At 38.6% G+C, this 62,050-nt stretch overlaps 1 protein-coding gene across 1 annotated transcript; it reads left to right on the plus strand.

The window, feature by feature from the left end:
• Positions 1-23,865: 23,865 nt before the first annotated feature.
• LOC139688157 (vitelline membrane-like protein) lies at positions 23,866-58,523 on the plus strand. Its single transcript, XM_071585584.1, has 4 exons — positions 23,866-23,971; positions 26,051-27,310; positions 56,025-56,162; positions 57,203-58,523. The coding sequence occupies exons 1-4, from the start codon at positions 23,960-23,962 to the stop codon at positions 58,301-58,303; spliced, it is 2,511 nt and encodes an 836-aa protein (XP_071441685.1). The 5' UTR covers positions 23,866-23,959; the 3' UTR covers positions 58,304-58,523.
• Positions 58,524-62,050: the final 3,527 nt, after the last annotated feature.

Here is a 62,050-nt window from a genome sequence, read left to right on the forward strand (position 1 = left end):
CTGCTCAGTGCAGCGTTACAGCCGCCCCTTATAGTTCTTTGACCGCTGTGTCTCCCATAATAGGAGTTGTGTGAAGTAATTGCAAATAGGACAGTATCTTACGTAGCACGAAAAGGTTTTTCTTTGACGAAAATAAAATTTCCACTTTTGGTAATTTCGGTGTATGATACCGATTATTGTTTGGCGCAATATAACTATTCGATTATTGATCACTCTATGAATACAAATTGATAAAATTGGTTAGTTTCTTGATTTTTAAGTTAAATTATCTGGCAAACGATTTCACATGTAACCAACAAAAGATAGAGCATGGTGTAAAGTTTAATGTTCTCTCAATAATTGTACCAACCTATTATTCAGTAAATAATGGTATTTTGATGACAAAACGTTTCTACTTGTAATGAGTTGTATCACAAAAATGCCTAGTCAAATTACTTGCCTAATTCAGCAGGCAATCAATATTTTAGTCCAAATCGCTTCTCTATGCGTCAACAAGAGTCGTTTAAGAAAAACGAGGGTCTGTCTACACATGGTTTTCGCTGGTTTCTCGTGACGTCTACGAGTTTCAAGTGACAGTGACTTTGTTGATTAGTTAGTATAGTCTTTAAAAGAAAACGTTATGCCTATATGAAGAAGTTTCGGATTGCATTAAAGAATGTAATTCAATTCTGTCCGTGCAAAAAGTACCACAACCTAGTGTAATTGAATTTTTTCGTGAATTTTAGTAATCAGCACATTCTATTGGACATAGCTTTTGTAGCTCTATATTTTTGAATCCCAAACTAAGGAAGTTGCCCTAGTTATGTTTCCTTATGTAGAGCGCAACTACGAGGTTGCGTCATTTTTTGAAGCCTAAGCTATCTTGACATTTCCAAGGTCTCAGAGTAACAATAATGACTTGATTCTAGGAGTTGACGGGGAAGGCGAGAGTAGCCGAAGCGTTGTGTTATTTCGTGCGGTATTCCACGCGTCGCTGAACTCGCAGCCTTGTCAAAACCTCTGAGGCCATTCAGGAATCCAATACAGCCCCGAAGTCTCACCATGCCACATGGTTATCATTATTAAACGTTTATGGGATTTAATGCCACCAGACTCAATGGCAGGTGCCCGGCATAACGTAACCGTTTCAGAGAGTTTCATTATTATTGCGCGATGCCGTAAACGGCCTTCCTCACCCAAGACCCCCTCACCAATAATTATCGAGGAATTTATTACTAATGAAGGACCTTCTGAAGTAACACGCATAATTCACGGAATCACCATTAAAGTTGGAAAAATTAGCGGGCGCAGATATTTATGATTGATGCAGCTGTATTAAACTGTCGCCGTTATCTCGAATATTTAAGAAGGAAACAATCACGCGATGGGAATTCTTTGGCATTAGAAGTTTCTCGGGAAACTCAAGAAATTCCAAGTATTCAACGCGGATATCACTTTCCCTTCGTATGAAATTACTCGAAATACTATTCTCAATCCCATACGGTGAATTAGAGCAATAAAAATCGCTCACACTACACTTATTATCGAAATATATACTTAGGGTGCATGTGTAGTTGAAATACCTGTTCGCCTCCTTCTTATTCCTAATCCTTTGAATATATCTTTAATTAATAAACTGTCCTAACCTCTAGTAAATGAGGCAATCTCTTAATGAAATTCCTCATATGGAAATCAATGGATGGTAAAACTAGTCGCGCACATTTTGGGAAACGTTTTCTCATGCAAATAAATGATTTATCTATGCTATCTCTATCTATTCATATTATATCAATCCATTTAATCTCTGAATCTTGTATATGTGAATTAAGTATCTTCGTATCGGCTATCAAACAGAAAATGTTTAGCATAATTAATAATTTTTAGAAACAGGCGTTGCATCTAACCGTTTACAGTTATTTTTCCAAAACCGTTAATGACCATTTTGGTGAAGATCATATTTGTATGTCATGAGATTCCAAAACGCACAAGTGCATTTTGAGTCCATCCCACAACTCGGAATAAGAATAAAAGAATAAAATACTGAGAAGCAGTGACTGCCAAGGCGACAGATATTGAAGGTCATTTGTGCCATTAGAAATAGAAGAATAGTTTGAAGAGGTGGTATGGATGTGGAATGGGGATAGGAGGTTGAAAAGAAACTCGGCGCCGGCATCAACCTACTCTAATAACGAAGTGCGCAAAGGGGTCACACATCATAACGTCCCATTCGACGGACGGGTTACTCCAATTAGTTAGAAAGTGCTCTTCGCATATTCCTCAAGTAGGGAACGGGATGCCGTTGAAAAGTTTTCCAACACCAGGATTCAACGTCGAAACCTCAGTTTGGGAAACCAGGACACTACACACCGCACCAAATTAATCCTCTATTTCCAATAATCAAAGAAGAAGAGAGATATTCCAAGTGATTCACATCCTTTGAAACAACAAATATCCCCAATGAACATGCATTACTATACCCAAAGCAGCAAATAGGACTAATTACATATAAGCGACATTAGAACCATCCAGCGACATGGATACTATTTTAAATTCAACTTCACTTGGCTACCAGCTAGAAAGTTGACATTTACATAACTCTTAACTCAAACTGCTGATATTCTCTATCATCAATTCGCCTAGACAGCTGTAAACCATATAGGGAAATCACTGGGGTGCAATAACTTAAAGGCCGCCAAGGGAAGAAGTCCACAACTCATTGGAGAGGGGAAGGAGATAACACGACAAGGGCAATTATTTCAGTCAACGCTTGGGTCGTTTTCAATTTTTTTTGCAGATGGAACATTTTTTAGACTCATTAGTAATTTTAACGATCCTCACCACTGCCAGCCCTTTCCAAAACAAGAACTACAAAATACTCCACAGGCAGCCGGTCAACATTGAAAGCCGTCTCAGTATCATCGAGTCTCCGTAAAAACCTACGACCAACGAAAGTTTTATCACACGTTCTTTTACATATTTTTCTGTGGCTTCCAGAAGAAACAATCTCGATTGCGACTGGATAAAAAAATTCTTAAGTTTTTTTTTCGCTTCATCTATAACTCTAACGTGTCACTACTCGTGGAACCGAGTGCTATAAATAACGCATATTCAATGCGAATGGAGCAACGAGAATAATATTTCTGCTCAAAGGAGCAATATTTATAGAATTTTCCCGCTCGGTCGGATGTATTGATAAAGTGTTTAAGGCGTCTTTTTACTGTGGGTGGTTTTCTAAAATGAAAGAAGTCGAACAGGAAAAGATACCCAAAATGTATGTACTTCTGGACGTCCTTTAAACGAGTGTGTGATGTTACGCGCTACTGAGCTCATCTAAAACAAATGCATCTAGACATTCTCTATACCGATTGCCATGACAAGGTTGTTAGGTCCGCAGAATGTGAAAGCCATGATTCATACCGATAAAATATGTTAATTTTTGTCTGGAGGGTGGAGGTAAATATATTTTACGTACCACTGAGGGCAGAAATAGTTTTTTATGCCAAAATAAATCATAATCCTATCCCCTCGTTTCAATTCATACTACACAGATGAAAACAAAGTTAGATAAAAAGTGCCCTCGAAAACTATATAAAACAAAAATTCGACGATAAAAAATGCCGGAAAACTTTTGTTTGGGACTATTAATTTGCAAAGGTGTGTGTTGTGGGGTCATGGCAGCATTTACTTCCGATCAAATTATTTATACCCTCCATGTTGAATAAGACCTGATGCCTCATGGAGAACTGGGCAATGAGCACGTATTTCAGAGGAATTCATCAAGCGGGGAAATGGTCTCAGTAGCCGACTCAGCGCATAAACCTGACCACCACAACTTCACCACTATGAGTAACGAGGGCGGAGCAAACAAAGAATGTGATCACAAATTTGCATCAACTTATCTCAACGGTGTCGCGCAGGCATGAACCCCACGCACTGAGTGGGAGAACGCCGAAAGAAAGGGTAAACAGAACTTTTGCAAAGCGGGGCGCTTTCTGAGAAGATTAAGTCGTAACGACGCATTATTCTTACGTAAATGCCAGGCATTTGACAAGCTCCATGGACTCAAGGACAAATATTCTGTCGCCACGAAGGTGAAAGAGGGACAGTTTCTTGTCAAGTCGGTAAACCACATGTTAACGAAGACAAAGGCCGAACCAATGTGAGCATTTTGAGCGTATTGTAAGTAATGACTGAATGAGTTGATCAAACTAATAGTGTTTCATAGACTAAGAAGCTGAAAAATAAGTTTTTAAATTTGGCATTTTTTTCCGACACTACATTAGGCGGTAAATTAAATGAATACGCAAGTAGCAGAATGTTCGGGATTTAAGAGTAAAATTTTGAAAGATTGGCAATATTTTCGAGGAAGAAGGAATTGATATATACGTATGTCCCGACTATAGAAAGAATATAAAAGTTCAGTTAAAACATAGATGTGGAGTGTATGCTTGAATTATTACGAGTAAATAACGTGAGCTATGAGAATTTCTATCTCACAAGGCAGGACGCGTCCCGTACGTGGGGACTTGGTAGGCTATAAAGAGTAAGTTGAATGAAGTTGAGAAGTTAAGTGAGAGGAAGGCATAGAAGGCATAAAAAAAGGTGTTACATTAGCTAGGAAAGGAAAGGGGAATGGACGTTGGAAAGGAGGCAGCATAAAATATGGGTTTTGGGAGGTAAAGAAAAGCTGGACATGCTGACGCGACCGTTCGAGGAATCGAATCCCAGGCAAACCTTTAGATCCCTGGACATTTTTTCTTATCATTAGTTTGCAAGTTGTATTGATTTAAATGGAAAAATAACCCTGGAAAAACTCTTGCATTAACAGAAAAACATGTGAAATTCCGATATCTTATTTTACCCTTTTTCCCAAGCGATCAAAATAAATAAAATACCATTGCTGCATTTGCAATGAATCAATCCCCACCGCATAAGTACTCAAGGAAACACAAGCTGAGAAACTTCAAAACGATCAAATTCCTTTCTTAAACATGGCAATTACGAAATTCAAGTGCACCGAGATCAAAGGAGTAAATGTAAAACAAAGATCATATAAATTGTATTTCTATTGCCAATTCAATTGACACGGTGAGAGATTTGGCAGAGTGGAAGAGCAGTCTGTGCTGTTTCCACAGCATCTCGAGTTCAAATTCAGGTAAGGCCTCTCTGAAAATTCCCAATACCACTCTAGCTGTGCGATTTTATTTTCGTATCCAGTTGCAGATGGCGCAGAAAAAGGACCTTGGTGATTGAATTCCACGTGTCATTGGGGGCTGATGTACCCACCCTACCATTCCCCTGGTAAAGTCAACCTTAAGGTTGTTTGTCGTTTCTTTAAGAAAAAATTTAATGCATGTATTTATTTTTACTGCTATTAATATTTCAGAAGAATAATTCAGTCTATTGAATACTGAAAAAAAGAAATATTGGTATCGAATATATTTTGAGACTCAGGCGCGAAAAAATAATGACATGAGCCAAAGCTCAGACATGAATAGGGTAAAGGGTAATAGCATTGGGTGGGATTGTATTGTGATGGCATCAATCTTATGAATGGTGACCAGTGATAATGCTGATGAACTACTTGCATTGTATTGACTAGTAAGCAAGATGATACTTAAAATATAATCTAATGTTTAAAATCGCTATTCGAAAAATGATAAAAAAATGTTGGCCTGGATTACAATTATGTTTCAATAAAAACCTACGTATGGAGCGCATTGAGGAGTCTTCCCCGCGTAGGGAATATCGAATAGTGGTGTTACGAAAATTAATAGAAGGAGTAGTTAATAATTTAATCCTTGAAGGAAAAGATACATATTTAGAAGGAGACGATCACTAGGAAACATTCGGATGCAAAATAGCTAAATGAAAGCCAAAATAAAAGAACTATATCAGAGGAGCATAACAAAGCAAGTCGAATAATTAAATATCTGCAGCAATTTGGTGAAGAACTCAAATCCAAGGAACTATGGTGGAATGAAGAGAAAGGCAGGTGAGAGAAAAGTTGTGAAAAGCAACCTTACTTTCTGGCAACAGGTGTTTATTTTTCTACCAAAATTTCGACTAGTAGAAATACTCAAGATGACTTTTGTTTTTGTCCAGACATTAATTGAAAAGTAAAAAATGTTCTGAACTGCACTTATTTTGTTGCATTCCAACGATGAGAATAATGATATCCATTTTACAAAGTATAATGGTGTGCGCTGGCATGGCTATTACATATTTTGTATGCTCATTTAAATTTACTGATTCTTCATTGAAACCCAGTTCCTAAGAAAACAGCCATGGCTCTTCACAGAAACAATTAACTATGACCAAAGAGTACAGAAAACCAAAAACTTCAACTTTGTTAAAACGCATGCTCATAGCATTACTGAAAAAACTAATCAACAAGTTTATATTTTATTAGCATATTTTATGAGATTTAACCATGCTGAAACTGTGCACTTTGAAGGTACATATAAATTTATATAATGTTTATTGACTTTATCTGGCCTAAAATATGCACTTATAAACTCAATACAATTTTGAAATTTTATTCGTGTGAAAACCATTAAATGTGATAGTTCATAGGTTTTCATGGATCGACATACAAACCACAAGTAACCTTCTCTAAGCCCAGCCTAACGAAGCACCGTATATTTTATTGCCAGTAGCGGCTGGTGGGTTACACCGTAGGGAACGCTGGTCTAATTTTTTCTCGTCTACTTGAATCTAAATTTTATTGCTTATGTCTGTATTTGTTAATTATGAAGATTACACGCTCGGTAGAGAAGATACTAATATGTGAAATATGAAATTGATAGAAGTACCGGAGGGATTGGAGCCATTAGATTAGGGTTTGCACGTCGTGGGCTCGTACCACTTGGACTACAGGAAAGTCTTTTACTTTCTGCCAGTTAGTTAAAACATATAATACACGAGCAACAAGACTCGATATTCAAATTCCAATAAGGTCAGTCATTACAGCAAGTGTTACTGTTCATAATCCTGTTATTTCTGCAGGAAAAACTGTAGTCGATGAAAGTGAAAATGTTGCAATTACTTTTGCTCTTAAACCGAGAACGGTACTTCCCAGCAAAGTAAATCCTAAGCCTACTGTTAAGATTTTCAAACTTATAAGAACTGCAATAGTGCTCATAATTACTTCAGTTAAAGTTGATCGTTCTTCCGAAAATAAAGCTATATGCTCTGTTATTGTTTTTAAAAACACCCAGCTAGAGCATTTTAAGTGGGTGACATTATTGACCCTAAATTCATACCAGTTTCAACTATTGCATATGGCAGCAAAACTGATTCCCCGAAGTTTTTCTTCATTTTATTTTTGTTATACCTTTAATACACTGACTAAAGATTTACATGCGCTAATAAAGCAGACTCGCCCTACAGATGCTCAGAAATGGGAACGATTATGACTCATGACCTTCACCTCTTTCATTACCATCACACTTATTCATGTTAATGCATTCGTTTTGGAATGATAATAGCCGCTGATGAAAGTATATTATTGCATTTCTATTGCTCTCAGAAATAAAGTAAGGAGACCTCAAGAGTCACAAAATCTCGAAAATGGCTAATCTTTTCCTCTCATATACCGATAATTCTCCCCTCCATCAAAGTGACATCACATTCCTCGCGTGAAAAAAACTGTGCACCCAATTTATGGCCAACACCAAGATTGTAGTAGATACATTTTCTTCAGTGAGTCAGAATAACGATGGACCGCAGATGAATATCAATTCTGAGAATGAGTAGTAGTAGTATTTAGGGGAGGCGACCGACAGCTGAGGTCATTTGCGCCATAAGGGATGGACAGGAAAGGATGAAGGATGGAGTGAAACCCGGCGTCGGCATTAGCCTACTTTTTACGAAAGGCACCAAGGGGTCCGCAGCTTAACGTCCCATCCGACGGACGGCGTACTCACTCAAAGTGCCCTCCACAAAGCACCTCAAGTAGGGATCGAGATACCTTTGAAAAGTAGTCAACACCGCCGGGATTTGAACCCGGACCCTCTAGGTGGGAAGCCAGCACGTTAGCCCCCGCACTAACTCGATCCCCTTCTGAGAATGAGTACCGGAATCGGTGTAGGTATATAAAATAATGTCAATGACATCTGATGTAGATAATTAAAAGTGATTCGAATAAAGTTATCTACAAGTTTAGCGATTCCTCAAAGAGCCGAAAACACTTTTAATACCCTCGTTTTTTGGAGCACTGATCATAATCAAAGCCACATCAATTGATTCATATCGTAGGATCACGTGGTGCTCCAAATCGCAAAGTAACGATCACCGATAAAAAGTAGTTCTTGTTGAATGCTCTGCGGTTGTCCAAAGAAGCCTTCCTCAAATTTGCTGTGGTATCGATCGGCTTCAGGTTCTTGGGGATATCATATCACCGCTAGTTCAGTGTAAAATGAAAGTGAAAAGTTTTAAAATTGGGAGAGGGCGGGAAATAAATATCACCAAGAATAAGCTGTGGCGAATTGAGTTGAAGATTCCTATTGAGTTTTGTGAAGCTACATTTCTTACCTCATTTCATTATTCTCAAAATTCGGTGCCAAAAATATTTCATAGAATTACATTTACATTAATTTTGTGTTTAGTTTTATTTACTTTGTTCTTTCAAAATTCTTTCATAATATATTAAATACTGTTAATATAATACACAACATCTCAGAATGAGCCCTGAACCAATCGATAAGTTATTAATCAATTTCTCAGTAAGAAATCTGATCTTTAAATCATGAATTTTCATAAAAGTGGAAGGTGGTGGATGTATTTATTTCTTTTGCCGTTTGAAATTTGGAAAGTAGCCAATTATTTTCCAAGTGATGTACTTCAAAGAATGATGTAACGCTCAATTACAAAAATAGTCTATGATATATAAATGTAATTAAAACTGGAGCGAAAATTAATACTTGAAAAAGTGTTAAATAAGGTCTGTCGACCGTGAGATAATTTGAAGATGGGGAGATTATTATTCCATCTTTGGTTCTCTAATTTTGAATGAATGCCACTGAAAAAAGTAACTTAAATACTAAAGTAAAAATAATTGCAGGGCTTATTACAACCAGAAAGGAACGAAACAAGGATACCCTGCGGATTCAAAGGATTGTTAGGCGGACATTTTTCTGTGTTCAAATCCGCAGCACTTAAGATGGAGGCATATCTTTAAGGAAGCCATATTCCTGGGGAATGTTTTTTTTTAGTACTTTTGCTTACGATTGGCGAAATAAGTATCATTAGCCAAGTTTGGTAAAAACTATTACCTATAAAAATCGCTAATGTATTAATTACAAATGCTGTTTATTTACATCCTGGCTTTATTTTTCACTCATTTCATCTTCTCCGAGAGCATTGAATGAATTTTGATTTATTATTAATCATATTAAACTGAGCTACAATCATTAATGCTGCAATTTTAAATTAACTTGTTGAGCTAGATATCTAGGTATTATACCAACCCTTACACCTAGAACTGATTTGTGTTAAAAACAAAGGAATTATATTAACTCCAAAACCATTTATACTACAATTTTGACCCAAATCATCCAAAGGCATACCATACTCAATTATTCTATGAAAAAATCACGTTGGCGGCGTGGTAACGTCCTCGTCCTCGATTCGTTTCCCACCTGGCTTCCCCCACCTAGGGCTTGGGTGTTTTCAATCTTCTCCATTTTTTTCACTGTTAATGTCCGATGTAAAGGCAAAAACTGCTATTTTCGGACTAAGACTAAATAAAAACGAGGGCTATTCGATAAGTAAGGTCTTATATTTTTTTTCATGAAAAATCAAATTTATTCTCAACTCTGTGTACATCGTAGGAAAGACTGAGCATTTAGCTATTTTTCTACATAGTCGCCTTGACGATCAATCACTTTTTGCATCCTTGTAAACAGCTTTTTAATATCGGCGTCGTACCTTTTTCCCGTCCGGAAGCCAACAGACAAAAGTTTTAAGTTTGGGGAGAGATGGAAATCGAGTCAAATCAAGCCAATCAGGCGAAAATAAGGTGGGTGTGGCAACAATTTGTATCTTAGCTCAGGTATATTTGCCATGGTAACGACACTTGTGGGTGGGCGTGCATTGCCTTGATGAAAGATGACTTTCTTCCTTGCCAAACCTGGCTTTTTTCGTAAGCTTTGGCTGTAGTTAGTCCAGGAGGTTAGCGTAGTATTGTCCAGTAATTTTTTGACCAGCGGGAAGATAATTTATCAGCAGAATCCCTTTCGCAACCCAGAGAACTGAAGTCATCACCTTTCCGGCCGACCGTATTGCCTTTGCTATCTGTGGTGGTGGTGAATCAATATGTTTCCATTGTTTTGACTGCTGTTTAACATCTGATGTCTTGTACGAATTTCCACACGAACATGCTATCTCCTCCACCCCTTCGTGCATAAGATCTAGAATACGGTCCTTCGGATTGGTATTATGCCACCCACTCTCATCTTCACGGAGAATCTAGTGGCCACGACATAGTATGAATCCAGTAAAGGAAGCCTGCATATCAAAATCACATTATTCTCGCCACTTTTGAGAATATACGTTTTAGTGATACAGCATCAAAATGTGAAGAAAACAATATTTATTTCAAGCCCTAATTATTAAACATTTGCCACTGCAGAGATGGTGTTTTGGTTTCAGTCCGTTGAAAGGAGTAAATGACCCTCCCCGCCTTCGACGAGATGCGTGGGTGGCAGCGAAGGCCAACGAACCGAATCTTCGAGGGAGATGATGGCGACAAGCAGGCGTTGTGGTCACCAGGATGTGGGCGGGGTCTCGGTGTGGAGTGGGATACAGGACGGGGATCAAGAGGCTGATTTGTAGGCAAAGTGTCCGAGTGGAGACCCCAGTGGGGGGGGACGGAGGCGAGGTGTGCGAAGAGGATGTTGACGAAGCACCCTGGCCAAGGGAAGTGAGAGGCGGATCTGCGGAAGGAAGTCGACGACTGAGGAATATGATTAATTATTAATATGTGCCGTTGATCGAATCAAAGCGATGCTAATTCTTATGTGTATTCATATATATATATATATATATATATATATATATATATATATATATATATATATATATATATATATATATATATATATATATTTATATATAAACATATGTATACATATATAAACACAAGTAGATTTTTAAAACATAGGAGCACAAGGAAAGGACACTCACATATGTAAGTGTCCTTTCTATGTGCTTCTATGTTTTAAAAATCTACATCTGTGTTTTCATATATTTATGCGTCGCCGAAGAGCGTTCCATTTCGAAGAAATATATATATATATATATATATATATATATATATATATATATATATATATACATTTACATACTACAGATTCACATTTTGATCGCTAAAGTTGAAATCTCGAGTGATTTCGTCCCTAATTGAGGAAGAAACACTACTGCGGGGTGGTGTACTGCTTGAAAATAATCAATATTTCTAAGGAACCACTTAATTATTCAGCAATTTCCATTGGGAAAATTTGAGCTTTGGAAATGTCACAATTTCATTTTCTGTCAATGAACTTATAGTATATTTAAGAAATATAAAAATATATAAAAAATGTAATCATTCATAAGGATTGATCATGAATATTTGCACAATAATCTATGGTCATTTATCGATTACACTATGATCACTAGTAATTGGTTTAAAAGTAATGAAGCGCAATCGATTAGTTTACTCAAATATTGGCAACGTAAATCCATTGGGACCTTTCATACATTACGTTATGGCCATCACTGCCCATTAATCTTAAACTTATAACCAAGCAATTTTCATTTTCTGCTAGCTAACCTCTTCATTTGACATGTAACCTACATTAAGCACGTGCCATTACTTGGACCAAATATCTCATATTAGGTTTCCTTATACAGTTCTTTCTCATACTTTTTTCTTTTACAACCACATTCAGCATAGGGTCTCAAAATGCATCCGATAACCATGTCATTTCTTTTCCTGATTTTTCGTCAAATATATTTCTTTGATTGAAATCCTTACTATCTATTCACAATTTACTCAGCCAGTGAATTTGGCCTTGCTCCTCCTATAGCAAAACACCTCGAACACTTCCGTTGTATTCACCCTCTAATGGTTATTACCCATGTTGCCGCTCCAGAAGTCTGCGCAAATCAATTTTACGAGGCTGCTGTATCCTATGTTTTTTTATTAAAGAAGAAACTATGGAATGGAAATCTTTGGCGATGCATTAATATAAATTCTGCCGAGCTGAGATGCTACGATTTCAACTGCAAAACATTCGAGCAAATATTCTCTCCCCTACATATGATTTTTGGTGCTTTCATTTTGTTCACCACGATTTATTCAAGTATTTTCGAATTTATCAAACGTGATTTTTTTAACCTACCTATTCGGAATTTCATTCCTTTTTCAAGCGTACATTACTCGTATTAAGGGAAAAACTTCTGGGTCTTCAAAACAAGAAGCGATATAAGGATCCTCTCTACTTTATCTCCTCCATCAATTATTGGTCTTAATCGGTTTCCAAGGTGCGCCCGTCGGCCGATATCGTTTCGTACTAAAGCACTCAACTAATGGCGATAATTTCAAGACGACTCTCACGAAAAAATTCGCCATCTTTGACTTAAGCCGTCAAACATCGCCAGGCCAATTGGATCGACCCTTAAATCTAACTAAAAACCCACTTAAATCTAATTGTGTATTATTAGTGTCAAGAGTAATAAAACTTGATCGGTTGTAGCGACGAAAAACAGCAGGTTCTCTCTCTATTTTACTACAATCAGGGAAAACTCGGGTACGAAAATTAGCTTAAGTCCACTGGAAAGGGAAAAGGCCATTCAAAAGCTATAATATTAATTTTCATCACCGTTTATCTTGAAGACCTTGAGACCTTGAAAATTATTACAAAAAATAACCTGAAACGATCCTCACCTGGAAATTTCATTTAAATATTCTTTCCACTACTTTATTATGCAATATTCTTTATCAAATCTCTTACTTGTGCTTATTTTATTTGAACGTCAGTCCTAGTTATAATACTGCTTTTCATCGCCGTTTATCTTGAAGATCTTGAGACCTTGAAAATTTTTACGAAAAAATAATCAGGAACAATCTTCGGCTGGAAATTCTATTTAAATCATCTTTCCACTGCTTTATTATGCAATATTCTTTTCCAAAACTCTTACTTACGTTTATCTTACTTGAACGCCAGTGCTATGAACCCCTAGAACACTTGCTACCAAAATATGCAGACAGGAAAATTTGCTGACCAATCAGATATTAGGAAAAGGCTAAACTAAGGTAGCTTGTACGATCTTACGGCGACATGGAACAACCTAACGTTAAAGGATAGGACGAAGAAAATAAAAAATAAACTCTTCTACCGATAAAAAGTGCTGTTTAGATCGAACAATTTAGATTTCCTCTCCCTTGAATAGGAAACGTAATGAATATTTGACTAAAAATAGGGACAAGCCAGAAATACCAATCTCTTCTAGAAATTAAATTTGCAACTTTAATATCAACATAAGATTGTCTGAGCATTTATGAAATCTAAAAAAAAGGACTTAATAGTCAAAAATGACACCCGCAGAATAGGAGAAGGACCATCATACCAAACTTCGCGTTGAGTCATAATGGAGATTCATTGCTTATCGGGGATCCTCAAAGCGATTGGAATTTAAGCAATAACAGTATTTAAAGCCTTCAAAAAAAGGATTAAATGTCACCCATTAGTTTCTCACTATCTTTATTTCTATACTCGATCCAAGGAAAGAAGGTTTTTTTTACCATTGGGTTTTTGCATGGACAGTCACGCAATACTTCCTGGTCTAATGGTTTAATGTTAGGGTGATCGCAAGATTATTTATTCATCCCAAATGGGCCCTTTTAATATCCTTTTTCGATATTTTATTCGACAGATTAATTTTTACCTGGATTCTTTATAAAAAACGACCATATAGAATTTTAGAATGATAAATTTTCAGCCAATGTGAGTATAAAGTGAAAATAATTTCTTTATAAACTTATTTCACACATTATTTCTAAATCGATAAAAATTGAGTCGCACACTGGTATTATTAAACATTATTAGTATTATTAGTATATTAGTACGACGTAAATTTAACAAGGGGTGAGGGATGTAAAAATACTTTCCGGACAGGCACTGGGATGAGCAGATGTCGTATATTCTACCTTTTAATCCAAAAAATACTGAAAAATTACTCATTTCATTCGCCTATTAGTAATATGCCTCATTTAATTTATCTATATTTTTACAAAGTTACTGACTTTTAGAGATTGCTGAGTTTTATTTATCGGAATCTTGTAATCTGCTCAAGTATCCACGTTATTTTAATTCATTTCATTCCATTTTGTAGACGTTGAAATGCATATAAGTCTTCACGTAGATAAGCATACATATGATGGACATTGACGCCAGTCCATTTTTCCCTCGGTTAACGCTACTCACAATCATCCTTTTGCGTTTTACTGGTCAGCCGCCGGGACATGTAAAACGAGTGGAAAACATTGCTTTGTCAAGAGGGCATCATTTCCTTATTCCCCGGATGATGTTGATGGAAGTTTGAAAAGCCACGCCCGAAATCTGCCTGCCGCTCCGCGGAGAAAGCGATGCACGAATCCCCTCATGACCAACTCAAGGTCAAGGGCAAAACGTGCTCTTCCATTCAACCGCGAATGGATTCGATGCTCACCCGGAGATAAACGGATCCAAGAGGCGAAGGAAAATAGCTCTTTAGTCACCGTATATGTTGTATCTGCCTAGAAAAAAATATTCATACACATTTCACTCCCACGCTCCAGGAAAAAAATGATTGGCTTTGTGGCTCCATGGAGCTCGAGAATGATAGGAATCTTTCCGCTCTGTGATAAATTGAACTGTCGGTGGTTATGCAGGTGCGAATATACTTCTGCCGAGGGCGCGCTTTAAGGCGGTGTCTTAAAACTAGGTTTTGAAGGCACTCTCGCTTTTATCGTGCTATAAATTAGGTTAATCATTTATGTGAGCCATCTCACCCAACTGATCATTTCGAAATTTGGTCTCAATGCCCTGCATTATTTAATAGCCCCAAAAAGCAAGAACGATTCCCAAAACTATTCGTGATTTTATTTCCTGGTCAACTTTGACTAGCGCAAATAAACGCTCCGTTGAAGTATTTAGTAATTTCACGACTATTATCAGCAATTTCTATTCCTAACGTAATCACAAAAAAATATGAGCTAGCTTGTAAATGTTTGTATATACAAAAACATGCATATGTATGTATATGTATATATATATATATATATATATATATATATACTCATATATACAGAAACATATATAAGGAAAAGGGATAGGAACACGTATAAAGGACGAACACAATAGAGGTGGGGAAGGCGGAATCGAACGGATCACAAGAGTAAAAATATTTCCTCAACCGGGACTCGAACACCGGATCTTTCCACTTGCCGGGCGGATGCTCTTAACCACTTGATCTATCGAGGATATGTAATTTACCCTGAGATCCGTGGGTCTTATATGTCGCCAAGCGCCCCGATTCTTTTTTTTTTTTTTTTTTTAGCCAAGAGATGGCGTCAGGGGGCTGTATATATATATATATATAAAGCGATGGTACGGAAAAACTCACATGAGCGGCGCAATAATGGGCTGGCACAATATAACACAAATAGAATAGCAACATTTAAAAGGACACTCACACTGTAAATTGTTCGAGCTTTCGGCCCTCTCAGAGGCCTTCTTCAAGTGAGACTCAATTTACCGTGTGAGTGGCCTTTTAAATATTGCTATTCTATTTGTGTTATATTGTGCCAGCCCATTATATATATATATATATATATATATATATATATATATATATATATATATATATATATATATATATATATACACATATATATATAATTATATATATATGGACTACTGACCGGAGGGCCCGAGTTCGATTCCCGGGCAAGCCTCTCTGGGCACCTGCAGCTCCACCCAATCTATGTGATTTTTCGGGTACCATATCTTACTGAGAAACCATAAACGGCACATAAAAAGGTACTGGGCCCCCTACCTTGATGTGCGAATTTCACAACGTCGGGCTTAGTACTGGGTGAACTCTACCATCACTTACCAAAACCTTCGAGTTGATTACTGCGTTTATGGTTATATATCGTATATATATATATATATATATATATATATATATATATATATATATATATATATATATATATATACTATTTGAGCATGATTCTACGATATTTTATTTTTAATGTAATCGTTTTATTTAAAGATAACTCGTAAAACAAATGTGATAGTTATTATTTGCATCACAGATAAATAAAAAGTCGTGCAAAATTCGTATCTGATGCATCTTTTATGTACCATACTATTAAATAAAAAGAGCAAACGATAGGCGTATCAAAAATATATACATTTATCTAATAACGTAGGAAAATATTTTACCGGCATTGATAATAAAGCTGATGAGCGCTACAAAACATTTCAGGTATAATTCGTAAAAGTAAAAGAAGGAGTCAGTGGCCACATTAGAAAAATGCAGTTTCGTCACCTAATATGCCTTAGGTGCAATATAGCGCAGAATTTCGAAGTAAGAACATTTAAACATTTTCTTGATCTTCATCTGAGACAGAAATATTTTTCTTTCTTCTAATTAAGAAATGTTGTGCAGTGACATTATTGCCTAATCTCACAGCAAATCACGAAATCAACAAGTTAAAACTCGAAAAAAAACAATATTTCTGTAATATAGATTCCGTTACAACTACGTCATCTTCATCGAAAGATTTTATGATGACAATTTTTATTTGACATCTAATTAATATATATAAATATGTATAATACGTAAATATGGATAATTATCGTCTTGATCCGACGCACTGAACGGATAGAGCGAGATACTGAAGTATTTCACTTGAGTTATGCATCATAACAAAAAATATTTTGATGCATACTTAACTTGTTTCTTGATGAAAGGTAAATTAAAATTATACATTGTATTTATTCTGACAATTATTTACTCTGACAATTCATTGTGTCAAGTTTTATGTATACACGTATTTATGCATAGATCATATCAGTTCTCACTCCCCTAAAATGATTTCTCTAATTCCTTCCATCTTGATGATAATAGGAAGGAAAAAAATACCGTATTTTTGCAAAAAAAAACATATCCACCTAAATTTGATTTACATTGAGTATAAGCAGAGTAAATTTACGGTCTTGCAATAAACAGTGAGATCTGAATCTGAATATCAGAATAGTGTGAGATTGCTTTTAGGTGTAATAAAACTTGGGGGAATTTCCAAACCTTATTTAGTTGGTGTGATAGCATGGCCAATAACTTTCGTTCCTTGAGATTGATTTCTTCACATCTATGGGTAGCTTTTAGCACCAGATTCGTAACCGTGGGTTACCATTCGTAATGCGTGGGTTTTTTTTGAGTTCCTACCTTCCTCAATTTCTAAGGCCTATTAAACAGGATGATCGTAAAATGTACCCATGGACACTAAATGTTTCCTTTTCTACTTTTTTCACGCGTGAATAAAATGTAGATTTATTATGGGTGTACTCTATCTTTTGTAGTCTGCTTATGCTTTCCAACGACTTTTTCACATAACTGCGGATAATTGCATCCATTTGAGAGAAGATAAAAAACGTCATATTTGTCGAAAGTACAACCATAAGGAAGGAAACCATTATTTAGGATAAATCACAGCATGAGTTACGTTTTCGCTGCAAGATATGATTAGGACGAAAAATAATGCTCAAGAAAAATTATGAATTTTTTTGGACAGTTTTGCATTGAGTCCTTGTCAAGAGTCCCTTATCTTTTGTGTCACTATATCGAAACTTCTAATTTTCTTTGTCCTTTGGAGTCATCTTTCATCCCTTACACCTAATTTTGTCTCACAACCAAACCGAAAGTGACCAGAATTACAATTCACTGCAACGATAATGAAAATAGTTAAAGGCCAATTCGTTCCGTTGAAGGCATATTGTGTCATCATCTTAAATTATATGCACTCCTTGTCCCTTGATAGTTAAACGCAGAAACAGAACGATCCAAAAAATATTTGAGCCAGCATCATACCGACCGGCATTGTTTGCCCCACACACGCAAAGAACGGCCTTAACATTTTTCCCAAATAAATCACCACGGTCGAAGTCTACCATTACAATCCACAATCGATTGCGTGGGCGTCATCGCTATTTTTTAGCATTTGTTTTTTTTTTAATTTTTGCCATGGAGAAAAGAGGCGGGAGGGAGGCGTGGTACATGAAGGAGGGTATGGGAGGAAAGGAATCTAACCTCGTGGCCCGACCGCCACCTCTGCTCCCGTGATGAATGGAGTGAAAGGGAAATTGCCCACGCGCTGCGGACAGCGTGATGTCCAGGGGCAAGGTCGGAGGGTGGCGGAATTCTCAGGCGGCGGCCGCGGGATGAGCGGCCGTCGTCGCATCGGTGACACATTCACCATGCGGCCCCCACGGTCATTCCACTCCCCGCCTGCTCGCACCATCCTCACCCCCCCCCCCCCACTCCTGTCTCTCCCCGAGGAAGGAAACCCCTCCCCCAAAGACAGTCCGACCTCCCGTCCGTCACGAAAATCGAGGTGAACTGAGATATTAATTGAATGTTATTAATTAACGTGCCAATAGTAAATTAAAGAAACGCCTTCCTACGTGCTCCGCGCAAAGTCCATTATATCTCATTCTAGACTATCACTGTCTAAGAGAAATACCAGTCGAACAATATCAATGCTGATGCCATAGGCAGAATCTCCGAGCATATATTTAGTAGGTGATTCTATTTAATAAATATAACATAATGTGATATGTACACACACACACATATATTATATATATATATATATATATATATATATATAACCATAAACACAGTAATCAACCCTAAAGTCGGTTTGGTTGTGATGATAGAGTTCACCGAGTACTATTCCCGACGGCGTATGAAATTCACACATTAGGGTAGGGGGGCCAGTTCCTTTCTCTGTGCCAGTTATGGTTTCCCAGGAAGATCTGGTACCCGAAAAATCACATAGCTTGGGTGGAGCTACATGTGCCCAGATATATATACATATATTTATATATATATATATATATATATATATATATATATATATATATATATATATATATATATATATATATATATCAGATGCAAACAGGAAATACTTTGGCCTTAAGTCCACTTACATTCGTATCTGAAAAGTAACTTGCATGAAAGTGATGAAGAGGGATAAATGTGAAACCCTCAAAAGTTTCAGGGTATGGAGGCGGCCTCAGAACTATTCTCGTTATGCTATTATATTTGTCTTCACAAACATGTATTCGTTTTAAAAATAAATAAATATAACTCAAGCACATATTTATTTCTTTTTTTTACGCTTGAACGACTGCTTTTTTCATAAAGATCGAAAATGTTGATTACAACACCTTTGAAATTCTGCCACTTCCATTTCTTAAGTTTCACTATCACGTTTCACTATGTTTTCATAGATTCTCGAGCAGAATTAAACCTTAGACGTCCGCTGACTGCTCAGGGCACGCTACAGGATTGTCGATATCAATCCGGAAGCCGGAACTCTCCGGTCTTCCAGAGGAGCGAGCATTATGACGTGCCCTCTCCTGGTATGCGGAGCGCGTTAAAAGGAGCAAAAAAAAGAGAGGAAGGAAAGGCAACCTTGCTTGACGAATGTCAACCAAAACGCCACCTTTCACTCCTCTCGCGTGAGCGATGGATTTTTGGAGGACCTTATTGGGACGCCTGCGGTGCTCAAAACCTCGGTACACTTACACTTGCGGCAAACGACAGGACTGATGGACTTAATGAGAGATTCGCGAAGCAGGTCGCCGAGTTTGGGCTGATTCGAGTCACCCAATAACCGATTTCTTTCTTTGACTCGTTCTCGCAACGTTTTCGACTGCGGTGATTTTTATTTGCAGGTTCTTTGGGAGGTGAAGCCTAGAAATGCCTACCTGGGATTACAATTTTAGGAGAAATTATGATTTTCGGATATGACCAAAGCGATAGTTCATAGTTTTTAAGTATTAATTATTACACGGTGAAAATTTGACAATAATCTTCATTGATGTTTGTTATCAATCCTACTTCTCTATGGAGCATCTCTCAGCAGTCATGTTCTCAGGAATTCGCTGTATTAATTAGTAGTTGCGACCTCTAAATATTAGGGGAGACCTTGGCATTAACCTTGTTGATAACCCTGAAGCTAAATTATTTTTTTAAATATAGCTTGAGGGTATTTAAATAAAACTGACCTATTTTAGCTCGTGTAATATTTCTTACCGAAGATTTAATTGTTAAGTGTTAACGCTAATTACACGCTACATCAACAAAGGAATCAGCATATTCTACATATTCTCATTTCCATTCTTTTCCTCAACGTGAATCCAGTAAGATGCAAATGACCTCAGTCGTCGAGGCACTTATATATTAAATTACTGCTATTACTTCATCCCATGTCTTTGATCATCTACCTCTCGTAATTGACCCACTGCCTCGCTCTTTTCATCTCCCCTTTTATTTTTATATCCATTATCGCTCTTTAGTTGACTATCGTTTGCCGAATTATAACTTTTCGTCTTTACAATTTAATTTACTCTTTTGTATTTTCATGTACTATGGCTGTCCTTAATAGACCTCTCCTAGGATTTTTCGTCAATCACTTTGTTAATTAGCCCTAAAGTCATTAATCGTCAGAGAACCGACTTGTATCCATTAGTTCTGAACTCATTTCTGTACTGGCGCTTGTTCGTTTAAAAAGTCTATTGGTCATTCGTCAAACAAAAAATGTTTATTCCGCACTTCTTTTGCATCATGAACTCAGCCAAGTACGCTTAAAAAGTTTTCATTAAAAAATATATACGCCAACTTCCAGAATCTCCCAAACCTTCACCCCTAAAGACGGTTCATGTAATAGAAGTGGGGGGAAATACAATCCACAACGCATGCATAGTGTAAGGAATTCTGTATTTCAGGTGCGATAATTAGGGGACTCATTATTCAAAAGTCTTATTTTTCCCGATCTAATATCTGATTCAATGTCTCCATTATGAGTTCTTTGATAATAACGTTAATTACCTTCTTTCCTGTATATTATAAAATATGTAAATTTGTTTTTACTTCAAATATGAGATGCTAAATGGGACCATAATAATGGACAGTAGAGAATCCATAGATATCTACTTTCGTACAAAAAAAGAAGTTGGCACGAAGAGATACTGAGTATAATAATTATCGTAGGCAAATAAAGAACTATTGGTGAATCAACTAGATGCGCGATGGATGTATCATTAATTTGACAGAGTTAATCAGGTAAAAATATGCAATTAATTAATTTCCTCGTATTATAATTACAAATAATTGATCGCTAAGATCAAGAGCCATTAACTACCGGAACCGACCTGGTTTTTCCAGTGTATGACGCAGTCACCGGATAATCAAAAGGTTGAAGATACGAACACCGCCTAGGGAATATGCATCGTAGCTTTCAATGCATTTTTATTGCTCATGCCTCAGCATGAGGTACAAACTCAATCTGAGGAGTAAAATCTTCTCTACCTGTTCAATATTGATAAATCTGTTTGACAAAGTTTGTACAAAGTACTCATTTTCGCACACATTTTCTTCTTTTACGCAAAATAGTCTCAATTCTTCAATACGTACTTCAAATAACTAAGCCTACATGCATATCAAATAACAGTTCCCCTGTGTTCTCAGATAAGTTTGGAGTATTTGTGAAAGTACGTATCATACTAATGGCTCCACGACAAGCATTACATTACGGTCACCACGTTATTATTGTGATGCGCCTTCTATAATCTGAAAAAAATCCGAAGCAATAATCGACAAGAAGAGGAGACGTTTGAAAGGGAAAGAACTAAAAGAGAAAGATCCTCCTTGGGATTTTTGAGAATAATAATGAACTCGTCAATGAGAATAGATACATGAAATGGTTACTTGAGGTTACTCGAGAGGGAAATTGAGAGAACGAAAGCTGCTCCCAACTAATTCAAAGACCAATGACCAATGGTGATGATCAAGTGAGAAGAAGATATTTGCAGACGTAATTTCAAACCAGGACTAGGATGTCATCCAAACTTCGCCTCACTAAACAAATTGGTCAGCCTTCTATTGAAACACAACCATATAATTCTGGAGGTGCCCAGATAAAATTAACTGCAACTGCCCTACCGGAAGCATTCATGGGTTAAAGAGGAGATGGAAGCTGAGATAGGACTGTGCGATACTCAGTTCCCAATATCGGTCGCCGATATTAAACGTATATCGAGTGAGGGATGGAGATACATATATCAATATGGCAATAATTACCCAGTATATTGAGAATAATCGCGTTTTTATTAAAACGGTATCACCCGTATTGGATATTATAAGCCAAATCGACAATATCATTCGTATCAAATATCCACAATGTCATACGCCGTCAGTACCATATCGACCTATCTTATTCCCGTCTGAATTGTAGATAAATATCGACCATCCTTATACTGCGTCCCCAAATATTTTATATCGCCCTGCCGTAATAAGAATAACCGAATTGGTCTCGATATATTATCAAATCACGCAGCTATGTTTCAATCACTTCACTCGATGCTGCTATCGTTCAAAATTTAATCCTTTTGGCCCACGTTGGGACTTCGGACGGAAGAAATCCCAACGGTTGGAAACGACCGACATTCAGCGACGGAAGGTGGACGAGTGACTCGCGAAAATTCCGGACACCCTTATTTAAAAACCCGAGAACCCGAGGGCATCCCCTCCCTCCTCAAATTTCCTCCCCCCCCCTCTCCCCCGCCCCACGGCGACGGTGGCGAAAATTGATAACTACACTCAACCGGGGCGACGTCAATTACCCCGCGCGCACCCCTTCACTCGAAGGAGGGAGAGAATTAAATCCGAGCCGCCGGTTAAAAAAAATATATCCGACGGACGGATTATAAAACAAAACAATAGAGCGAAAGGGAAAAAATGGGATAGAGAGAAAAAAATTTACTGAGCGAAATTTCAGGGAACGCCTCGCTGATGGAAGGAATATACACATCCCGAGGCATCCGATTGGGTCCCAAGCCGACCTCCCAAATTGATTGCAGATTCCCTCTCTCCCCGGGGAAGCATTCCGTCCATCCGTGCATAATAATCACCCACCACGGCGTGGCCGCCCATCGGGCTGGGGCGGGAATGGGAGGGAAGAGCTGGATCTATCTTTTCGCCCCGTCGTGGGAGAAGGGGTCGGCCCTCGCCGCCTTTAGGCACCTTCCCCCCGCGGAAAGAGTGGAGATAGAGAGAGAGCCCGGGACACGTTCAATACGAACCGGATGCATGGGGTTATGAAGAGAAGGAGGTGAGAGAAGTAAAGAGGCAATTGGTAATATGGGTGCTTGCGTGAAATTATCCCACACCCACTTCATACCCCCCACCACCACCCTCACCATCCCACTCCCTTTATGGAGACCTCCGCGAAGGGCGTTCGAAGTGACGGCTCGCGAGCCGCTCGTGAGCATCTAACGCTCCCGGGAGCAGAAGAGAAAGGGAGGCCGGGGTGATGAGGGAAGGGCCCATTGGCCGTGGGCTCGTCAGCCATGCGTTGGTGTGTGTGTGTGTGTGTAGACGCGAGCAGGATGGTGCGGACCGGGAGTGAAGGGTCGGCCCACAATAGCTCCTTCCTCTCACTCTCTCCCTCTCTCGTTCAATCTTGTGCTTCCCCACCCTTAATCCCGTTGTCGGTCCCTTTCCTTCCCCCCCTCCCACCATCGCTATCGGCCCCCACCCATCGCACCCCTGGCCGGGGGAATATAAGCACCGCCGGCCGGCCGTAAAGTCGCAGTACAACCCAACTCCTTACCAAGTGTAGAGCGAGCTACCCGCAGTTCACAATCCAATCATCATGAAGTGTGTGGTGAGTACTGAACCTTGCCAGGCGCCCTCCTTGCATCCCTCCCCGGGTTAAGCGCTCCCGTCAGAAAGGAGCACCGGGAGAGAAAAAAATATATCGCTTCCTCCGAACGTCTCACGGTCCTCGGGTCGCCGAACGGATTAAGTGTTGATTTGCAGATTGCGGATTTGATTTTCCCTTTTTTGCACGATCTTCTTCTCGTTTGATACTTTAAAAGGTTCCTCCTAGGATTGGTTTCGATCCGGGGTTTGTTCTTGTTCCGAAAAAATATTGCAAATTCAACCGGTGGCTCCCGATGTTATCGCCTTCGCGTTCACTCTTTTCGGGCAGTAATGCATGGCCCGGTGAACTTACTTCCCAGCAATGCATCACAATTAACCTATAAATTATTTCCCCATTGACCTACTTGGAGACTTTTGTCGAAATGATTTTGGATTCTTTGGAAAAAGTTGGCAATGTTTACCGTGTGCAGTTTAATGCTTCAAATTTTGAAGGTGTGTCGGTATATACTTGTATTTAAAATACTTTTTGACATCAACTACAAGAAATATTACGGCAGGAGTGTGGATGAAATACCGCCCTCGCAATATCAATTTTTTTAAGCTTATCGCAAATCATTCATTCAGTTTTTTAAAAGTATTTTTCAAATTTACTTCAAAGCTTGATATTCGAACGATAATAATCATCAATTACATTTTCAAATCCGATTCACAATTAATGCTGTTGTTCTAAATTTGATCATGTCTCGTGTGTTTGCATTTTAAAAGTATCCAATGAATAGGGAAACTCCGTTCACTATCTTTGTGATTAAGTCCTGACTCATTGCTTTAATCCAATACGACTAAAAGTGAACCCTATTGCTTTTCCCACGCCCGAGAATATCGGTTTCGTCTCACTTATAATTTTGAATCAAGTAATTACAAAACCGAAATCATTTTTACATTATTTCATATACCTCTATTACAAAATGTATAATTTTTACAATCAATTACGTTATTGTCAAGTTTTCAACTCAATATTGTAAACTCTCATCAATCCCTATTCAATTCGTTCATAATTATTCTGAATATATATATATATATATATATATATATATATATATATATATATATATATATATATATGGGTCGCGCTAGTCCAGTGGTTAGAGCGTTGGACTGCTGACCGGAAGGTCCCGGGTTCGATTTCCGGGCAAGGCACTCTGGGCACCTTCAGCTCCACCCCAGCTAAAGTGATTTTTCGGGTACCAGATCTTCCTGGGAAACCATAACCGGCACAGGCAAAGGAACTGGCCCCCCTTAGGTGTGAATTTTCACACGCCGTATAGGGCTTAGTACTGGGTGATCTATACCATCACCTACTAAACCGACCTTCGGGTTGATTACTGTATATATATATATATGTATTTATTTATTTATTTATATTCATATATGTATAAATATTCTTAGAGTTAATTAGTGGAAAAATATTCTTGTACCCTCTATCCTAATTGATCATGAATATCAATTATCCCAATATTTTTGTCTTATGTTAATAACTCTAGTCTGTCAGTTAGAGAGCCAATTGTGTCCGACATAGTCCGTTGATTTCAGAGAATATGTTAATTTTAATGTTCCAAGGTTGTGATTTTCATTGCATTACCGTTCAACCTGGATCCCTTTGATTAAGCGTGATTCGCGTAATGGACTCGAGAAATAATGACTAAATTGCTCGAGCATAATGTAACCATATTCAGTTTTTCTTCAAATGTTTCACCTAGCTATAGCCATTGATGAACAATTATTGGTAAAACTTACAAATACAGATTTCGTTCGTAACGTGCTAGCCAAAATATCTTAAGCAAATTCTAAGCAAATGAAAATTCGAAATTTAATTGGGTGTAGGAAAAATTGACTGGGATAGTATTCAATTATTCGGAACTTCCCTATATGTAGACCATTTTTTTATACATACTCCAATAGTTGTTGTCCAGGGGTAATAAATAGTATGCTCGAGAGGAATGCGGTAATGGTCCCATAGTATATTGAGGGATTAAATTGCAGAGAAGTAAAAATGTTATTTTTCCCCTCTCTTCCGGTGCAGTTGGCGCTCTCCTTCTTCCTCGCCGTCGCCAGTGCGGGCGCAATCCACGGCTTGGGCGTCGTGCCCGCCACCGGCCACGTTGTCTCCACCCCCACGGCCAGCCAGTACCACGCTCAGGATGTCCTGGGTCAGTACGAATACGGATACTCCGGACCCCTCTCCTCCAAGCACGAGGCCCGCTCCTTCGACGGCGTCACCCGCGGAGGATACTCCTACGTCGATGGACACGGACTAGTCCAGAGCGCCGAGTACGTTTCCGACCCCCATAACGGATTCCGCGTTGCCGCCACCAACCTCCCGGTCGGTCCCGGTGTTCCCGCACCTGCCGTCCACGCCGCACCCGCCGTCGCCGTCCACGCCGCTCCCGCCGTGGCCGTCCACGCCGCACCTGCTGTCGCCGTCCACGCCGCACCCGCCGTCGCTGTCCACGCCGCACCCGCCGTGGCCGTCCACGCCGCACCCATCGCCACCTACAGCGCCGGACCCTCCACCGTCCACGTCGCCCCCGGCTCCCAAACCTCCCAGTCCTCCGTGGTCACCCAGGACGGAATCGTCTCCCACGCCTCTGTTGGCCACGCTTCCGTTGGACCCGCCGTGTCCCACTCCTCCGTCGTGACCCACGCCGGCACCACCTCCGTGGTCTCACCCGCTCACCACGTCGCACCCCTCGCCCACGCCCTCGCCCACCCCATTGCCCACTCCTACGTCAACCCCTACGCCCTCTCCCTCTTCCACCCCCGCCTTAGGCGCAGCCCAGGATTCGCTCCCCTCGCCCTGGGACATCTCCCCGCCTCCACCGCTCCCCTCGCCCACGGAGTCGCCCTCGCCGCTCCCGCAGTCCACGCCTACGCCGCCCCCGCAGTCCACGCCTACGCCGCACCCGCTGTCCACGCCTACGCCGCTCCCGCCGTCCACACCTACGCCGCACCCGCCGCCGTCTCCTACTCTAGCACCGCCGTCGTCCACTCCGCTCCCGCCGTGGCCGTCCACGCCGCACCCGCCGTAGCCGTCCACGCCGCTCCCGCCGTGGCTGTTCACGCCGCACCCGTCGGAGTCGCCTCCACCCGCCACCACTCCCAGGACGTCCTCGGACAGTATGCCTATGGCTACAACGATGGAGTCTCCGCCAAGGAGGAGGTCAGGACCCACGATGGAGTGACCCGCGGTGCCTACTCCTACGTCGACCCCAGGGGCGTCGTTCAGAGCGTGCACTACGCCGCCGACGGACACGGATTCAGGGCCGCCGCCACCAACATCCTCTAAGTCTCTCGCACCCTAACCTCCCCGCATTGAGATAAGAAAGCCCGAAGAAAAACTCATGACCCACAGATCTAAGCACACGAACATTTCTGACGGCCGTTGCCGGAGTCCGCGGAGATCCCATTGCAATGGTGACCGATGCGCTGGCGAAGGGCAATGCCCCAACGTCCCGACAAAAACACTACCACCCGCTGCCGAAAGGAATGTCCTTCAGGAAGATGCACTATGATGCAGTCGACTGGCATGTACTCGTATTCGGGGATATTGAAATGAGGACAAGTCATCAAGTCATCGTTCGTTCAAGTCCCTGAGGGCAACTCAGGTGTCGGAAGATATCTGTGTTGTACCATGAATACCAGTACATTTTTCAATGCCAGGAAACCAAAATCAAAAAGTCGTCATGACATATCCATTACGTCCATTCCTTACCATGAAATATTTTCATATTAATGTAAATAATAAATAAAATACATAATATGAATTTTGATGCCTTATTTTTCATTATAATTCGGAAGTTCTCATCCTTTTGTCGTCCAATGCTCTCCAAACAGGCCACCCCCCTTTTTCTTCCTCAATATACTACAACTATATCCCTGCATTATGTCCATTGAAGGAAGAAATTCAATGTTATCTTCCAAGTTATTCCGACGAAAAAAAGTTAGATACCCTACGATTCCCTACTCTTGAACTTAATTAAACTACAAATGCGTTAGAATAAAATTGAAACAAGGAATTTTTTTAAATATACAGATATTTATTTGTATACTAGGTTCAACTAAACTAGTTAAGTCGCGAAAAGTAAAAAAAAACTCTCATACGTATTCGTAATTGCAAGGTCACATCTAAAACTTATATAATTTCCAACTCAAGCGGAAATAAGCGGAGCAAAGAATAAAAGCATGAGTGTGACTTTGATTTGCCAACATAACGTCACTAACTTATTGCAAACTCTGGGAAAGCAAGCTAGAAGTTGCCTGAAGAAAAGTTGAAGGAAATGCATTGATAAACTTGGCAAGCTCCAACTCATTGCATAGATAGGTTTCTCCTTGAAAATGGCGGATGTTAATCGATCTACAGGTATGGCAATCAATCGAGGCAAATAAGATCATTAATGGTGGCAGGAAACGAATGAGTAACGCAACCGCAGCAGGAAGGGTGGAGACTCATTTCTAGGATAATATGTGCCAATAGTCGCAATCTGCGATACATTCCTGCGATCCAGAAAACTAAAGATAGATAGCATTGGTGGAAATGAAGGTATCCTTGCATCCATAGAAGTACATGAATAGCATTGTTCAGTACTATCACCAAGGACTCGTTTAGGAGTTTCTAATTGTCTTTAAAAGTTTAAGAAAAAGCCTTTCAAAACACTTCAAAAGGAATTTGGCACAACAAACTATTGAAATCACTCTTCACTCGTGGGTCACCATATTTTATGCCACCCGTGAAGCCACTGTCCAGTCACTTATGAAGGAACTACTCGTTGTGCAGCATAAAATCTCATTAAATTCAATTACGGCGAACGGCCACTTTTCTAGTTAGAAAAAATATACGAAGGAATAAGCGAAATACATTTATACTTCTTCCATCTTCCACGATCTTCAAGGATGTGTGTTAGAAAGGTTTCGAAAATATTTTCATCACTGAAAAGTTTTGGAATCGTTTTCAATGGAAGTTAACTGTCTTACAAAATAATATATAAGACATCGTTTAACATTTCCGACTCCAAATTCAGTCTACATTGCATGGAAGAAGGAACGGAAATGAAGTGCATCACAATTTCTGAAATGTTAATGATAGTATCATTCGGCGGTCGCTTAACCGATCGTATCCATCAAAAATTGAAAATACGAATAGTAATGGGAAGAGCTTGCATAGAGAAGAAACTGGATCTTTCCTAGAATGTTTATTTACGCGGAACAGATCCATGACACAGCACTTTCCGGTGCGTGAAAAAGAGGACTATCAAGGTCTCGGCAACGCACGAGAGAGGCAGCGAGAAGGCTGCAGCGGGAAAGGCTGATTCCAGAAAACAACTCCACTTCCCCTAAGATAATTCCAACCTTCTGATGGCTGTCTATAGTCCTTTTGCCCATTCAAAATTTTGAAGTGTCACCTAATTCGTCATTCAATTTTTTCCTTGCACCAGGGTCATTGCCAGAGATCAGCCGAAGGGAAACAAAATACTGTTGTTGGACCTTTAAGGGACTGTTGTATGATCCCCGGATTCGACCAGAGTAAAATGGTTTCATGAAATTTGAGAACATTTTGCCAAAAAACGAAGGGCCCAGAAAAGTCGTACGATCTTTTTGTCTAACATAACTTTCTCGAAGAGATAATCTCGGGCAACTTGCATTTACATAGCTTTGATTCATAAATGTATTTCAGTCACCCGATTCCACAACACGGGAAGTTTTACCTCTCATTTTATTTTGTATTATTATTTTAAAAAGGTAGAAAAAAGGAACCCAATATGAAGAGGCATAAGGCATTATTTAACATTAAAAATTTCAATAATTATTATTAACCCACAACTATGATACTAATGTCACATGAAGGGACTAACAATGAGTAAAGCAACGATTACACACGGAATTTTAATTGCAATAGATTAATATTTATTAAATCTTACCCAACTTTAATAGGAATCGTATTTAATCATGCAATACGATCAACAACAGAGCCGCTATGTTAGCAACTCTTAAACTAATTCGAATATTTAGTGAACTATATTAATCAAATGAATAAATAAACAATTCATTCAATACTCGAATGAAGAAATGATTAAAAACTGACCTGTTCACAATGTCTTATAGACTAATCCGAAAATTTTTGACGAAGCAAGCGGAGTCATTCAAGTGCTTACTCGACTGTAATGAAAATTGTATTCGCGTGGGAGTAATTGTGATGAACGCGAAGTTCGACCTTCCCAGTGGGCTCCTAAACGAGTTGACTCCAAATGCTATTAATTTTCGCTTTGGAGATATCTTATCCACCAGTTGGATGATCTCCTCCCTACATCATGTCCCGTTGACGATTTTTAACCCTCTTAAAATACCATTTGCAAACTTGACTATGCCAAAAGAAAATATCCTTCCTGTGATTATCCGGCATTATTTGCTGTCAACAAGGAAATCCGAGACTCCTGTAGACGCCATACGTCCAAGTGCAGTTTTTGCCAACACCTGAAGACGCAATAACACGGTGGAACTGGTCGTGAGCCAATAAATATCACGCATGTCGCTAAATCCTCGTTTCATTGAATATTCAGCATTCCCAAGTCTCTGCCCTCCTCCAGGGTCGCCGATTCAAAAGCCCACTTTTATTTTCAACAGACTAAGGTTTCTAGTTTCTCTTTCGACATACCGAGTGAATTGTGTGGATGTTTACAGAATTAGACTAGCCATTTTTCCACCGAATCGCTTATTCCTTCCACTAATGGGAAAAGTTCCGGGATAATATTCCTTCCCTCACAGGTGTGGCCATACCACACTGATACAACTATTTGAATGACCTCTTTGATGTGTTTAAATAGGGAATGTTCATCACGCGATAGATTCGTCACGCAATCGGAAATAAAACATCCAATCATTTAATAATCTGGATCGATTTCTCCCTCAGGTAATAGAACGACGGAAAAGCGCGACATCCATGCTAGTAAATTGGCAATGTTGACATTTACGCTGAAATCTAACAGCTTCACTCTAAACAACTCCCTATTCACTTCCCCAAATATGAGTAGTGTTCTTATGTCATAAGTTATATGAGCTGACATAATTATTTATCTTTGTGACAATTCGTCGTCTCCAGCATTATACCGCAAGAAAAAGTCATGCAAAATAATATATTGCATCTCTAGTTCCAATCAATGGACATTTTAAAGATGGCAAAAGCTTTCAAATTTACCTAATTATTATTGGTAATATACCAGTTGAAGAACACAAGCTCTCCTTGGCATTGAATACTCCCTGAATGCCCCTCTTAAACTCCGCATACATACCTGCTTGTTTCCTCCATTCCGTCCAATTTCCTTACCCTGTACCTGCCCCTTTCTCGTTGGCCTGATTTGCTCCCTTCTATCACAGTCTCCAACATTCCATCGCCAATCAGAACACTCTACATCCATCTTTCCTGCCTCTTTTTGATTTCTCTCAAAGATCCTCTCACCTCCCCCACTTTGCCTATCACTTCCTCGTTTGTTTTCCTTTCCAGCTATGAAAATCTATTACTCTATATTTCTGTCATTTGTGTACATATTCATCTTCCTGCACTTAAGATAAAGTTAAAACAGCCGTATATCCGTATTGTAGAACAACATGTTTGATTTTACGCGAAGCCATAGCCGTCCTTAGGAATTTCAACATAATGATAGAGAAAAGAGGAAATGGGAAGATTATTTTGGACATATAAACCTGGAGGGTACGCATGCATGCACGCGTATGATACAGATACCTGTAGTAATAATGTCACTGATAGAGAGAAATATGGAATGCAACCAGGAGGTATCAATTTCGCGGATTCAGAGGAAGCGTTGTTTAGAGCACATTTATAGAACTAAATGATGCATTGTCATAAATTATATACATGGGGATCGAATGTAGGGATAGTCGACTTAACCAGATTCTGTGCGTGTCAGCAATAGTGCAGATGAGGGTAGTAATGGAGAGTAGGTATGGACAATTTTTGGCGAGGTTATTAGATATCAATAGTGCCTTAAAACTCATGTGGAGAGGAAATGGCAACGGAGCTATGAAAAGAGCTTGAGATAGGACTAAGAGCAGTAGGGAAATTCGTGAAATCACTTGAGATTTGCGGATGAGAAGGCTTTAGTTAACGAGTCAGTCAAAACATTAAAACCAATCCTGAGCATTTTAGAAAATCAGCGCTGGATAAGATTCAACGTAAATAAAATCAAGATAATTGGGTTCTCGAGAAATAGGCAGACTAATTAAAATTCAAATGATGAAGCATTAAGAAGAGCTAGTAGAACAGTTTACCCAATTAGGATGTGTTTTTGGCCAAGACGATCAAAGCAGCAGGCACTTAAGAATATGAATCACGCTGGACAAAGAAACTTTTGCAAAAATTAGGAAGATAAGGATAAGGATCTTAAGGAGGAATGTTGGGAAGAAAAGGATGAAGGATATTAGGTTGAACTTCGATACGGGGTTTAGTTTTATGGGGCGCGACAACGTGGCCGTTGATCGAGATGATAGGCGTAGATTTTGACACAGCTTTTTGAGAAATGACTCACTTCCTTGGGGATATCTATATTGTTTTTTTGATTTTTATTTCATTTTATTTATGCCACTTGAAGTATTTCATTTATTATCTCAAATCTGTCACTGTTCCATATGTTCTCTTGAGATCTAATGTCATAAATATTACAATTTATTCATCATTTAGTTCCATACTCAATCTACTAAATATTTAGTTATACTGCATTTTCTTTATCGATACATTTCATGAAATCTTTCTGATGAGCATAGAGCATATTATTAACCTGGAAATGCGAAGAGCACTGTGTATGTATCCGAATTTTTTACTTTCCCAACAACTCGTGAAAACGAGGATTTTTAAACTCTTAATTTCATTATGCGTAACTACGGAGAGGGAAGGGTTAAATCAGCTGCCCAACTGGTTTTGTATGCCTTATAATCTATTGTAGGAGCCTAATAGCTAAATAAAATATTCCTTTCTTCATCTCCAATCAATTGTGGTTGATTTTTAAATACTTGCAGGATTTTACGGTTCATGAGGTGAAAGAAAAGTCAAGCGGATAGCTAAGCTTGAAGGATAATATTGAATTTCACATTCAATCCAAGTACGTCAATCGAACAGTTCCTGAGTAAAATATTGTGATCTTAAACGAAAGATTATTAAACGATTTTCTCTCAATTAAAATTTTCCACCCGACTGATTTTTGCTAGGAATCCATGCAATTGTCGCCATGTCTACGTATGGATGGATGTCTGTGCACGTATTCATTACCGAGTTTTTGTTTAAGGTTTAATACAGCAATTAGTAGCCTCTGCGTGTCATTAGGCTACGCCTTATAATTTTCGTTTGAAGTTTTCTGTAGTTTAGTGACAGTAAATAACTATCCTCATCCGTTTCTAACTTGTCCGGATGATTTTTAAATTCTCCCTTGGATTATTCATGCAAGAATATAATATTTATCGTGGTGGGCACTTCATGCCCCAGGCAATCTTAACGACTGGTGTTACATCTGTGAAATGATAGCTTTCCTTTACTTTTAAGTGGACTCTTTTCCCATTCATTCGATTAAAAAAAAATCAATGAAGCGGCTTATCACGTGATAAGATTATTTAAGAGGACAGATAGTAATACTTAAATAGACACCATTGGCATTGGGCCGCACGAGACCAGGGGGGGTTCAATTGACCATGGTAGGCGATGCCTGATATTTGGAAAAAATTGCTCAAAGAGAATATGGTGCTAGAAGATGCATTGAAATCACTCAACCCAACCCTGAATTTTTTTACACGAGAACAACACTTATTAACTCTTCATTTCCAATATCACACTCACGTGAAGACAATTGTGAATCCTGCTCGAGCTTGACGGCCGTTCCAGATTTGAGGAAATGTCACCATTGAGATAAGATTTTGAAGTAATCCTTTCAAATGCGCGTACGCAACCTTATCTCAGTTTCATCGTGGTATGTGAAGAGTCATTAGAGAGTCTGATTTTTTTAAAAGGTTTTATTTTGGAAACTTATTCCCTGTTACTCGTTTCTGTCATGCCACTAAAACTCCATCACCACGTATTTCTTTGAGCCTTTTGTTATTTAACTGACACGGGAAGATTTTACTTTAGCTGTAGGATCGACTAAAACCGAAATCGAATGCTACTGTGACGAAATCTTCACAATCTGGCCATCCACGGCCTACGGAGAACCCTCACTTCCGCCAGACAGTGATAGTGCACCTTCTAAGGAAGAGGCGAGAGGTATCTGACACGTTCCGGCAACACAGCAGAAACGATGGTCGCGGAAGATTGTTTAATTTTGCTTACTGGTGCGCATCAAAGGTTTCTCAGGAATGGGCATGAAATCGAAAGCGCCCAGTGACCTCAAGCGCATACCGCTTTTTCCCGCACAATAAAAATTCCTTCGATGCGAGCGAAGGGGGAGGGGGCACAAATATCCTCGGGAACGCTCTCGCTCTCTCTTTCTTCTCTCACCCCCCCACTCCCTTCCTCCCCCGCTCTTTATCCCAAAAAAGCAGAGGTTGAGAAACTCTTCAATGTCAAGTCCTGACGGCATTGACTCTTTCAATGCCAAGGAGATGGAATCCGTTCTAAATCAGATGTGCCTAAAACAGTGAGGCATCGTGATCCGCCACTCTTCCTCTATTCTCTCTAGTAATCACCTGGACCTTAATAAGTTTAATTTTGTCTGCAGGGATCTCACGAAATCGTTTCACACGCATCGTGTTTCGGGGAATACCTATAATAAAGGATTCAACTTGTCTTTCGATAGATCTGTTGGGCCTGACTGAGATTAGAAGAAAAATTGAAACCTCCTCAGAGAAGAAGAAAAAAAATCCAAAATTTTAATATTTAGTTAGAACATGTTTTCCTTTTAATACCCAACCCGATTAAGAGTAGAAGTATTAAGGGGAGGTGACCGACAGCTGAGCTGCCCCATAGGGGATGGGCAAGAAAGGATGAAGGGTGGAGAGAAACCCGGCGTCGGCATTTCCAGCCCGATTAAATCCAATTCATTTTATTTTACTGATTATTCACTTTTGGTTAAGTTCATTGCAATCAGATATAGTTACGTACACACACTGTGTGTATATAAATTAAAGTATTTCAATCCTATAACCGGTTTCCTTCAGCGCTCCATTCTTGTCTATTCTGTATTGATTGCACTGAGCCTCAAGGAGTGTCCAATCCATCCAGTTATTCGTTACTGTATAGTTCTCCATGTGATCCTTCCCTCTAATGCTCTCTATATAATTTCTTGTTCCTCACTTCGTCACCCCATTTAATCTTCAGCATTCTCCTTGTTTCAGCGGTGCAGTGCAAGAACAGTAATAAAAGCCACGAGTCGAAAGGCACACGTGGTTCTCTCCTTTTATTTACAAAATAAATCGTGAACGGTGGACAAATGCTTTTTCAATTACGTCGAAGCGTCAAATCATTTTTCCAGCGTAATTTTCATTCGTCATAAAATTCCTCTTTGCATGAACTAACAACGCCCGTACTCAACGAAGGGAAAAAATCCGCGAAAGAATATATCCATTATGATGTAGGTCAGTATTGTATGCTGTATCTTACAATCAATTTCCATATGACTGTTACATTTGGAAGCTGAGCTTACAAACATTATTGATGGTGCAAATAGTGATTAATTTACATAAATGTGGCATAGCAGTTAGTGAAAATAAGATCATGGATCGTATGAAAACTGGAGCTAGCTAATATTTTCTATAGCTTGACGTTCTAATTTTAAATTTATTTTCATTAATTTTTATCGAAGATTGGCCTATTGCACCCCCTCCAGCCCTCGTTAATCAAATGCTAAAACTCTCGCGCCCTAATAGTTTTTCGACCTTGCATTGCTCCTCGCGCCAGTTGTCCTTCTATTGTGTTCCTAACAAAGCCATTGTCTCCCAACGCGTGCCCAGCCTATCTGGTTTTTCTGTTCCTTATCGCGCTGCATTGCGTGGCTTCTAACCTTCTATTCTTCTGTGTACTTCCTGCTTTCTTGCTTCTCCGCTCATTTATCTTCGGCATCCATATTCAGCACAAATGTTTCTGCGGATTGATCCGCGTACATTCTTCTATTTTTCTCCGGTCTTCTTTTCCAATGGTCCATGTCTCTGATCTACTGATTTTCACACTCCACATATTTCTTTCCCCTTGCTGTTCCCATGCCTATAATTGCACCTTCTTTGAGGATAGAAGCACATTATACTTGAGTGGCGAAAATAATGTGAGTAAAATCATACATTTCTTCCGAACCCTGTGGTAATATTTTCAGGTTTTTATCTTATTTTTTTCGCTTAACTAATTTGAATAAAAACTTAAATAAAATATTTTTATTCTCCAGTTTCTGAAAACAAAAGCCCTTTAGTATACTAAATCGTTGTTGTGGGAACTGCTGGTGGAATGGGTACTCAATGGCACCTCGAAGGCCATGACTTAGTATATCCCAAGATGATGAACTTAAAAAATGTTATATTTTCGAGGTGCGTTCAAGTTCTAGGGTATGAGAATTTTTCTCAGGTCTGGTGGAGAATAGAAAGATATGATTTGAGCTTAAAATACAAGGGGACTCAATGAAAATAAAATAGATGGAACTGCATCATAATGTGCACAAGGATTTTATAGTGTCCACTAGAGTGAAAAGCGTTTTCAACACTTCAAATGGCGTCGTTTTATATGCAAGAACATAATGTAAACATCCGTTCTCTCCACCTGCATGTGTAGCATCCATTTTAAAATGCAACTTCGATTGAGTGGGGCATGCGGTGATTGTGTTATGAATGTGATGAACGTGCGTTCGTGGGTGGGACTGTTCAAAGAAGGCTGATCGTTGTATGACAGCGAACGTAAGACGCCTCGATCCAGGACCATCATCAATTTTCCAGTGAGCCAAAGGAAACATACCCTTACAGAAGCTTTCACGGCGGCCATGGAATCGCGGCTTCGACTTTGGGAAAAATGCGTGCTAACACAGTATGGACCTTTAATATACAATATTAGCAGAAGAGGTAAATTTAATTTATTTTATGATTAAATTTATCATTGTATTCAATGATGGTACCCAAAGATAGAACACGAGATGGACTTTGAGAATAAAATGAATGAAGACTTAATAGAGAGTATGAAAGATATAAGATTGATAAGAGTATCTTACAGGTATTTATAAGAGAACCATTAGAGAAAACTCGAGAGTGCTTTTGATTTTGGTACCAATAAAATGTCAAATGAAAACAAAATAAAATTCTATGACTTCGTACTCATTACTGTACAAGACCTGAGAAAAACCTACATTTTAATTAAAAAGTCACAAAGCAAGCCCATATAGTATAATAACCATTATCAATTAAAGAAATATTTGCAGAATACTAGTGTTAATAGGTAGAAAACACAAATATTCTTAACTACATGTAAAATAATTAATGAATAAAAACCAGCAATTGTTATCCCTATCTCAAAAATTCCAAATTCCACAAATCCTGAAGAACTCGAAGAAATTAATTTATTAGCATCATTGGAAAAAGTCAGAAATTAGGATTCATAAACGACTTCATTTGCATTTCCAGTATAATGTTCTATTTTCATTAGATAGATTTGAGGACATATTATTATTTAAAACAGTGTAGTAGAACTAATTTTTATTCAATGGAGTAGGGATATAAATGATGAATAAATTGTAATATTTGTGAAGTCATACCTCGAAAGAAAATATGAAACAGTAAATGGGCGAGATCCGCAGTAATATGGATTAGAAGGCATTGTTTTAGATTGGATAAGATATTAATGACATTAAAGAGTTCAAGTAACAAAAATTGAGACGTAAATAAAAATTAAGAAACAATATAGATATTAGTAATTACGTAAGTACGTTAGCGTGGGTTTTATTTGTACTGCACATTAAAAAAGTTTTATTTTTTCTTCATTGAAAATGCGCGAAAAAGATATTTTTATCAATATGATGACTGATGCTATGGAGTATGTAACTGGTAAAGAGTAGTTGATCATTTGCAGCGAACTAAATAAAGAAATAAACTGAACAAATGATTTCAAGTAAATATGTGAAAAATAAATTTTATCATTTCTTACATTGTGTTGATATCCATTCAAATAGAAATCTAAAAGAGGTGTTAAAAAAACACTACCATAGGAGGTGGGTCATTAATGCTTATTAGACAAAAGGTCTGATATTAGAATACTAAATAGATGTTAAATACCTAAGCTAATTCCGTCTTAAGGTTGAAAACCATGTCAATTAGGCATTTAAGAAAATTTTTAAAAAGATATGCTATCTAAGGTAATGTTCATCAATGTAAACAGGTATGTGATAGACAAACCGGTAATTGACCCTTATTTTTATAGCTGAAACTAGTCTCTTTGATATGAGCTATGGAAATATAAAAATGATGTAGATATTGCAATCAAGGATTACTTGAGAATACCAAACCATATATATTATATTGAACCACAATAATGTATTAAGAAAACGACAGCGTACATATATATTATACTATAATCAACCCAATGGTTAGTTCGATAGATAAAGGTAGAATCCAACCAAAATAAACCCAACTTACCTTTCAAATAGAAATGTTATAGAGCAAATACCTTCCAGAACGATATGTGAAAAAATAACGTCAACGGCTGAAAGACAATTTATCAAGGAAATTACAGGGCTCTCAGATTGAATACGTACAGGGAGTGGGAATTGTGTTGTTTGCATGCTTCTTATTTTTTATCTGTTCACTTAAAGGACTTAATTGACCATGGCGATTCGCAATCTTCAAACGCCACCACTTTTTGCCTTATATCAAGTGGTAATCCGGCTCGTCATGTTTGCATCACTTCACGCGTACCCCTCGCCGATGGCATGCACCATCTACCTATAATACTGCTCTAAGTTTCACAGAGAGATTAAAGGCTCATTCTAAAATTCACAGCCATCGCCGTTAGTGCTGATTTCATTTTCAAAACAAAACCGGGGCAGCAGCCATGTATAGTATCTCGGAACGTTTAGCGGTGGAGTTCTGCGGCGCTGCTTCCTTTCCGGCAGTAAATTGACCATGGCCACTCTTAATACGTATGAGAGACGGGTGATAAATTAATTTATTTTTACAGCATATACAGCCTGTGATTTGCATAAGCACATACCTAAGCGAATGAAACGGATCCAAAAATTTTAAAATTAATAAATTATTTGTTTGTTTACTATATGTTATTCAAGAGTGATGCATGAAATATTTTGGCAAAAATTAATATGCCAATTTTAACAGCTAAGCTCTGTGTCGTTTGGTCAAGAAATGGGTATTGCAGTATTTGCACATTCGTAATCTATTACCAGGCATATTACATCATTATATTAATATTTCAAATCAAACGAACACTTTCTATAGAAAAATTCCTTGATTCTCGTTTTTATTTTATGTGAGATTCAAGATTATAATGCGAAGGTTATTTTTTTCCTAATCTCCAATCTGTGAGAGAAAACTTTGGCATGTGACCTATATTCGTAAATATATATTATTATATGACAAAAGGAAATTTTTATTATCCTTAAGTTGGGCTAACATGAGTTAAGAATTGGCAATAAAAGCCCACTTAAGAACAGAAAACCTTTCACATCTATGTAATTTCGTCTATTTTTCGTGATTTCCCGTCAGTAACCGCACCAGGTGTTGGTCCATAAACTCTTATTTATTACTGTACAAGCACCGTATGAAGAAGCCGTTATGTCGAATTACCGTATTTTCCCATCGATAACGCGCACCCAGAACTTTGTAGTTGTCATGAATTTGTAAAGATATCGCGGGTCCAGGGCCTCGTAGTTATCTTGAACGTGTATAAAAGCCGCGCATGAGTGTGTGTGTAACATTTATATTGTGTGCAAAAATACGTCAATATCCATATACTAATAGATGGTAACAACCAATTAATACATAGAATCATAATTGCCTGTGGCTATATCTATCGTAGGTATACAGTAGATTAGAGCCAGGTGATTGAACTTAATTCCAAACAACAGAAGGATCAAAAAATAAAAAATAATACGACTATTTACAAGCAACATAATATGCCGCCTTATTGCTTTTTCGCTATGATTCGTATGTCGTAACGAGACATAGGTTTGTGTGCCCTTTTTATTTGCTGTTTAAATTTACTTTCAGCAAATCAAATAAAAAAAATAGAGATTGAATGAAATACAATTTTCTTGTTTTACTTGCTTTACTTCGCTTCGTTAGTATTGGCGCCCTGCTGTTCTATGCCCCCTCCAAGTTACATGAAAGTACAGCCTACATAGTGGTTGTTTCAAATCTGAGTTGAGTTAAGTTTTTGTAATTTAACATTTTCTCAAGAAAATTACCCAAGGAGAGGAAAATCGTATACAACGATGTTTGAGCTGAAAGTCATCAATTTTTCGAAAGAAAAAGGAAATCGCGAGGCTGCCATTCGGAGAGTGAACTCGGTGATGTGCCTGAAGAGATAAATAAATGCACTTAATTCATTTAATTGTGATTCAGGCGACGAATTTCTTGGATTCGAGTGATCTATCTATCCTATCATATATACGTACGAGTATATAATACGACGTACTCTACGTATACGTGAAGTACTATGCATTAGAATAAAAAAGCACTACATATTAGAATAAATGAAGTATATAAATTATATGTTTCTTCTTTTCCTCATGGATTTATGAGATGAAATCACTGTAAAAGTATCACATCTGTATAAAATAGAATGACTTTAGAAAGGCATACTTCCAGACTAATTTGTTTTTTCAATACTCTTCTATAAATTATTGTGTACATAGGTCTGTAAATGTTTGGAATTTTTTCAATTTTCATTACATGACGCGCATCGTCATTTTTATTTCGATCATTTTAGCATTTTTGTATAGATAACGTGCGCGTTACCGATGGGAAAATACCGATGGGAAAATAATAATAAAGATTAAATAAACAGGAGAATCAATTATTACGTATAATCAAGAAACCGAAATTTATAAAATGAGACCCGATATCATTTTCATTACATTTCAAAGATTTAATACTAATTCACAGTTCTTAAATACACATAAATAATAAACAATCATTTTCGTGCGCCACATACTCGTTGCTAAGGCCACCATTTTCTAATTTTCAATCTCGCACCTTTACCGAAAAACTGCAGCTAATAGAGAGCATACCATTCAGTAGGTTCCACGGTAAGAAACGTCATAGGGCGTCAACCACTAAGACGTCATATTTATCAGCCGCACGGTTCCCCCATTTGATATCTAAACTAGCCTAAAGTACTTTGTATACATATATATTTCTATATATATATATATATACATACATAAATATATATACATATATATATATATATATATATATATATATATATATATACACATATACACATACATACATATATATACATATATATATATATATATATATACATATATATATACATATATATATATATATGCATGTGTGTGTATGTATATGTATATGTATGTATGTATATATATATATATATATATATATATATATATATATATACACATACATATACATACACACACATGCACACATATCCACGTCGTGTATTTTTCCGCGAGCAACCCTCTTTTCGGAAAAGTAGCCGGGGCAAGATAGAGAAATGCCGTTAATACGCCACGTTCCATAAAGTTCAGTAAGAGACGACCTCTATCCCATTTACCTATCCTACCCCAAAGGTCGTGAGGTTCAAAATGAATCATTTCAGAGGACAAGGTCAAGTGCGTGAACCGGCGTCTATCTTCGTCTCTCTTCTACCCTTCGCCCGAAGAATGAGAGTCGCACAAGGCCGAGTGCTTCAAATTCTCTTTCTGAGCCCGAGAAGCTCCGCGGGCGGGAGAAGGAGAGGTGAAGGAAGCCGTTGGGGGTCCATGGTGACGATAGGCCCATCTCTTTCTCTTCCATTTCAATGCATAGGTTAAATAGAGCGGTGAGCCATAGTCAGCCACAAATTTCTTGAAAGATATTCTTAGGAACTATTTCTAGACTACTCTTGGCCAAAGAATCGGGGCACTTGGTTGCTTTAAGCATCGCAGATCTCAGTGTAAATTAATTTTTCTGGATAGCTCAAGGGGTTAAGGGCATTCGCCCGGCAAGTGGAAAGATCCGGAGTTCAAGTCCCGGTCTAGGATATATTTTTACACTTGTGATTTTCCTGATTCCGCCTTCCCCACCTCTACTGTGTTCGTCCTTTATATGTGCTCCTATCCCTTTTCCTTATATCTATTTCTACGTGAATGAGTATTTGTTCGCCGTTTGGTGGGATTTCGTGTTTGAATATATATATATATATATATATATATATATATATATATATATATATATATATATATATATATATATATATATATATATATTTCTTCGAAATGGAACGCTCTTCGGCGACGCACAAATATATAAAAACACAGATGTAGATTTTTAAAACATAGAAGCACATAGAAAGGACGTATATATATATATATATATATATATATATATAAATGGCGTCAGGGGGCTGTAGACTTCACACACAAGAGGAAAGGACAGTAGGGAAAGTAATCATACAACATAATAAAGGATAGGTACAGAATCGGGGCACTTGGTGACATATCCTCCAATTCCTACGATTTGGAAGCTTAGGGCGGGGACCATCTTCATACATACCGCGAAACCAAGGAGTGGTTTATGGAAGGGGAAAACATAACCCTGCACTAACCGAAAAGACAATGAGTATGAAAGTGACAGCAATTTTTGAGATAGTGATGATTAAGCTGTATTCGTAAAATTAATTGTTTTACCAATTCTATTCTTTACACGTATTATCTTCAGCAAAATCCTTCTATCAAGAGTCTTAATCATCACCTGTGACCCAGAGATGAAGCTGTTATACTCAGACCGCGTTGTAGGATGAAACACTCAGGTTAAACAAAGGATAAAATCATGATCTATCTGTCAAAGAATCTTTGGAATAAGGTTTGCTTAAAATCTAAAAAGAAAATATTGAATAAAAGTTGAAACCTAGGTCGTGAATAATAAAATATACGCGGAAGAACAAATATTTTCTTTCCCGATCGCTGATCGGGACCATATAACCATTTCTGTCTGCGTAATGAGGCAAATTCCAGCTAAATATGTAGATAACTATGATCACTAAATCCCTGCTATCAAATTCAGATTGCATAAAATGAAAGTAACCTTTGCTTTACCATTGGCAGCGAAAATATTGAAAGCGAATCCGAACAAATGCGTTTAGGATTAGGAGAAAATTATTTGAAATCACGAAAAATTTGGTAAGATAGAAAACCATGCTGTAGAAAAATGGAGTGACAGTGCAATCTAAAAGGATGTCAAATCATAGTATGACAAATGGGCAAGGAGAGAAACTTCGAAATGAATTGGGAAACAAAAAATAGAATTTCATGATAGAGTAGCGGATAGAACACATGACGAAAAAACGGAAAGTATTCTAACGTGGTCACTGACTCCGTATTCTCTCAACTTAAGGGCTGGATTATTTCTAGGGGTATCATAGATCATTCATCCAGGAGTCCATAGATCGAATAGTGTAAAAACAGCCCCCTATATCCCCCCCAAAGTAATATTATGGTAAATGGTATTCGAAGAGGGAGAGAAAGTGTACTCGTATAAATGCCAAGTGAGCTCCAATCACCTCTTATCTCGACAACCTTCAGATTGTTTGTTGACAATAGAATCTTTGCTGAACATGGAGCATTAAACTCACAATTTAATCGCAAATGTTATCACTCTTCTAGAATCTCTTCACACCAACCGCTGATCCTATTACCAACTGCTCACATAACCATGAGCAAAAACCTGTGAACTTAAACGTTTTTGTAATACCTAATGGAAATAAAGGATATTTGTTCGAACTACGCACCACGTAAATGTATATGTGATGTGCGTACATATACTAACCTTTCGATTGCTTTTGCTGTTTACTTGTTTTTCTGCGCCCTGTCGATAGCATAACCGGTCACGCGGTTCATTATGACATTATCCTTCTACTTTTGTTGATATTTCTGAAGTGGTAATTTTACAAGTCTTAACGGAATATAATCAATTTATTTTTTACGACCAAAATAGATTACTTTTGTACTCAGGATACGGAGGTGGCCAATAAAACTTCGAAAAGTAAAGTGGAAGTATTTGGCATAAAAGCGAGTGGGCTGGTGCTCGAACAACGTATGTTGTTACGAATACCCCTGGAGTATTGAAAAATATTCGCATGTATACTTCCACTATACGTTTTTTGATTAAATACGAAGGCTATCCAGAAAGTAACTTACGTCAAGCTATAAAAAATACACAGGAATAGATACAGAGGTTTTTTAATCCCAAAATTACTCTCTCTACTATTTTTCTATGTGTTTGCTAAACAGATTTAAACATTTTTCATATCTTTGAACTATTTTTTACATTCCTTCAGCATAACATTCTGCTGGCTGAGATCGCAGCCAACCGATGGCAGCATCTCTTGAAGTTCCTCGTCGAGACAAGCACAAAACATGCAGTAGCCTAACTCTTCAGTCGTGTTTCCATGCAACAAGAGTCATAGACTTTTGCGGAAAACTTTCTAAATATTAACTATATCGTAAAACGCCGGTTTTAACGAACCTTTTTGTCAATTTACACGTGAAACTCATTGTTCACCATAGATGGGCGGCCACTTTTGTCATCATGGACATTTATGTTCACTCTTAAACGAATGACAATACTGACGCGCTACTCTTGTCACTCATTTCTTTTGGTCCCTTCAAAGCACAAATTTCCCGATGAATGTCAGCAGTTCGGAAGTTATTTTATCAGTAAAAACTTATCACTCGATAATCGATCCATCGCATTGTTCATTTTGACTCGCTACTGTAACCAAGCGACAAGCGGCACGACCTTCCAACCACTGCAGCTCGAGGCGTACTAACCCACTGTGTGCGTCAATACAGCGACCATTCGGCTCCCTCCGCTACTTCTCACGCTACACGAAAATGGAGGTTACTTTCTAGACTAACCTTGTACAATCAAACATGCAGAATGTTCATGTGAATTCTCGGGTGTTCAGGGAAATACTTCGACTCAATGCTTCATTCAGGGTGACGAGGTAATCGAGTAGCATCATAATAGCTCTGGATATCCTCATGCTCAAAAGATGAGTCTGAACGAACGAACGGACAAACGAAACAACAAAACGGACGAACGAACGAACAAAAGATAACGTCTAACTTCACCCTGAAGACGATGGCAGAGTCAGCCTTCGAAACGTCGGTGTACTGCAACCTGACCCGGTGGGAAACCCGAGAGAACTTCTTGGATAACTGAGTCATTCGCCCGATTAACATTTATTCTTCGAGGCACTGATTAATTAATTCTGAGACTAATGTATGCATTCAAGTTATTATTAATTCGTTAAAATTCGTAATTAAAGGTTTCTATATATATATATATATATATATATATATATATATATATATATATATATATATATATATATATATATATATATATTACTATTTATATGGAATAACGCTGCTCCAAAAACTTCGGCATCGCGTTCCGTGACGTGGGTCGAGCGTGGAGGTTCGCGTTAACAGAGCTCCTCACTACACCACAGCTCAGAGCCGACTGCCTTTTTCAGCGTCGCTTGCCAACATATCCCCCTCCAATCGCAGCCCGTCAGAGCGGTGCTGGGCGCGCCTGGAGCGGCGCGCCCAGCCCAGGAGTCAGTACACTTATTTTCCGGACGAACCCTGTATATATATATATATATATACCTATAAATATAGAAACCTGAACGAATTAATAATGACTTGAATAATGCCAGCATCATTGTATTCTTATGACTTCTCGAATTCAAAATAATTTTTCACGGTTCACTGGAAGTCCCACCGATTTGTTTGAAATATTTAAAGTAAACCTTTTTTCACTGTACCTACTCTGCACTACAGTAAAACTAAAAGGCACGAGGGGCATGTGTGTATCATGTCTGTGAACCAGTAATCATCACTTCTCCTAAACATACCCATCAATCTTCTGATAAACACTTACGTACTGGTAGGTAGTCAAAAATTCAGCGAGCAGCCATTGTTTTTCATTACCAATACTTTAAACGGAGAAAAATTATCAATTTAATGCACTCTGCTAAGTGAAGCAGGACTCCTTCAAGGGATCACCTACTCGTATGCCAACTAATGAATTTAATATCAAATAATCCCGTCCAAGATGAACTATTGTGTAAAATGACCTAAGGTGACGCCATATTTTTCAAAATGTGAGCTGAATGCGAAATAAAAATCTAGTAATGAAAATCCAAACAGACGTTAGAACGCGCAGTAATGGGAAAAAAACCAAGGCAGCAACTTTATAATATCCTCTTCTCTATCTACAAAGATACCTCTTATCGTTATCGAGATGATATAACCGGAGAAGAAGGTGCTTAATACGAGGACGTAAAGATAAACATGACTTTTATTTTTCTTTATTTCTTTGATTTTTCACCAAGTTTCCCCCTTCAATCAAAATGTTTGATACTTTCTTGACCTGACTGACTTAAAAGGAATAATATCCATGCATGTGAGAGCCGTTTATCGAGATAAGTACTAACACGTAAAAGTGAAAAATCAATTTGACAATAATTTATTGAAAATGGATTGAGCCATTAGCACAAATCAATCATCATTAATACCAAACCTGAACATTTTTCACATAATGAAAACCATAATTGAAGGAATCAAAGAGAATAAGAATTACAGATGAAGACTAATACAGTATATTATGAGACTCAGGCGATAGAAAATTTAACCGCAAGGAACTTGAAAGAAATGAAGATGTTGGTAGGGAATGGGATTACTTGTAGTGTTGCTACTAATAGTAATTTATTTTAAAATTATGTATTTATCCTCATCGAAGCATGCCTATGAGACAATATTCTATAGGCATTACGCGCCATTTTAATTTATCCGAAAAAAGTGTTTCGACAGGATTGGCGGTTTTGGTAAGAGAAAAACTTCCGGATTAACAACCATCTCTGGGGTGGCCCGGAGTGAGTGGATAACTATTTCCAAAAAATTGGGCGCGTGTGCACTCAAACGCGCAGACGTGAGGGAAACTAGTTCCCATTTGTCGTAACAGATTACCCTCAGCAAAAGAACGACGCGAAGACATGAAATAGTACCATCCACTCCAAGCCGCCGCTGCAATGGGGAGAAAAATATAGCGTAACGGTAAATGAAGCGGGAGGACAGATCAGTCTTGCGGTGCGATCAATTATGAACGAGTGTTTCAAGTTTCATTCTTACACGAGTAACCATGAAGCATGAATGTACGAAGGCAGCCAAGAGGAAAACACTCCCATCTCGACACGCGCAGGCACCTGAAACGCTATGATCAGGTGAACCACTTCAAAAATCTCCACTCCAGGGGCCCCGTCAAAACGTAGATATTTGTTGGAGATAGTCGGCGAACCGGGAAATCAATTCGCGATTTATCCCCGGCCCTAGTGAAAGCGATCCTCTAAAACCTTCAACGTTTAATGCTTCAATATCGATGAAATGTTACGCGTTCTACTCTGAAGTCGCAACCGTAGACTGTGAAATGTTCACCGACGCAAATCCCGCGTTATGAAGTGCAAACGTAAATTCCTCAGTTCAGAGGATTCATATTATGGCTCGCTTATTGATATCACTCGTCACCAGAGATTCACTTAATTTCGCGAGGTAGCATTTCTTCTCCCACCATAAAGCTTTAGATGCGTAATGTATATTGAGGATTAAAATGGCGATAAAATGAGAAAAAGAATATCACAATCGAATTACTTTTTAGATTATTACTTCATGGAGAAACTTTTAAAAAAATTGTTTAAAGTATCTTTACAAAAATGTTACATTTATGTGATTATTTTTACTTTTTATGCCTTTTCGCTGTGTATGTATACATACCTTCAGCTCAAAGCTAATCTTATAGAAAGAATTATTATTTAAATAAATACTCTATTTTAGAGATAAATACTCGTAGTAGAAAGTGCAGCAAATATCATAAATAGGCCATTAAAACTAATGCAAACTTTGGGTGTACCTTCAATACCTCCCATCTAATCGATACTCAGCAAAACATTTGGTTATTCATTTTAATACCTATTATTGATAAAAGGAGTTTGATTAATGGGTTCATAAACCGTTAAAAACTGCTGTAAAGGCAATATTTATTCTTGCCACTGAAACGTACATGCATTAAAAAGTAATTATGTATGTATTTTAACTAACACAATTACTTAACACCTCGTAAATATTTTAATTAAATATGAAATATTTCTGACAGGTATAGCTTTGTGGATAATGTATTATAGAATAAAATGAATAATACTTTGTGCAAACAGTATTGCTTAACAACCCCCTGACAAACCATTCAGGCTTAGTGGAACCTGAATGATTCACGCTTTTTTGAAATGTTTCATTTCTCTCTAATATTATAGAGTCAATGACATAGAATAAACTGAAAATTGTAGTGTCAACTGAGACAAAATAATTGAAGTTTTTGTATTGCAAAATAAAGGGAAGTGTACAGGAATCTCTCTTGATACTATTATTTATCCATTAAAGGTATGTAGCTTTGGGTCGGTCCCTAAAATATATTATGTATTTCGTTTAGCCCTCTTGTTTGCCCTAAATTATTTCCTTCTTCAGTTCTACATACTACTTGGCTTCAAACCGTCTAATACCTTATTATTCTTAAATGCCTACAGCTCGTCCTTTTAGTATTCCGCTTGCCTAAAATTTGCAGGTCCATCACGACCTTTAAATCTATTCATGCTCCTCGCAATATTTTCTCCACCCAAATTTTCTGACTCCGTAGGATTTCAAATAGTCCCTTAATCTCTTCTCCTATCACTTTTAAACATTTGATCTCAGTCTCCCTCTCTTAACACCATAAAATTATTACCAAAAGACCAAGAAATTTTTATGACTTTTTATCAACTTTGAACATAAAATCAGTTGAAATTGTACCTGATGGTGCAGCAAGTTGGTGAGCGGCGAAGTGCTTAAAATAAAGTAAAATTACAAACTCCTTTAATAGGAACATCACACATTTGCACGAAGTGAAGCCTGAAAGTCTAAAGTACATATATCAATTTAAATTTTGTATTTCAACTACAAATTTAAGGCACAGGATGAAAACCTCATAAAATGTAATTTTCTCCACTGTCTTACTATGATGCCAGCTCATTATACCATTACGTTTTGCATACAAGTAAATTTAAAAGTATGAGCCATGACTACATAATTTATTAATAAAAATAGATCGGTAACTCGTACTTGTACCATCAAGTTATTTGGGCACATAATCCAACTCAGAAGTCACCAATAGAAAGGAAAACAGTAAAATCAGGTGGTGTTCGTATGATCCGTGTATTTTGAGAAAGCGTTCGAAATTATTATTATTACTTACACAATTACGTTGCAATTAGGCGAATTTCCTGGTGGCAACGGTCAAGTTAGGTCAAAGATAACTCTTACAACGAAAATTAAATACGAACACATATAAAAACAGATAAGAGACAAAATATTTTTACATACAATCACACTTCCACATCACATACAAACAAACTTCCACATCACATACAAAATGCCGTCCACATCACATACAAACAATATTTTCACAACTACAATGAAGTTTATTACCCAGTGGCTGCTTTACATTTCAACTTAAAACTTCTAAAATTGGATGGAAAGGGATCAAAAAATCTCCAGGCAGCTGGTTCCAATGAATTATAGTTCTGTTTAAAAAAGAGTATTTTTTCTTGTTTGTTTTTTGAGTCCTTATTTTTATTTTGAAGCTATGGTCGTTTTTTCCCTTAAAGTTAGGCTTTTCTATCCCTTGCCATAAATCTTCCCACGCTTCGTCCTTTTTAACAATACTATACATCGCGCTTAACCTACTCCTTTTTCTTCTATTTTTTAAACTCTCCTATTTCAGTACGTCTAACATTTCTGTGACACTATCCGTTCTTTTGTACCTTCCGAGTACATATCTTGCTGCCTTTCTTTGAACTTTTTCTATCTTTTTAATATGTCCCACCTCATATGGATCCCATACTATGGAGGAGTATTCTAGGATACGGATAACCAGTACCCTTTCTTATTCTAGGATAGGGATAACCAGTGCTTTTTCTTTTGTGGCTACGCTACTTCCTTTTAAATTTCTCATCACCCAATGCAATACTTTAAATGCCTTCCGTGTCAAATTATCTACTTGGACTCCCCACCCAAGATCCCTAGTTAAATAAATGCCTAAATATTTGCATTGACTGGTATATGGGATTCTTTCTCCAAAGAGGGTGTAAATTTCCTTTTCTGCATTCTTTTTATTTGAAAAATTTATATACTTACTTTTTCTTATATTAATGCCCATATTATGATTTGTAACCCAGTCACCAAGGCGATCGATGTCATATTGTAGTATTACGTGGTCATTTACATGCTCTATCTGTCTGTATATAATGCAGTCATCAGCAAAGAGTCTTATTTGGGAATGTAAATTGTATGGTAGATCGTTTACGTAAATTAGGAAGAATAATGGCCCTAGAACACTGCCTTGTGGAACTCCTGCTAATACGCTCGCCTCATTTGAAAATGTATCCCCTAATTTTACTTTTTGAGTTCTGCCTCTAAGAAAATTTTTTATCCATTGTTTTACCCTCAAGTCCAATGGTAACGAATCCAACTTTAACAATAATTTATCGTGAGGCACTCGGTCAAAAGCTGCCGAAAAATCAACAATTACTGCATCCACCTCCTTTCCTTCGTCTATTGCGTCGCCGATATATTGACTTAATCCCAAAAGCTGCGTTTTACACGAGTATCCCGTTCTAAACCCATGTTGGTGTTTGAATAGCCATCTATCTCTTGCCCACCATTCCCGAATGTAGTCAGCGATTCTTTTTTCCATTATTTTGCAAACAACTGAGGTTATGCTGACCGGTATATAATTGTTGGCAATTGTTTTATCCCTTTCTTGAAAATTGGTGTAATATTTGCTTTTTTCCAATCATTGGGCAAGGTATCATTATTTAAAGTTACTTTGAATAGATGGCACAGGTACAAAGCTATTGCGGTATCACCCAGTTTTAGATTGTCATTTGAGATATTATCCGGCCCCACTGACTTATTTTTCCTCATCCTCCTTATTTAGTAAACTGAGAAAAATTAATGAGCTTTTCTCAGTATATAGGAGGTAATTGGAGATATAGTTAATTTGTTATTGCGTCCAATAAATTGGGAATAGAAAGTTATATCAAATTATGTACTCTTGTTCATTTCTAGCGCTGAATTTCAAAGGGCACCCCATACAGTGAGGTCAATCATGTTAGGACCATTTTCCACGAAATTAAGTCACAAAACAGGTATATGTAACGGAGTAAGTGGAACTATTTACCTATCTTGAAATGTTTGGACCAAGATGGTCTAAGAATAAGAAGTATAACCGCGCTAGACATAGAAGCTACAGGGAAGGTATCGATGACGTATGAGGACATTAAGGATGCTAAGAAAAGGCTATTAAAAACTTTACCTGTAATTTGAAGCGTGATTTTGTGCAGCGCGAAAATTTGGCTGTTGAAGTAAGACCATATGCGTAGTTTTGTGACTTTTGAGATATGGATACAGCATAAGGATAGTAAAGGTACGAGTCTATTGGGCGAGAAAAAATAAAGGAAGAAATACTGGACCCGGCGAGGAAGAAGAGAGATTCATTGTGAGAAATCCAAAGGAGGCAGTAAAGATGAATTCAGAGCATTTAGCGATGGAATACTGAAGACTATGATAGATGAGGGGATGTTAGACAAGCAAGGTAGAGGGAGGAAAAGGATAGATATGTTGGATGGAATGAAGGGAGGAAGGAAGTATGAGGATTTGAAGAATAGTTCAACTTAGTGTGGGGTATCACGTCGTGTATTTAGACTAATCTACAAAATGTCGCGACATTCCGTCGGCGTCCATCCAAAACCTATGTTAAACGATATAACACAATTGATAGTATGAGACAGCTCTATTCTGACGTCGTGGATAATCGGGAAAATAATTCCGAGTAATTCGTGGTGACCTGGTACCACGTTCAAATCCCGATTATACAAGTATATGTGTAACTTCAGTTTGATTCCTGAATACTTGTAACTTCAGTTTGAATCCAACTCCATATATTTTTTCAATGTCCCACCTTTCAACGAGAGGGAAAGGAGCTGGCCCTGGGTAAATCTCACACACTATAACGCTCCTTGCGAGGTGAACTTTAACTTACCCGACAAGCTTGTTCATGATTTTACTTCCCATATACGTATTTCTTTAGCACTCATTTCGTTTCAAAACGATACCATTCATATTTTAGATGACTGCGAATCAGAAGGTTTTCGCATTTCAAAAAAAAGGAAGTGCAACAGATAAAGGGAAGTAAAAACGAGGATGTGCGTAAATATCAATATTCCAGGTCTTGACGTGTTACAAATAAATGCTTGAGTTATTTAAAATTATAATCCATAACTGACCTTGAATATACAGGTAATTCCAAACGTAATAATTCGAAGATAAAAATCAATTGTTTCACCAGGAGGATGTATGAGGCTGCTATAAACCGTTCTGTTAAGTAACTAAATATATTTTTTAATGATTAGTGAGAAATAAAATTGTTGCTAAAGGTACAAAAAGCAGAATCGTTGGTATTGTAATTAATGTATTCTCTGAGTCTACTTAACTATTTAACCTTTCAAAATTAAATTTTCATTACAATAATAGCTCCTTGTATTTTTATGCACTTTAATATTATATTAAATTAATGTAATTCGAGAAAAACAACCGTTTTTATTTATCCATATACTTACAAACTAAACATTACAAAGGTGACACAAATATTTTAATCATGTTTGACCACAAAAATGGAAGGTTAAGTACTTCATAGGAAATTCGCTGAATTATATCGAAATTGGCCGGCACCATTTGCATTTTATAATTTTTTCATGAATAATCTAATCCATTTTCATATGCAGTTATCCTGAGTGGTTTTTATGGGAGGCGACCGACAGCTAAGGTCATTTGCGCTCTTAGGGATGGATGGGAAAGGAAAGGTGGAGAGAAACCCGGCGTCGGCCTACTCTTGTCGAAAAGCGCCAAGGGGTCCGCAGTTCAACGTCCCATCCGACGGACGTCGTACTCACTCAAAGTGCTCTCCACAAAGCACCTCAAGTTGTTATCAGGATACCACTGAAAAATATGTCTCCAGGATTTGAACCCGGGCCCTCTCAGTACATTAGCCTGTACATTAGCCACCGCATCATCCCATTTCGCAGGTTTTTCACACCCCCCTTCTCTTCGTGGGTGTTTTTCCTGCGTGGGTTTTTACTAGTTGAGCAATGCCACGCTCTCCCTAGCTTTTCCCACAAACCTCATTCTTTGCTTAGACTTTCCTCATTGTTATTGTACTCTATCTTCACTGTCATTTAATTTGAGTATTTGAAGGAGTATTCTTAATTTATATATGTATATGTACGTATGTATGGGTGTGTATGTGCGTACTTATGTATGTATTTATGCATGTGTATGAATGCATGTATGTATGTTTTATGTGTGTATATGTATGTGTGTGTGGATATGTATGTATGTGTGTATGTATGTGTATGCATATAGGTATATATGTCTAACGTACTGGCTTCCCACCCTGAGGGCGCGGGTTCAAATCCCGGCGGTGTTGAATATTTTTCAGAGGTATCTCGATCCCTAACTTGAGGTGCTTTGTGGAGGGCACTTTGAGTGAGTACGTCGTCCGTCGGATGGGACGTTAAGCCGCGGACCCCTTGGCGCCTTTCGTAAAGAGTAGGCTAATGCCGACGCCGGGTTTCTCTCCACCCTTCATCCTTTCCTGTCCTTCCCCTATGGCGCAAATGACCTTAGCTGTCGGTCGCCTCCCCTCAAAACTACTACTAGGTATATATGTGTGTGTATGTGTGTGTCTATATATATATGTATATACTTTTTTCTTTTCGATGTGCAAATTTGGATTAATGAATTTATGTCTATCTCTATGTGTTTATGTTTAGATTTGAATGTAACTGTAAGTTTAAATGGCTAATATAATATGTATATGACGATGGGTTAAATGGAAGAAGGGACCATTTGGTCTCAATTTCGCCCAAATAAAGACCGCTATCTATCTATCTATCTATCTATCTATCCTCCGAAGTATCTATTATTAATAATTAATTAATTTTGCTTTTTTGTGTGTGATTGAGGTATACGTGGGTCACTGTTTCCCAAACACTCCCAAATGGCCTAGTGTGTGCTCCCTATCCTACTACCCCTAGGACGGTAGGAGTTTGCATAATTATTTTTAGAAATATCTCGCTTCTCATTACTCCGCATGTGTTGTCAATGTATTTAATTTCTCCAATTCAATTTCAGTAACTTAATAATATGTATACTCTGTAAAAATGATTGTTACAATGTACATGTATCTTTCCTCTAATTAATAGGGTTTTCGCAGGTTTTTCACACCCCCCTTCTCTTCGTGGGTGTTTTTCCTGCGTGGGTTTTTACTAGTTGAGCAATGCCACGCTCTCCCTAGCTTTTCCCACAAACCTCATTCTTTGCTCAGACTTTCCTCATTTTATTGTACTGTTGACTTCACTGTCATTTAATTTGAGTATATGTAGGTGTATTCTTAATTTATATATGTATATGTATATGTATGTATGGTACTTATGTTTGTATTTATGTATGTGTATGAATGCATGTATGTATGTTTATGTGTGTATGTGTATGTGTGTGTGGATATGTATGTATATGTGTAGGTATGTGTATGAATATAGGTATGTATGTGTGTGTATGTGTATGTATGTGTATGTGTGTGTCTATATATATGTATATACTGTTTTCTTTTCGATGTGCAAATCTGTGTTAATGAATTGATGTCTGTCTATATGTATGTATGTGTACATATGACTGTATTTATAAGTTTAATGGCTAATATAATATGTATATGACGATGGGTTAAATGGAAGAAGGGACCATTTGGTCTCAATTTCGCCCAAATAAAGACCACTATCTATCTATCTATCTATCTATCCCGATCCCCGAAGAATTTTAAATTTAATTTAAATCTTAAATCAAGAGACGCTAAGTGATTACATTGCGTGACAAAGCATTAATAAACGATGATAACATAAACTCCCTGACTTTGGATGAATTCGAATGAATGGCGTATAACCTGCCAAACGTCCTCCCATTAACTGCTGAACATGAGAATCAGATTTTAGGGTATCTCTAAACATATTTAATGACACTCTCACCGCAATCGTATCCTCATTCCATTAAAAATTGAAAATCTTTTTGCGCAGATATTCAAAATCGCTGGAGGGACATAATCTTTGTAAAGTCAACTCTAGTTTATCTAGAGTTTATTTAAATGGTCCCACAATCTTTCAACTTAAGCTTAAACAAAACCTATGCATACCAAGGACAAGGTGGATTATACCGAAGCTCACTTAATCTGAAGAACTGAGGATAATGAGAGATTCGGTGCAAGGGACCACCGAAACCTTCTCTTCCGCCAGAAACAATCCCAGAGCAAGGCCGATGGCTTTAATCTCTAGTCCACGAACAAGTTATGGATTAACATTGGAATTGCATGGGATTCTACGGAGATTCCGCGGCGAATGCGCAAATCAAACCCAAGGAACGCCTTTCCTTGCGGTGCGTAACGGAAGACCTACATGTAACAATAGATGAACCTCGGATCTCCGATTCTCTCACCCTTCCACATCTTCCCAACCCCTCACACTTGAGACACACACACACGCAACCGCTCCGAGTCCCCCACGTCCTCCGCGGTGCGCGCCTCTCCGGCCATCCCACTGGCCTCGCCGAGCGCCGGCGACCGCCGCATCGGGTGCCGCGGGTACATAAATACGGGGAGTGCTCGCGGTGGCAGCATCAGACGACGAGGGACCACTGACGGCAGAGGCGGCGGCGGCGTACAGACCGAGAGAAAAAAAAATTCGGGGGAAGGCAGAGAGATCAGCGGAGAGAGCCATGAGGAGTCTCCTGGTGAGTTTCCATTTGCGAGAGCTAGGAAAAAAACAAAAGTCGCTTTTGTAGTTTTAAGCTTCCGGAACCATTCCTTCCGGAAGCGTAGTTCACGCACCGCTCCCACACACACCTCGCGGTAGAGTCGTGGATTCTTAGGGACACGTAACACTAATTTCAATACCGCAACCACCCCAATTGAGTGTAAGCAGAGGGACTCGCAGAAGAGGTATCGGTAAAACGGAGAAAACTTGAAGAAGTAGGAAATGCGTGCGTCTGAACACCTAAAGAATGGAGGGTCGTGCTCCAGAGTAACACATGTAGTGTCATTAGTGGAAAGTGTAGCTTGGTTTGGACCTGAGTGTAGATCACAAAATTCACATCTAGTGAATGATACATTCATGAACACCTACGAAACTTATTTCATCAAACGTCGTCGTATTTTCGCTTTTAATCAGAATATGTTTCCTCTGGAGTAGAAATTTGATGCAAATATTAAAATAATCGTCAGACGTAGATATTGAACAGCTTCTAATATTTTATCAGAGCATTTAAGTTTAACTACTACGTTCAATCGTTCAATAAATACGCTCGGTCAAACCAAAACCCTCTGGAGTTGAAATGCGTGACGGCATGAGCATAGCAGAAGACAAGGGGGTATGGAAGAGCGGAGGGGATTACGGAAGGTGAGGAGGACAAGTGACTAACCGGCAGACTAACCAACAAGAGAAACCCTTTAAAATCTTGTGAGGTCTCAGGGCCACTCGCTTCTCAAATTGAAGATTCTGACCCCCACTCGGCACTCCCGAAGGCCAATCCCTTTGATTCTCGTTAGTCCATCTACGTTTGCAACCATTGATTTCACACAGGTTGTAAGTGGCAGTCTACGCCTAAGAATGAGTTGTTGATGGACCCTGACACTACGCACTACTGTACCTGCAAGCCCTAATTAACATTGCACAAAAAATCTTCAAACCCCACCTCTCACAGGAAAATACCTTAAAATAAACCGAGAGGAATATTTTTTGTGACGATCGCCTTTCAATTATCTCCCTACATAGATTGTTCTTATCGCCGCGGTGGGAGTGACCACGGCAAGACCGACTATCCTGAGTCTAGCCCCCGGAAGAGTGATACATGCACCTCTGGCTTACTCGGCACTGGCCGCACCGGCCTCTGTTGCTGCCCTGCCCATCTCCAGCCAGTACCATGCCCAGGACGAGCTCGGACAGTACTCCTACGGTTACGCCGGCGGTCCCTCCGCCAAGAGCGAGGTGAAAACCTTCGATGGCGTGACCCGCGGAGGTTACTCCTACGTAGACGCCGAGGGCAAGGTGCAGAGCGTCAAGTACGTCGCCGATCCCGTCAACGGATTCCGCGTCACCGCGACCAACCTCCCAGTCGCACCGGAAGCCCTGCCGGTCGAACCCCTGAGGGCCCCGACCCCCGTGGAGGACACCCCTGAGGTGGCCGCAGCGAGGGAAGCCCACCTGGCAGCGTACGAGGAGGCCAGGGCCAAGGCGGAGGCCGCCCCTGAAGAAGCCGCCACAGAGGAGCCTTCTCAGGATGAGGAGAGCGAGGAGGAGCAGACAGAGGAGCCAATGGAAACCGGTGGGTCGTCCTCGGAAGAGGAGACAGGAGGTGTACCCGCAGGCCTCATCACGAGGACCGCCATCGCCTATAACGCTGCCCTTGCGCCGGCCCTGACCTATCGTACCGCCGTGGTGGGAGCCCCCATCTCCTACACCGCCACCGTTGCCCATGCCCCGATAGCCTACCACGCCGCGGTGGCCACACCCGTTGCCGCCTACGCCGCTGCCCCCGGAGCCGCCATCTCCAGCCAGTACCATGCTCAGGACGAGATCGGACAGTACTCTTACGGGTATGCCGGCGGTCCGTCCACAAAGAGCGAAGTTAAGACCTTCGATGGGGTGACCCGCGGGGGATACTCCTACGTCGATTCGGAGGGCCAGGTGCAGAGCGTCAACTACGTCGCTGACCCCTTGCGGGGGTTCCGCGTCTCCGCGACCAACCTCCCGGTCGCCCCTGCCGCTCCAGAGGTCCCCGTGCTCGAGTCCGTGCAGGAGACGGCGGAGGTGGCGGCCGCCAGGGCCGAGCACCTCGCGGCCTACGAGGAAGCCAAGTCCCGCCTCGCGGAGTGAGGAATCGGGTGGTAAAGTCGTCCAGATATTTTCCCCTCTAGTCGAATGGGAGCAAGAACAGTCGTCCCCCACACAGTAAAGCACTGGCCTCTTATGTTTGTGATTCGTTGAGAGCATTGATGCAGATTTCAATATTCGTACTGAGAATTTCTTTGTTGCACTTTTCTGCCCGTTATTATTTACTGGAATGGTATTGATTGAATAAAGAGGTTTTACTCTTCTCATGGATGTTATTATTTGTTTTCGTCATTGAATAATTGAGTATTTTCATCATTAAAAGAACAAAATTCTCAAGAAATATGTGTTAAGATACCAGGATCAGATATAATAGAGTGTAAATTACAGCAATCTATTTTCTTAGATATTGAACAAATATAATGTGTAAAGAATAACATTTGGACACGTTACGTCCAAACCGGTAAATACGAGCAGAAAAGACGTCAGAATTAGCATCGCTGAAAACTTTTAAATTCCTCTTAATAAATGGAAATGCTCAAAAAATGGGAGATTTTTAGCCATTAGCGTACAGTTGATTCATGTATCTTTTTATGATCGGTTTTGAAAATAAACAATTCATCCAATGGGATATTTGTTTGTCTTCAAAAAATAGAATTCGAGTTAATTCCATTTAAATTTCTGGACAACTGACGATTGAGTTGCGCTGAACTTTCTTTTTGTAGAGCTGAAATTTTTGTGAAGTACCTTTCAACCGATGCGCAAACAAATTCCCCAACTTTTGTTGAAGAATGCTACCATCTTCATGTGCAGCATCGTACAACGACACCAATAATCGGTAGTTTAAGACATGTAAAATATGTGAACATATTCTCTTATGCTACGTACCAATACTGGTTCAAAAAAAATTGACACTACTTCGGTAATTACACACTTTCAGAATTTGCTGAGTTCAAGCCTTTCCACTCGTTGGAATCAAGTTTATTTTGAGAAAAAAAATTGTCATGTATAAATTTATGACTGCTCATAAATAATTGGTCAACAAAAGATGATAGCGATACCGTGACATCCACATTAAATTCTTGGATGTTCAACCCACACTAAGCCAGGGCAACAGTAGCTCTGACATATACTACATATGATGTAGTGATTGATTAGGATGTTGGGAAGTCATAGCGGCGTTGTTAAGAACCTAAGGCACCAAATAATAACCTTTTAATCGCATTTCATGAAACACGACATGCTTCACGATCTTTTATGAATGTTTTCCTTCTGCTCCAAATGAATCTCACCTGAATTCCGGGCGTCCTTCACGGAAATTCAGGTGAGAACGAGGCATTAAATGGACAACAAAAAGTGCGCAGGTGCGTGAAAAATACCGTACTCCACCAACGTAAACCTGTTTCCATAGAATTACATGTTAGAAAATAAATGGTGTGAAGCTCGGATAATTATTTCCTGCAGCTGATAACTATAGAGATAATTTCAGAGAGGTGATTAGAGTTAAATCCAAAAATGAACTAACACAACTGCAACAGATCAAATTATAAAATTTTGAATCACATTTCATGCGAAAATGCAAATAGGTACGCTAGCAAAATTGCGAGCATTTTTTTCTGTTAAGCCCCGATTCAATTACTATATCAGTTAATATAAAAGAAAAAAGTGAAGCATCCTTCACGGAATAGCCATTACTATGGAGCCCTATTTTCTCTTTTGAGAGTAACTTCCAAACAATCCGGCTTTCGAAGCTATATTTACTTTTATTTCTACGGATTGTAACACATAACTATGAAAATCACATTGCATTCACTTACGGCATGCAAAAAAAACCAACTTCCTATTGAGTGATTATAAAATAAATGGTATTTCGCATTACAATGTACCAAAAATAAATCATGGTTTTTATCACATTTGACTGTCACTCCACTTTGGATGATTAGAATATTTTCGCATTCAGCTAAGCTAAGTTAGTCGTAAGAAGCCTCAAAAGGAGATTATAAAATAGCGAAAACTAACCAGGTGAAGATCGTGCTTGGATTCAGCAAAGGGAGAAGAACTTTTACAGTTATTAGAACGGCAATAGAAAGGAGCACTATATATAATCCGGATGTCTTTTTTAGTTTCGTAGATTTTAAGAAGTCGTTTTATCGTGTTGAATGGGCAAAGTTTATCGACACATTGCGGAATATGGGAGTAGACTTGAGGGATAGGCGTACTATTCGCAACTTGAACATGAATCAGATTAAGAATCGGAATGGGGAATGTTTGGCAGGGGAGTGAGACAGAGTTCGCAGGTACGTACTTTTTAATAAATATGCTGAGTAAATGTTAAGTGTAGCACGGGTAGAAACTATAACGAAGAATTAAAATGGGCAGTGAGAACATTGAGAGAGGTTTACAGATGATCAAGCGATAATGAGCCAGACAGCCTAGAGATTTCAGTTACTACTAAGCGATTTACAGAAACAATATGAGAGGTATTGGATGATAATTAAATCCCATAAAACAAATTGAATGAGATTCTAAAGAACTGGGAAAGCTAAACTAAGCATTAAAGTTGGAGGGAATAAATTGGAACAGATGGAGCATTTTATGTTTTTATTTGGGTAATATTTTAGGGGAAAATGGGTATAGTAATGGGAAAGTTAGGAGAATATTTGCATTAGTGATACAGACATTTGCAAAAAGACGAGAATTGATGTTGGCTTCACTACAGATGTTAAAAAATATTCTTAAGGACTTTAATATGGAGTAAGGCACTTAATGGTGTGCGACCAGATTTCAAGGGAAGGAGAATGATCGTAGATTAGAGACTTTTGAGATGTGGTTAGGTCAACGAATGTAGACAACAAGTTAGAGATGAAGACAAACGCTGGGGTCATTCATAGGGCAGGGGAAGAGCGGAAGTTAATGGGGGAGAGGTTTAATGGAAGTTTACAAACATCGGAAATTTGCGGTATGCTGAAGACCGTGACATGCGGGAGAAAATTAGGCATGCGGGGTAGAGGAAAAAAGAAAGGTAGAGAGGAGAAGAGAGATAAGGTAGTTCGTAGAATACCTAACACCTCCCGCCACACACCCTTGCGGCGGGGTATTGTTTGGACATAGACATAGATAAGAGATTATGAAGGTAGAAAGATTCCACGAAGAAATCAAGAAAGAAATAATGTAGAGGGAACAAGACCAAGTTCTCCCACTTATTATAAGTAAATGGTCGTTAAGGACCGTCCAAGTGAGCCCGTAAATGCGTAGAATACCTTGAATGAATCACTCGTCTATTTAAACTGTTTCTCACGGTGTATCTTCTAATGTCTCCTTTAAAGTTAGGAGGTAACGATGACTCTTCATTACTTCACTCTCCCATGAGTCACCTCATTCAATCCCATCTATTTTAAATTTCATTCAGCGATTCTTATTTTTTCACTCCCGTAATTCCATACCGTGCATTGGTTGGGAATAAATCCTATTCCAAATTCTTTATACTCATTTGAAATTTTTTTTCCTGGATCATAGGAGAATGTACTGCTGTACCAGTTCCTTGCATGCTACGGTGTCGTCGACAAACATCCCTAATTTATGGTTACATAGATCGTTAACTTATGTTCAGAATAGAAGGGACTCTAAAACATAGTATCCTGGTCTTTTAGATGCTATATTTTACATTACGGATATAATAGCTGCTTCCATAGCAACCATTCGAATGGATTCGATTCATTACTATGAGTAATCTGCATTTTAAAGGCAGGTTTTGGAGGGTCCCTACGGTTTATTATGTAGTACATGTTGATT

This window comes from Hetaerina americana, unplaced genomic scaffold (assembly GCF_022747635.1).
Source record: "Hetaerina americana unplaced genomic scaffold, ioHetAmer1.1.p SCAF_2, whole genome shotgun sequence".
Taxonomy (NCBI): Eukaryota; Metazoa; Arthropoda; class Insecta; order Odonata; family Calopterygidae; genus Hetaerina; species Hetaerina americana.

What these genes read in the sequence shown, in the direction of transcription:
- LOC139688157 (XM_071585584.1), top strand. An exon ending in CCGCCGCCACCAACATCCTC is followed by an intron (nt 27,311 to 56,024) that starts TAAGTCTCTCGC and finishes GGTACATAAATA; the next exon opens with CGGGGAGTGCTCGCGGTGGC. An exon ending in GAGCCATGAGGAGTCTCCTG is followed by an intron (nt 56,163 to 57,202) that starts GTGAGTTTCCAT and finishes CTCCCTACATAG; the next exon opens with ATTGTTCTTATCGCCGCGGT.